The sequence below is a fragment of the Macaca thibetana genome, chromosome 17 (assembly GCF_024542745.1).
Source record: "Macaca thibetana thibetana isolate TM-01 chromosome 17, ASM2454274v1, whole genome shotgun sequence".
Taxonomy (NCBI): domain Eukaryota; kingdom Metazoa; phylum Chordata; class Mammalia; order Primates; family Cercopithecidae; genus Macaca; species Macaca thibetana.
The window spans coordinates 85251081-85323169 of NC_065594.1; the positions used below are offsets into that span (position 1 = coordinate 85251081).

General features: G+C 36.8%; 1 long non-coding RNA gene across 3 annotated transcripts; it reads right to left on the reverse strand.

The window, feature by feature from the left end:
• Window positions 1-1951: 1951 nt before the first annotated feature.
• Window positions 1952-58452, reverse strand: LOC126940167 (uncharacterized). Of its 3 annotated transcripts, XR_007720641.1 has the most exons (5): window positions 58349-58452; window positions 13396-13644; window positions 11941-11999; window positions 3583-3644; window positions 1952-3110 (listed from the first exon to the last, which is right to left on the reverse strand). It is a non-coding gene; the product is annotated as an uncharacterized LOC126940167 (long non-coding RNA). The 3 variants fall into 3 exon arrangements; XR_007720639.1 differs by having other exon boundaries at window positions 1952-3644; XR_007720640.1 differs by lacking the exon at window positions 58349-58452 and adding an exon at window positions 26725-27244 and having other exon boundaries at window positions 1952-3644.
• Window positions 58453-72089: the final 13637 nt, after the last annotated feature.

Below are 72089 nucleotides of genomic sequence, written 5' to 3' on the forward strand. Positions count from 1 at the left end.
GGTTTGGGTTGCTAAAATTATGTTTTTATTTTTTCTTCCATGAAAGTTTATCTTTACCAAGAAGTGTAAAAGTTTCTTTCTTTTGGAAAATCAATACATTTCATATATTCACATTACTTGTTGATAAAATTTACTACATGTTCACCACAACCTCTACTGGCTGATCATTTTGACACCGTGCAGTCTAGGACAGTGTGCATTTTCTGAAATGTTTAATGATAACATCTTACTCTTCAGTTTTTACTTAGAGAATTCACATTGAAGATAAAAGAAAAATTTTATACAATAAAATGCATCATTAAATCTGTGACAAGTTTAATATCCCAAATATCCTTGCATAAAGATTATTAAATGTTTATCACACGTGTTTTGTAAAAGATTTCAAAAAACTAAATTAACTGATTATTTTTTGTTTGAGGCGTAGTATTTTCTTGGTGTGTTAATTTTAATTTAAACAAAATCCTTAAACTCTTTTTGTGACATCCATAGAAAGTTCACGGGCTCCAAGGAAAGAACGGCTACATATGAATGGCAAACATCCAAGTGGAGCCTAATTATTAATAAAGTAATGCTCACCAGTAGCGTATTCTACTTTTTGTAGTACTCAAGGCCTCAAGTTCAGTAAACACAAATTAATACCAAACAGATGGAGCTGGTGTTAGTTAGGGTTAAGGGGTCTCCATACTGATGTTCTTACTACCCAACATAGTTATGGTAGGTATGAGAAGAAAGAATTATAAATAGTGCACCAAAGCCAGGACAAAAAAGGCGATGGATGTGGTGAGAAAGAGGACAGTGGGTGTCTGGGAGAGGGACAGAGGAGGGGCTGAAATTGAAGACAAGATGCTTCCCATAACTCCATGGCTAAACTGTGAACTATCTTTTCAAGGTAAGGTTTGTATATCTTTTTTGCATCAGCATCTCCAGAAGTCATCAGAGTATTTGACAGATTACATGCAGTCAGAGTGTGAGGCAAAAATGGGCAGCCTGTTGACTTTACAAATAGCATTACTAAATCTGTTGGAATATCGACCAAATATTGAATTCACGCTTGGGTCATTTATAAGAATTCCTTTTTTTTTTGGCTTGAATTTCCCTATATCCCTGTTTTGAATCCTTCATATAAGCTGGCTTCTTCATGCTCCCTCCTTATTTTACTTTCCTTTTGCACTTTTTGTGACAAGTTCTTTGATATATTTAACTGCATAAGCTTGCTTGTTCAATCAAATGGGTTTTTGCTTGTAGAGATTTTCTACATCCAACGAAATTCTAACTGATTCACGATGGGCTTCTTCTCTTCCTTAACTTCTATTTCTTGCCTCTGCAAAACTATGAGGTAGATACAAGATAACTTTACATTGGCCTTAAAGTGATATACTCGGACTAACCTAGTTAGATTACTCAGCCAGGTAGGTCATGCATTTGGGACTCAACATTCAGGCTACAGATTGTGCAACAGAAAAATCGAGGGTAGGTTAATAGAAAGGGTTCAACAATACACTAGCAGAACGAATGAGGGGTAGAGTCTAGACATCTAAGCAGAAAGTCAAATTAGGCAGATCACCACAATGTGGAAAGAGAAAGGTAACATGGACATTTTTGGTTCTGCCACAGACCATCTTTGAGGCATTTGTTCAGTCATTATCGTGAACTTCAGTTTCTTCAATGACACACAAGGCAATGGATTAGGAGTATATAAAATACATTTTTTCAAATACAGGGTTTTATAAATATTGACATCTTGCAGTATACCCAGTATTTTAATTACAAAAGTTAAAATTATATAAACAACATATATGTGGTTGTATTTTCTCTGACCTTTATTATAAATTGATCAATATAAAAATAATAGCTAAATAGATTATAGCCTCAAAGGCAGTAAATAATAATTTCCTTTCCCTAGAAATTGAAATACTCCAGTATATAGTTTACTTTTGTTAAAAGATTAAAATTTAGGAATATAAAATATATTTACTGTCAGGTGGAGGATGTAAGAGCATCCTGATTCATTACTTGAACTTTGTTCAAAGATTTTTATGTCTTCAAATATACTCTGTGATATTTTACTTTCTCTGGTTATGTATAAAGCTAATCAAGAAGAGAATATAATAGCTGCTACTTTAGGATAAGCTAAAGATAGGAAAGTAATTATATTTTATATAGAACTTATCAGCTATCCTCTAAATGCCTATAGTGGTATCAAAGCTAACATATGCTAATTTAGCTAGGTATCAGCAATAGGCTGGCAATTAGTAAGGGTGCTTCAAGCAATCACTAAAGCTACAACACAAATCCATGGCAGACAGCACAAACTACATTCTTATCTTGTTAATCACTCTTCGTAATTTCCAGTGCCAGAAAGAATAGTCCTTTTCAGGCTTGCATGACTGATCACCCTGAAAACTCGGTGGTTTAAAAATAATAATAATTGCATTAACTTTCAGGGTTTATAGGGCACCAGAACTAGGAAAGAGCTTGGCTTGGTGTTTCCAGTTCAGAGTCTTTCCTTGTGATTGCATTTAAGTGGTGACTAAGACTGAGTAGGGAGAGGAGCAGAGGGTGATAGTAGAGCTGGGGAGGGTTAATGAGGCATCTCTATCCTTTAAACTAGTGTCAGGGTCTCTGGACTAGTTTGGGCTTCCTCACAACACAGTGGCCTCAACATAGTCAGATTGCTAATATGATGGCCGGTGGCTCCAACGGCCCATATTCCAGTGATCAAGGTGACCGAGCTGTAGAAAGGGCCAACAGTCCAGTGATAAGATGGTCGAGCTGTAGAATTCACAGTGACCTGCTACTGAAGATCACCAGAACAGAGTCTCCGCTGCTTCTAATTTCTCACACATTTACATTCTCTGACCTCTTTTAAAGCCTTTCTTGCTTAAATAGGACTCACCCAGGAAAATCTCCCTTTTGTTCAACTTAAAGTCAGCTGATTAGGAAGAATAATCACTCCTGTAAATATGGTTAACTTTTGCCACAAAACATAAAAGATCCCATCACCTTTGCCGTGTTCTGGCAGCAAGGGGCAATTTTCGGGTCTCACACACACTCGAGAGGATGTTTTTGACAAGGCCTGGGACATTGGTGGCATCTTAGAATTCTTTCAACTACAAGAAATTAAATTAAAGTTGAATTCTTAAAAAATAAAGTTTAAAATGTCCCCTGAACTGCAAAATAATTTTAGCATAATGATGGCCGACTGACTCTTTCACATATTAATTCAATCATTACCTCTCTATTTTCACCACATTTTCCCCAAGAGATACCTGTCTAAAATAACTGGTGGTACCTAACTGATATTTTCCTAATATATATTATAAGTGCTCTAATAAATAAAGTTTCATTGTGTTCTGAATATGTTAGCAAACAACATTAAGTATCAAAATAAAATGTATGGAATTATTTTCCTTTTTTTTCAGAATGTGCAGGCAAGCAAGAAAGACACAGAATAACATTTAGAGAAATAGAGATCATTGTGAAAGGAGAAGCCTATGAATAAAAATTAGCTGGAATGTCAGTCATTATGTCAGAACAAATGTCTTCTAAGAAGAAAATTCTGATTGATTTCCACATAATTACTCTGATTGTGGAGTCAGCCTGAGCCACACATGAGCCATCTTTTCCACTGCTGTTGACTGTGCCTGCAAACACCAAGAAAACATAAATCAGGGAAAGGAAATGACTGAAGTATGGATTTAAATGTTTCTATTTTTACAAGGCTGTAGGCTCCACATTTTTGTTGACTATTTTAATGATACCAGCAACAATTTGGGGCAGCTATCCTGGTAATGTCTCTTAACCTTTTCCGCCATTTATGGGAAGCAGTTTGCAGGTACTTCACGATCGGAGAAAGAACCTGACCAATTTATTCTTTAGTATTTATTTCAAAAGAGAGCTATAAAAACTGTTTTGTTCTAGATTAAAGGGATGCTGTTTTGAGAAAAAAAAATATTCTCAATAAAATTTGCTATAAATGTAGACAAAATATATACAAAATTTAAACACATATAGTAATATATACCAAAGTTATGCAGCTCAGTTAAACAATCTCAATATGGAGAAAGGCAAAAGATGCTTCTCAAAGATAAGCAACCATAAACTCACTGAGCAGCTAAGTTGGTCCATGACTTATCCGTTCATTTATTTGCCTAACATTGACATTTACTGAGCACCTGTATGTGCTTAATATAGTAGTACATGGAACATTTGAAGATGAGGAACCTTTTGGGAACTGGAGCAAAGGTGACTCTTGCTATGCTTTAGCAAGGAGACTGGCAGTTTTTGCCCTTGCCCTAGAGATATGTGGAACTTTGAACCTGAGAGAGATGATTTAGGGTATTTGGCAGAATAAATTTCTAAGCAACAAGGCATTCAAGAGTAACCAGAGCATAAAAGTTTAAAAAATTGCAGCCTGAAGATGCAATAAAAAAGAAAAACCCATTTTCTGGTAAGAAATTCAAGCACACTGCAGAAATTTGCATAAGTAACAAGAAGCCAAATGTGAATCACCAAAAAAATGGGGAAAATGTCTCCAGGACATGTCAGAGACCTTCATGGCAGCCCCTCCCATCACAAGCCTGAAGAACTAAAAGGAAAAAATGCTTTATTGGACCAGAACCAGTGTCCCCATGCTCTGTGCAGCCTCAAGACATGGTGCCCTGAGTCCCAACTGGCTCAATGTCAGCTGTCACTAAAAGGAGCCAAGGTACAGCTTGGGCCATTGCTTCAGACAGTGCAAGCCCCAAGGCTTGGCAGCTTCCACGTGGTGTTGGGCCAGTGGATGCACAGAAGACCAGATTGGAGGTTTGGGAACCTCTGCATAGATTTCAGAGGATGTATGGAAATGTTGGGATGTCCAGGGAAAAGTTTGCTGCAGGGGTGGAGCCCTCATGAAGAACTCTGCTAGGGCAGTGTGGAAAGGAAATGTGGGGTCAGAGCCCCCACACAGAGTCCCTACTGGGGCACTGCCTAGTGGAGCTTTGAGAAGAGGGCCACCCTCCTTCAGACCCCAGAATGGTAGATCCACCAAACAGCTTGCACCGTGCACCTGGAAAGGCTGCAGGAACTCAATGCCAGCCTATGAAGGCAGCTAGGAGGGGAACTGTACCTGCAAAGCCACAGGGGTGGAGCTGCCAAAGGCTGTGGGAGCCCACGTCTTGTGTCAGTATGCCCTGGATGTGAAACATGGAGTCGAAGATCATTTTGGAACTTTAAGGTTTAATAACTGCCCTACTGGATTTTGGACTTCCATGGGGCCTGTGGCCTCTTTGTTTTTGCCAATTTCTCCCAATTGATATGGCTGTATTTAACCATTGCCTGTACCCTCATTGTATCTAGTAACTAACTAACTTGCTTTTGATTTTACAGGCTCATAGTGAAAGGGTATTGCGTTGTCTCAGATGAGACTCTGGACTTGGACTTTGTAGTTAATGCTGGAATTAGTTAAGACTTTAGGGGACTAATGGAAGGGCATGATTGTGTTTTGAAATGTGAGGACATGAGACTTAAAGAGGGCAGGGATAAAATGATATAGTTTGACTGTGTCCACACCCACATCTCATCTTGAGTGTAATTCCCATTATCCCCATGTGTTGTGGAAGGGACCCCGTGGGAAGTAATTGAATCATGGGGGTGGTTACCCTCATGCTGCTATTTTCATGATAACAAATGAGCTCTCAGAAGATCTGATGGTTTTATAAGGTGCTTTCCCCTCTTTGCTCAGCACTTCTCCTTCCTGCTGCCTTGTGAAGAAAGACGTGTTTGTTTCCCCTTCCACCATGAGGTAAGTTTCCTGAGGCCTCCCCAGCCATGTTGAACTGTGAGCCAATTAAACCTCTTTCCTTTATAAATTACCCAGTCTCAGGTAAGCCTTTATTGGCAGAGTGAGAATGGACTAATACACCTGGTAAAGGCTGATTTTAAAAAACTCAATCTAATATAAAAGAACTGTATATATGTAATACATTTCACTAACTTCTTTGTTAACAATAAGGCAAATATCTAAAAGGTTTCACATATTTGCTCAGAATGCTAAAAATCATAGTGTATTATATAAAAATATAAGTGTTTTGACCATTGTGCATAAGTATTCAATAAACATTTTGAAATATACATACTTTCATAATTTGAAAATAACCTTTGTCTAAGTTAGTTCAATTTTCATTTTATCGTGTAAAATTTTTAAAGATATAAGAAAAATATATATTATGGATGAAATAATAACTTTAAAAAATCAGGTACTAAAAGCAATTATTTCTGCACTATGGCAATTATTCAAATCTGCTCTCACATACTTTACACAATGGCCATTTCTGAATCCAAACCTAAAATAATCCTTTTTAGGTCTCCTTTCTCTGTGCAGGAAAATAAAGTCATTGGTCTTTAGATGTTGTATATCTCAAAACAGATGAGTTTTTAGGATATCCAAAAGACAGTTTTATGGTAGGTAATTCTTTAATTCCAACCTGAAGTCAACTCATTATTTTTGAAAACCCTTCTCCATCACTGTCAAAACAAGAACAAAAGTTTTATTCCTCTCAGTTGTTCATTTCCTTTTAAAACTAACTGGGACTTTCATATTAAAAAAAATTGTTGTTTTGAACTTACACACATTTATTGTGTGTGTAAGCATAATGACTTTTTGTTTGCCATTTGTAACAGTAAACAGACATTTTAAAAATTCTCTAACTTCATTGTAGGACCATGTCTTAAGACTCTTCTGGCTGCTGTAATCAAATATCATAAATTGCACAGCTTTGTAAACAACAGAAATGTATGTCTCGTAGTTCTGGAGGCTAAGAGGTTTGAGATCAAGGCACAAGGAAATTTGGAGTCTGGTGTGGATCCTCTCCTAGGTTCACAGAAGACACATGTCATATTTCACCTGTGTCTTCCCATGTTGGAAGGAGAAAGAGGTTTCCCTTGGGCTTCTTTTGTAAGTGCACTAATCCCATTCATGAGGGCTCCACCATAATCACCTTCTAAAAGCCCCACCACTTAATGCTGTCACGTTGGAAAATCAAATTTTTTTACATATTTTGAGGGGACACAAACATTCAGACTGTAGCATTCTGCCCCAGCCCTCAAAATTCATGTTCTTCTCATAAGCAAGGACATTCATTCCATCCCAGTAGCCCCAAACATCTTAACTTGGTCAAACATCAACTCAACAGTTCAAAGTCCAAAATCTCATCTAAATATCATCTAAGTTAGGTATGAATGAGACTCAAAGTATGATTCATTTTGAGGAAAATTTTTCCCTAGCTGTGAGCCTATGAAATCAAACAAGTTATGTGCTTCCAAAATACAACGATGGGACAGGCACAGAACATGCATCCCCATTCCAAAACATAGAAACAGGAAGAGGAAAGAGGCAAGAGGCTCTAAGTCCACAACCCAACAGAGAAAACATTATATCTTAAGTCTCAGTAACAATCTTCTTTGGTTTGATGTTCTGCCCTTCCAATCCACTTTGGGGAGAAGTCCCTTCTGAGCACCCTGGGTGGTACTCCCTTAGCTTTGGCCCCCAGAGTTTGGACCCCCAAAGCTCTGGGAACCCCTGGCTACATGGCTTTGCCAGATACAACTTACACTGCAGCTCTCATGGATTGGAGATGTGCGCCTGTGGATCTCCCAACCAAGAATTTTATGCCAGTGGCTCTCCCAGTCTGAGGTCTCAGGGCAGCCCTACTCTTGTGACTCTGCTGGGCATTGGTCTAATAGAAGTTCACTGTGGTGGCTTTGCCCCTCTAGCAATTCTCTGCCAGAGTTCATTAGAACTGAATTTGGGGCTACCAAGGTGCATGGTAACAGAGTAAGGGAGATAGACCCACAATGTGAAGCAGCACGGGGTAGTGGTGGTCTCTCCTTTAAATTGGAAACCACCCTGCTCCCCAGGTTTTTGCATTTTGATAGGAGTGGCAGCCCTGATAATTCTTGAATTGCTTTTAGGATGATTCTTCCACGGTCTGGGACAACAGGTTCTAGATTCTGTTAAATGACTGAGTAATTATATCAGATTGTCATTTGGTCACACACTTGGACATCTCTTACAAAGATACTTCTTCATTCTTTACAATATGGATAGACTAAGAATTTTCCAAATATTTAAGTTTTGGTTTCCTTTTGATTAACAATTCCATCTTCAAATAATTTTTCTCTTCTCACAGTTTACTAGGAGCAGCAAAGAGGAATGAAGCTACTCTTTCAAAATGTTGTTTAGAAAGTGCTTCAGCCAAATATACAATTTCATCACTCACAAGTTCTACCTTTCCCAAAACATCAGGACAGGAACACAATTCAGCCAAGTTATAAGACACTGCATGACAAAGATAGACTTTTCTCCATTTTCCAATCCCATTCTCCCCAATAGGATCTGGGAATACATCAGAAAGGTCTTCACCACCCATATTTCTACCAATAGCTATTAATGACGACTTAGGTGGTATCTAAACTTGAGGCTTTCCTTACTCTCCTTTTTTATTTCCTGAGTCCTCTCCAAAATTGCCAGTCAAGACCCACAATTAAATGAACTAGAACGAAACATTTATTATTTTAAAATATCAACTCTGAACTCATTCAAATATTTGTGTTATTCACACATAAAATAAAATATATATTTTTATTGTTAAATATATTCTATTAAGTTCCAAAAATTTTTGTTAATATTGCAAAATATTTAAAATTGACTTCCTTGTGTCATATTATTAAAATCTCTGCTTTCTACTCACATTCTCACTCTAAGAACTTTAATATTATTTTCCAATTGCAAAACTATATATTTTACCTCCTCTGCCAGACCACCTTGGGGCCCCTCTGAGTTTGCTTGCCTTCTGTCAGAGTGAGAAAGCCTTGCAGGCAAGAAGCAATGAAACTGATGCAGGAGTGGGGCATGAATGAAAGCCAGCCCTCTACTTCCTTGTGAAACCCAAAAACTGTGGCTTCCCCCTTTTTTTGTACTTATACAGCATTGCCCTTTGTGAACAATATTTCTCCTGATTTTCCTTTGCTTAACCATTGCTTATTTCCCATCAACACCAACTTACAAAAATTTGGAAGTGGTGTTCCACCCCTGGGAAATATTTACTAAACTCATGGCCAATGTTGATCTCTTATTTTTCTTTTTAATCTTATAGCACCCATTGAAACAACTCTCTATAAAGATACTTTCAGCTAATTCTTAGAGATGAAGAATCTGAGTATCAGAAAATTTAAGTGACTTGTCCAATGTCATACAAAATATTTAAATATGTGCATTCGATCTATAACCCACTTAAAACATTATGAGCTACATAAAAGTATGCCGTAAATGATAAATTCTCATGCAGTTGTGTAACCAAAGTATCAACTGGAGCTTCACTCCTTCCCTGGAAACTCAAATGTGCTTGGTTCACACACTCAATTTTAAAGTCTTTGAAGTCCAGAGCTTCCTGTAATTTCTGCTAATTACCAGCACTTTCCCTCTAATGACGTATTCTGCATCAGGCTCCTGCTTCAACATGTGCTGTTCTGAAACAGCCAGTGTTGACTCAAATTCAGAATCACATTAGATTATCCCCAAAAATGTCACTTACCCAAAAGCAATAGGGGACTTTGCAAATTTTACTGAAAAGCTTACAAAAGCAGAGTGTTTTTAACCCTAAAGTTCACAATGTAGAATTGCTATGAGAAGTACAGTTCTCCAAAAAGTAGTTTCTAAGTTGCCCCATTACCAATTGGTAACTATTCAGCAACTGCGTCTCCTGGGGAGAAAAACACCCTTATTTGTAGTGTCTGCTAATTAATGTGGTGTAAATATTCCACTGTAGTCATATCCAAACTATCAATGACATCACTGAACTCAGAGCTAGAACTGAGTAAACAAGTGAGTAACTGGCTCTTGCAAACCATTGTGGACTAACTCCAGCACATCGCAGCCCATTACCAGAGAACTTTCTCACTGAGCTTCTTCAATGCATGTCCCAGCCTCTCTTATTTCACTGGTCTTGCTCCAAATCATCACTAACCCTCATCCCTGGAGAACTTTAAAGTATTTCTTCCCTTGAATACGAAGCCTCTTAGCTTTTCTACACTCTATGACAGGTCTAAAATCTGATCACAAGTTCTTTGATTCACCTCCCTCACATGGATAGAGACTCAATCAATCTTAGTAACTCTCTTGTGATCAGTAAACTGGAGCAGAAATGTCTCATTGTAACTTCCAAAACTAGTTATAAATAAGCCACACATTTCTGCCTTGGACTCTCTTGGGACATTCTTTCAAGTATATACCAGCCACTGGAAGAAATTCTAAAAGCCTGAGACTGCCATGCTATAAAGACACATGGAGGTGATCCACTTGTCATCCCCTGCTGAGTTCCCAGCCAACAGCCAACATTCACCACCAGCCACATGAAGAAGCCATAGGAAGTCCAGTTTAAATAGACTCCACATAACTGCAACACTAGCCAACATCTGCCAGACACAAAGGAAAACTTCCGATTCTGCCCTGCCAAGCCCTTTCCAATTTCCTTTCTCAGCAATTATAAGCAAAATAAAATGTGGTTTTTCTTTAAGTTACTAAGTTTGACCTTCTTTTTAGCTTACCCAAACTCATAAGAAAATGAGGTTGGGGTTATTGAAAGCAAGTATTTCTCGTCACGTAAAACAGCAAATAATTAATTAATGATAATTTCAACTAATATAGAACTTGCTAATATCATATCTCTTCTTGAGAAAATGTAGAATAAAGAAAAAGTTTAAAATGTGGTGAAGAAAACTCAGCTGTAAAAAATATCAAGTTTCTAATTTTGAAACTGGTATGATCTCACAGGGCAGCCTTAAATACCTTCTTTGACAAACCTAGATATGCTCCCTATTTCTCACCCCACGTTTCTGCTCAATCAAATCCTTTACCCTATCTAAATGTTTCCCAGGAATAAGGGAGAGAATGCAAATGATAGGATGAACTCCGCTGCAGTTGCTGAGGCAGAGATATGGCAGGGAATGAATGGGGAGGATAATACACAATTAAATTTTTTTTTTTTGGTGACTGGAAAATCCTAGACCAGATAATGCAAGAAGGCTCTTCTAGTTTGAGAAATCACTGCCTTACTTTCTTCTTCATAGATTTTCTGGTACTCGGTTTCTCGACCTTTGCTTTCCTGAATTCTATCTGAAGTTTTTATAAAGGTTTGAATTGACATTGCTTTCCATCTTCATTCACAAAGATATTTCCTTTTGTTCTAACCATAGAACTAATCCCACTCTGTAAAACACCCAGACCAATGGAGATGAAAATTCTCTTGTGTTGCTTAAGGAGAACTGAGTTGCACACAGAATGCCTTCCACAAGGGGCAAGAATATCGGCTTGACTACCCACAGTCTTTCACCGAATATGGCATATATTTAAACTGGAATCAGGCCAGGTCCTACTGTTATCACTTTAACCAGGGACCATAAACCAGTGTGTGAAGTGTGAGGAGTCACATATTTGTCTGCTAACACTGTGCCTGCAGGATGCTTGTGATAAGTGGCAGAAGCTTCATTACCATAAAATGACAATGAGAAATTAATTCTAATTATCCTGATCATTGAACATTTAAACGAAAATGAAGACATTAAAGGTAACTAATTACTAGGAAGGCCATTGCTGTGGATGAATTATGAAAGATTTTAAACAAAGACGTTGTAAAACAATGGGTTCCAACTGCCCAAATCTTGTCAGTTTGTTTATTTGTGCTGATCACATTGAATTTACACACCAGAAAATTGGGAATGATTTGGTTGTTAAAAGAATGTGAAAAAGGTTCTGTGGAGAAGTGCACCCTCATTTATGTTTCTGAAAATAAAAAGTCACAGTTAATTATTTCTAAACTAGTAACTTTATCAATTTTCAGACTCAAATATAAATTAGAAACAAAGAATATGAAGAATGGGAGAGTTACAGAGGAAACTTACTTCTGAATAATTGTCAGCTTCGTGAATGTAATGTCACTGAACAGTTAAATACGGCAGTTCTGGAAATATCATCATTTAAAAAGATGGCAAGGGAAAAAGAAGAAATGATAATCTAATTAAATGACTCTAATTAGTAAACAAGTTAGGAAAATATAATTTTACTGACCAGAAAACCTAAATTTGGTAATCTTTTTGTACTCTAGAAGAGTAATGTTCTTATTTGCATTTCCCCAACTTGTTCTTCAGAAGTAACTCAAGAATTATATTTTCATCTTTAAGAAAATGAAAGAAGGCTTGACTAAGCAAAAGTTGTGTTATTCAACAGCTAAGCAGTAAGATAAAAAGGTGAACTTTTGGAAACTTGGTATGTATCAGTTCAAACGTATTTCCTACCTGAATCCAAACAGCTTTCACATTATAAAGATTCAGGCTCATGCAGAAACTCGAGTGTGGAATAAATTAAAACAAAATAACACAAAACTAAAGCAACTGTTCTTTATTGTGATATATCTCAGCGCATCACATTGCTAAATTTAGGTTGAGCAAAAAGTCAAATATTGGAACTGTTAATAAGCATTATGTTTATTTTAAATTACCTGTGAGCTAAGTTGATTAGGGATCCCTTGCTTTCAATTTAACAAATTATTTATTTATTTTTAAACTGACAAGAAATAACTGCATTTTCAGTTAAGGTCTATGTCAAATTCATGAGTTCAAAGGCTTTTTATACATAAACTTTATATTTTTGATACCACCCCCTGCTAAGATTTTTGCATTACTTCCTGGTTACTTGTAAAACCAAGACCCATCTAGTTATATTATTTGAAGTTAATAAACCACTGAAGGACCTTCAAATATTGTTTATGATTCACTAAGGGTGATTCCCTCTTTCCAAGTCACTGCATTTTGCACTGGCCAATTCAAATATCCACATTCCTTACCGTTAGTTGAAACAAATGAAAACAACACATGTAAAAAAGCTATGGAGCATCAGCAACACAATATATTTCAACCACAAGTATGAAAGAAGGGACCATTTCTATCTTGTCTATTATTGCATTTTGAGTATATTAGTTATAGTTTAAGATCGTATACAAAATTATCAATAATTACTTCCTAATAAATGAAGTCTCAGTTCATTGCTCCAGTGTTGTCTATTTCTTAGGTTACTCTTTCATTTATTCATTTAATTCTTTACTTAGACACTCAATCAGGCAACAAACATATATCTCTTGAGTGGGCATGGCCAGTCAATTACAAAAGAAATCTATTACATTTGACGAGCTGCATTATCAAGGATCATTAATACAATGCTCAATCAAGTACAAATAGAATATCTTAGCCCACAAAAGTGAAGTGAACCAAGATTCCAGTTAGAACCTGATCTGCTGAAGCAGAATATCCAACTGAGTCAAATGTGGGGCATTTTCACCACTTTAACAATATCATACCTACCTGCAAATGGGCTAAATAGTGATATGAGACAGATCTACACAACATTTAGTTAACTCCACCTTCAGGCAGGGTCAGCAAAGAAGTTCAACAGAAGTTGGTGCCTGGGACAAAGGCATAAACATGAGCCTGTGCATCCTGATTTAGTGTGTAAGTTCTTCAGTCGAATTCAGCCATTGTAGGCAACATTTATTCATGTGATTGCATTTTTATGTGGTTTCTCCTCTTCTACATCTTCACCACCTGGAAAAACTAAGAAAAGGCAGAGTCTTGCTCATGATGCCTTAAAAGGCTGGGTACAGAGAAAACAGATTTTCTGGGATCTCCTTGACTCTACTACTAAAGCTGGAGGAGTTGGGCCTGCCCCAGGGATAAGTGGAGGAGTTAGCACACACTTCTATTGCATGCCGGGCTCTGTGGAAGGCACTGAAGATGCAACATTAAAGACACCCCTGCTTTGGCCGGACGTGGTGGCTCACGCCTGTAACCTCAGCACTTTAGGAGGCTGACGCGGGCAAATCACCTGAAGTCAGGAGGTCAAGAGGCCAGCCTGTCCAGCATGGTGAAAGACTATCTCTACTAAAAATACAAAAGTTAGCCATGCATGGTGGTGGGCACCTGTAATCCCAGCTACTTGGGAGGCTGAAGTGGGAGAATCACTTGAACCTGGGAGGTGGAGGTTGCAGTGAGCTGAGATCACACCACTGCACTCCAGCCTGGGCAACAGAGCAAGACTCTCAAAAAAATAAAATAAAACGAACAAACAAATAAATAAATAAAGATACCCCTGCTTAGAAGACTGCATAGACTCTGAGCTCAGCTGCATGAAAGGAAAAGGGAAAAGATTCCAGGGAAGAAGTTTTGAAGTGAAGGTTGATTAACTTAAGTAAACTCTAGAGTAACTGACATAGAAAAAGAGGCTAATAGAAATTGCAGGACTAAGGAAGAAGTTTGATCGCAACTTCTGACAGGCTCTGAAGGTGCCTGTCCTTAAAGGAACAATACTTTTAAGTGTTTAGGCATTAGCTATAGAAGAAAATATCCCAAATCTAGGTAGAGAATTCAAAGAATTATAGCTACTAAGTGGTGAAACGTACATTTGAACCTATGTTTTCAAATAGCATTCTCTATTCTGTCTTTATAAGCAAAGGTGCAGGCTCTGGAGTCAGACAAGCTTGTTTCTAAGCTCCTGTTTCTCCTCTCACTAGCTATGTGGGCTTGTCAATATTACTTAAATTTTTTTGGTATATGTTTCCTCAGCTCTAAGAAGACACAATTATAATTATTCACACAACTGCCATGATAAATATCTGCCTAGTCTAAATAATTTAACATAAGATCTAGTCTATATTAAGTGCTCCAAAAAATATGCTCCTGTCTTAATTTTCATGAAGTGGCATTGACAATTGGCTGGAAGCTAACAAAACTAGAAGTATCCATAGATTTAATGAAATATTATCTATAATAGACTTTGATGTTTTGTTAGCCCCAGCATCAACCTTCTTATGGCAACAGGAAATTCACATACAGCTTGAGAGAACACACCATCTCCTCTGCTTAGGTCAAGCTGACTACATCCCCAGGCCCAGGAGATGGAGACAGGTGTGAACAGAAGGACTCTAAGAGGACATCATTTTCATAGACTTGGAGACATGTAGCTGAGTTCAAAGCTTGTACTGCTTGCCACGCAACAGCAAATAAGTCAAGAGACAAGTGTTGCAGCAAGGAAGCTGACTTTATTTTGGAGAACAAGCAAACTGAGAAGATGGCAGATTAGCGTCCTAAAGAACCATCCTAATAGAATTTTAAGCTCCCTTTAAGTTAGGAGAAGGGGAAAGAGGGAAGGAGTTGAAATCACGAGGCAACCAATGACCACATATATCTGGAGAGCAATGAGAGTTCAGCGGAGTGGATTATGAAATTCTTCGTCCTTGGTCACGTCACAATGCTCTTATAATCTTTAACATAACGTTCTTACTTATGTGTACACCCTTTTTGTTTCCTCCGTGGTTTTGGGGAGGGATTATTACAAACTTTTCTTTAAAGTGAAACTATAAACTAATTTCCTCCCATAATCAGCTTGGCCAACATGCAGAGATAAGCAAAAGCAGTTCACCTAAAGGCTGGCTTAGGAGCAAAATGGGGCCAGTCATGCCAGGCCTCCTTTTCACTGCTTCAGTGATGGAGTTTCAAAATCAGCACTTCCCACGTCTTTGAGCATCACAATTGGTTGTGAGGTGGGCTCTTTCACACATTAGGCTAACTCAGGGCTTCCATGACCCTATTCTGGGGTTTCAGTTATGTCCACCAGGAAGTGTCACCCTCTTTCTGAGTAGGAACTGGAGCTGAAGTATAGAGCTTACATAGATGAAGATTAATCAATACATATAAGATGAAATAAATTAGACTCTGGTTATGACCTCTGAGGCCTTAAATAAGCCACTCTTGAGGATCTACTCCTGAACTGTTACTCATACATGCCAATAAGGTATCTTTTTATGCTTAAGGAAGATTGAGTTGGGCTTTCTCTCACATGTAACAGAAAACATCCTAACTCACTCATGGACTGCACACTCCGTAATTACTATTGATCTTAAGAAATCCAGTTTCATCAGGATTGGAAACCATCATTCTCAGCAAACTAACACAGGAACAGAAAACCTAACACCGCATGTTCTCACTCACAGGTGGGAGCTGAACAATGAAAACACATGGACACAGGGAGGGAGCATCACACACCAGGGCCTGTCGGAGGCTGGGGGGCTAGGGGAGGGACAGCATTAGGAGGAATACCTAATGGAGATGACGGGTTGATGGGCACAGCAAACCACCCCAGCACATGTATACCCATGTAACAAACCTACACATTCTGCACACGTATCCCAGAAATTAAAGTATAACAATAATAATGATAATAAAGGAAATCACATTCTCTTGCCCTCATCTTATTCTTCATTGAATATGGTCCCAAAGTGGGTTGTGTACCCTAATCCACATTTGTTATTGCCCCCTTGCTGATTTCTCTGATACATTTTTCTTTTAAGTGGAATAACGATATATTAAAATAGCACAGTAATAAATGAAATAGATTTATAGTGAGATTTTAAACGGAGCTACCATTGTAATTGTCTTTAAGGAAAAGAATTCTAGGGCCGGGCATGGTAGCTCACACCTGTAATCCCAACACTTTGGGAGGCCAAGACAGTGGATCACCTGAGGTCAGGAGTTCAAGACCAACTTGGTCAACAGGGTGAAACCCCATCCCTACTAAAAATACAAAAACTAGCCAGGCGTGGTGACTGGTGCCTGTAACCCCAGGTTCCCTGGAGGCTGAGGCAGGAGAATAACTTGAATCGGGCAGGCCGAGTTTGCAGTGAGCCTAGGTTGCACCATTGCACTCTAGTCTGGGCCACAAAGCAAGACTCTGTTTCCAAACAAAACAAAACAAACAACAACAAAAAACCAACAAATAATTCTAGGCTTTGGGTTATAGCCCCTTGCTATTTTAGGAACACAAATGGCCATTTATACACATGTATTATTTTCCTTGTTGCCCAAAAACTGTGTCCAAAGGCTAGAAAGCACTGGGGAGATACATTAACTGTAGTGAGTAAATATCTGCTTCTCATTGGCAAAGGACCTTGGGGTTTCAGTGACAGGGAGTGTGTAAATGTAAAATTGGCCTGGAATGAAAATAGCTTAGAGCGCTCTCAAAGAGCAAAGCTATTAACCCGAGGGTTCTCATCAAATTCTAGCTCAGGCAGGTTTGCCATGCAGATTTAAACCAGTGCCTTCTCTTCTGAAAGCAGCACAACTCAGGTGAGCAGATCGCATGTAGTGTTCCTGTGCCGTACTGCTAGTTGACACTTAATGTGCTCCGACATAACTAAGGCAGAAGCAATGCATTCGTCAACATGTCGTATAGAACAGAGATTCAGACTCTACCCATGGGGCTATTGGTGCCTTTGAACTGGAGCTCTAGAGACAAGTAAACTGATACCTAAAGCCCACAGGCAATCTCTCTGTGGGAGTAAGGGATTCTGGTTCTGTGGTTGTAGACTGACTCCATTGCTCTTCTGTCCTTAATAGTGTGTAGGGCAAATAAAAGGCATAGAAAATGAGTTAGATTTAATAATAAGCATATTAGATGGTGTTAGGAAATTACATAGCTGGCTAATACTTAAACATTTACAAGCACACTCTATTTTTTCTGCATATAAAAAAAAAGAGATACTGATCAATTAATGCAAAAAGAGACACTGATAAAAGATGTAGTAGGAACCAGAATAAATAAGGAATGAGTGCTCATGTAGATTGATTGAGAACCAGAAAAACCTAAGATACGTTTCAAAAAAAAAAAGAAAGTTAGAATCATTCAGCCAGGGCATGAATTATAATATAAGAAAAAGTCATTGAATTGTAACAACTTTTTTTATGATCTTAAGTTGTGTCAGAAGGGTACAGTAATCTCTTGATCAAAAGTGGTTAAAGATTGAGTGACTAGTCCTGAGATATAAAAAAATGAGAATAAACTTGAATGATTTCAGAAAGTCTTCCAGAAAGTTTGGAAATACAGGGAAAAAGAGAGGTGGTCTCGTAAACTTAAAATTAGCTACAATCAGTCTAAAATGGCAATAAAGCATGTTCAGACATACAGAATACATTCCCAAAATGTGGATCCTAGGTGGTCTGAAAGACAACGGAATCCCGGGGGTCACCCCAGAGTCTTCTGTTTTTCAGCAGCCCTAAACCTTTTGAATAGTTTCCAGGGTAACAGCAAACAGTTCCCTCATCACATTCAACTTGGTGGAAATATTACTAATGTCAATGATAGGTCACTTTCTTGTCTACATAATAGCAAAATCATTGATTTGGTGTTAAACTACTGCTCAGCAGGGCACAATTGTCCATTTTTGAGTGAACAGCTTTAATAAAACTTTTTATTAGGTTTTCAAATATGCAGAAATTTATTGCTTAAATAAACATTTTGCGGGAGATAATTACTTAATTATAATGACAGTTAAGTCACACTGGAAAAAATTACCAACACTTTTCTGCCAGTAATTCAAAACACACATTTGGAATTTTATGGTATATTTAATAAAAATAAAATTTATATAATAATACCAAGAATATCCCTATAAGTGATGAAAAGCAGAGGAATATTTCTCTCATTTTCTAAGCCAAAGGGCTTAGAGTTATACAATATAAGAAAATGTTACTTTGCACCAGCTTTTTAAACGTTATAATTATTTATTATGGATCTAAAATAATGCAATTTTTCTTCCAAAAATATTTCAAAGTATTTCCCCTTTGGAGAAGGTATACTTTGAACTATTTTTAATAGCTAGGAAATGCAAATATATATATGTATATATAGGGTGGAGTTTGTGCATTTCATGAAGGAATTTAGAGTAAGAATATGAAAAGAGTGTAATGCAAGATATGGAAACAGATTTCTTAATTTTGAAACTGGTCATTCGGCTCTACTATATTCTGTTACTACAATCGATAGCTCTCATTCCTGCCCCTCATCCTACAAATGCATCGCTCATGCTAAGCAAGAGCCAGTGGGAGAACACAGATCACATAGCTGGCCAGTGATGCACCATCAGCACTAACGGAGAAGCCCGTCAATATTCATGCACCATGTAACAGTTGATCAGCCAAAGCATCAACCCAACCATAAAACATAACATTTAAAAGCCAGATAAAAATATTGTCACCATTTTATTTTTCACTGTACTACAAATATTGGCAGGAAAACAATCCATTAACTCACTGCTGTTCTAAAAGAACCGACTTAATAGACCATAACATTGTCCCAGGTAAATAATGCAGGTTTTGTGTATTGTGTTTGTATGTAGCCTGAGGGCCCTCATAGATGACAGGGGATCCATTTTTTTTTCACTTTTATTTTAAATTCTTTTGTTCATTTTATCAACAGTCAAAGGTTTGGGATGTAAAATTAATGAGCAGGTCTGTAATCTTTCAGAGAAATCTTAAAGGTCCACTTTTCCACAATCACAAAGAGACGGAAAGGAGGCCAGGCTACATTTTTCTTCCTGAAGCATGGTTGATGATTTAAACTCACTAAAAATATCTCCTTTTTCTCTTAAAGAACAAATAAAAGCCTTGTGCTCACTCTTGCTTCACATTTGAATATGACTCTCATACTGTTGCTTTAAATGAAATTTGTCATGCATCCTTAAACAGATGGATTCTGAGTTTCTGTTGTGGAAATGCATTCATCCACTGTTAGTATGAGCCAGTGTGGTATTTAGAAGGAGTCAAAGGTTTTGACTCTTGGGAGACATAAGACATGGCTTGCCCTAGCTCCCCAGCACAGGGAAAGAGGAAGAACAACCTTTAACTCACAGAACTGTGCATATCTCCCACTAGAAATGTCAGGCTCCTCCTCTGTCCTCAAGCACACGCATTCATTAAAAACTCACTTGCGGGGCCAGGAGCGGTGGCTCACGCCTGTAATCCCAGCACTTTGGGAGGCCAAGGTGGGCAGATCACAAAGTCAGGAGTTCAAGACCAGTCTAACCAACATGGTGAAACCCCGTCCCTACTAAAAATACAAAAATTAGCAGTGTGCGGTGACGTGCACCTATAATCCCAGCTACTCAGGAAGCTGAAACAGGAGAATCACTTGAACCCAGAGGTGGAGTTTGTAGTGAGCCAAGATCACACCACTGTACTCCAGCCTTGGTGACAGACCAAGACTCTGTCTCAAAACAAAACACCTCACTTGCCTTTGATTGCAGTCCATACACACCTTGTGTCTCACATAGGAAATGCCTAGAGATCCCTGATAGAGCAACTTAGGGTCACGTGTCTAAACTTGGACCTGGCGATATAAAAGTGGAGTCCTAGTCCACTTTAAAAATGAGGAAGCTAAGGCAGAGAAAGTTCAGTGACTGGCAAGTGACAACATGCATTACTTAGAGTTCAGCATAAACCTTGCCATCCCTAAGTGACTACTTCTGATTTTTCCCAAAGAAGCAGAAGAAAATTATATTTTAAAAAACCCAGCAAATTATGTTTCTCTAGGTGAAGTAGCTTTTAGTATAATCCATTTTTTGCTAAGTTCTTTAACAAAAAAGCAATTTAAAAAAAAACCCTTGATAACAACCACAAACCATAAAAAAAAGGAAACCCCAGCCAAAAGCATGGAATTAGTCATCAAAATATGCAGCTATTAAATATTACCATTTTAATTTGGGAAAAAATAATGAGAGTTTTGCAATAGTTTCAATGCCTTAACTTCAAGATCAGATAAGAAATAGCAATGAAGAAAGAAAGTGAATTGAGATGGCATTTTCCCGGTCAGTGACCCACATATGCCAGGAGTTAGCACTCTAAAAGTGCAACGAAAACCAGTGCCACTCATTAGAGAAAAATGCACATAGATTTAAAATGTTGGTAATCATTCGTCACACATTTATTATAGTAATTAACATTGATGAAAGTACGTAGTCCATGATTGTAATTTTTTTTATTTCTTGACCTTACACTTTCTTCTCAAGAGTGGTAAGTTTTATTTTGACCTTTTACTGTATTATTCTTAAAATTAGCTCATCAGCTTTCTATTAAATAATTCTTTTATTAAGGGAGGGTATAATTATTGATGCAAATTGTGAGCTTGAAACTTGAGATATGTGCAGCCTTTTTCAAGAGTTTATCCTTTGAAATGTTCAAAATAACATATTGACAGAGGTGTGTGCTTTAAAGAGACTTTAACAAAACATCTGTGATATGATTGTTGCTATAGAAACTGCTTTATTAAACATTAAAGTTAATAAATTCAGAAACCACTTAGGATGGCATGAAAGTAGTTTATAAATGTAATTGAGGTACAATAGGAAAACAGCCATCTCACAGCAGAGGGATCTCCTTCATGTCACCTTCTGAGATCTGAAAGATCTGCAGAAAAATGCCATGGTTGATATTTGGGGTATGGAAAAGACATAGAGAAAGTGAGATGTTAGACACCTGGGATATTTTCAAACACTTGTGTAGGTATTTATTTTCCTCAAATATTTTAAAGGTTGCTATCTCCAAACTAGGTCAAATCAGGGTCTCATTAAAACTTTTGTGGGAACTGAGTATTTTTGTTTTCATTGGACTCTGACATCATATTGACATCAACACTGAACATTTTTAAATGGTTAAATATTTTATTTTTTCTGTTTCAGAAAAAACTATAGATTTTTATTGTCTATATTAGAGTTCTCTAGAAGGACAGAACTAATATGATATATATATATATATATATATATACACACACACACACACACACATATATGGGAGTTTATTAGGTATTTAAGTATGAACTCACATGATCCCAAGGTCCCACAATAGGCCATCTGCAAGTTGAGGAGCAAGGAGAGACAGTCCAAGTCACAACGATGAAGAACTTGGAGTCCGATGTTTGAGGGCAGGAAGTTTTCAGCATGGGAGAAAGATGTAGGCTGGGAGACTAGGCTAGTCTAGCCTTTTCATGTTTTTCTGCCTGCTTACTATCCTGGCCATGCTGGCAGCTGATTAGATGGTGCCCACCCAGACTAAGGGTGGGTCTGCCTTTCCCAGTCCATTAACTCAAATGTTAATCTCCTTTGGCAACACCCTCACAGACACAGTCAGGATCAATACTTTGCATCCTTCAATCCAATCAAGTTGACACTCAGTATTAACTATCACGTGGTTCCTGAAAATTCTATTTTATTTTGATTTGAGAATAAAAAATCTTTCTCTTTGACCCTGAAAGTTTTTCTTTTACTTTTTGTTAAAATATATTAAAATATTTATATGGATTTCTAAAATATTGTGAGCCCCAGGAACTGTGGTTAATGTGCCCAATGGGTAAGTCGTCGACTTCTTTCCTCACAAGAGTATGCTCTACTTAGCAATTTCATCCATGGCTTCAGAACCACCTGTATGCAGACAATTCACAAATGTCTGTATGTAGGTCAGGCTTCCCTTGTGGGATTTTGATCTGCCTATCCAAAAGTTCAATACCTTCTGAACATCTTTTAAATGTCTCAATGGTCTATCAAACTCTACATCCATAAAAACTGAAAGCATGGCTGACCCAACAGCAGATATTCTTCCTAGAATACTCACCTCAGCTCATCAACCATAATCCTTCCAATTTGCTGAAACAGAAACAATTGCAATAACCCTAAATTATCCCTGATGCTGAAAGCAGGGCACATTTTTATTCTTATGTGTGTTTATGTGCATCCATGTTCTCCAAATTGTCTAAATTGATTATTAGATAACAACAAAAATAGTTTATTAAAACTAATATATCTGAGAAAGTAAAAATAAAAATATTTGTCAATTTCTAGAAAAGTTATTAAGAAATATCGAATTCTTGTCTTCTGCTCACACATTAATATAAGAGGGAATGTTGAAAAAGCCATATTGGTCACCCCTTATCCCAATATAAATCTGGTTTCAATTAAAATGAAGAAATGATCTATCTTTTAATATGATGTGATATCCATGTTAAAGTTAAGAAAAAACTGTGGTATTTGCTTTATGTTGTAGTGTTTAAAATGTCACTGTTATTGAGTTAATTGTGTCCCTCTAAGATTCATATGTTGATTTCTTAACCCCAAAGGCAATTGGAGATGGGCCTTTAAGGTGATAATTAAGGCTAAATGAAGTCGTAAGAGAGGGACTCTAATCTGATAGTGCTGGTGTCCTTGTAAGAGGAAAGGAGACCAGAGATCTTGGAAGAGCCATTTTGGGACACAGTGATAAAGTAGCCTTCTACAAGCCAGGAAGTACCCTAATCAGAAACCAACCCTGATGGCAACATAGATCATCAGGCACATTAACCACAGTTCTTGGGGCTCACAATATTTTAGAAATCCATATAAATATTTTAACAAAAAGAAAAAGAAAAACTTTCAGGGTCAAAGAGAAAGATTTTTTATTCTCAAGTCAAAATAAAATAGAATTTTCAGGAACCATGTGATAGTTAATACTGAGTGTCAACTTGATTGGATTGAAGGATGCAAAGTATTGATCCTGACTGTGTCTGTGAGGGTGGTAGATACTATCATTATCCCAATTTTACGGATGAGAACCCTGAAGTATGCAAAAGTTACTAACCTGCATGAAATTGTCAGGGCACTAAAAATTAGAAGAACTAACTTCAGAGACTCTCAAGAAATTCAATGTTGGCAGGATCCTTCCAGTACTTCTGAACAGTGCTCATTTTGCTCCCGGAAAATAGGCTCCTGGAGATGTGGAAAGACAGTCCCAGAAACACTCATTTGCAAGCAGGCCTGAGTTCTGGACACCATGGGCTCTCTCTTCAAACTTCCTTCTGAATTCATCCCTGAGCCCTCTGAGGAGGAAGATGAGTTCCAATTACGCGGAAAGAGGAATGGTAGCTTTTTGAGAGCTTGGTAAACCCCCTGCTCTTAGGCTGAAGAGATGGTGATGCATGACTGGCATAGTCATCAGTTTCTCCTCACACTGTGGTTGGGATCCTGCCTCAATGGCTTTATGGATGTCCTCTCTGTTCTTTGTGTCTACACAAGAGCTACCCAAGTCTTCTTACATCAAATCCTGGTAAGATCAAATACGAAACTCTTGAAAAATGAATACTGCCACTGAAAAGCATGCACACACCTAAGATTACTTATTATAGAACACTGTGCACTCCTCAGTATCAGATTTCTTTATGTTCGGGAAGTCTGGTAAGATTGTTCACTAAATCTCATTACTGCTCAGTGATTTTTGATAAAAAGAGCATCTCCTCTGAGTGTCAAAACAAAACAGCATCTTCCATATGTGTCAAAATAAAAGAAATCGGATGGGTTGGGGGGGAGCGATAAATTCGTATTATCACAGTGAATATTTTCAAACATAAACTCATTCATTAAATAATTATTGCAAATCACTGAAGCTATGATAACAGGCCTCAGTTTCCATAACAATATTTTTACTCACGGCTCTGAAGTTCTCCTGCACATTTTAATGAAGTATGTGAAAGCATTGTGGGCATCTAAGCAGAAATCCCACATTCTGCTACCCGCCACGCACTGTTTATTTTTAATAAAACTCTCCGTATGACAACAGGCAAGGTTAACTGGGTAGTTTCCTATTTATAGGGCAATCAACACCACGGTGAATACGAAGACTGTTTCCTTTCATCTTTAGCACTGATGCAACCAGTCAGCAAAAAGCTTCTGCCCCAGTCCTGTCAGGTGTTCTGAGATCAAAAGCACTAAGAAAACAAATATCAGATATTCACATAAAGCACACTATTCGCCACTTCACTGGGCCTTGCCATCACTCGCATTTCACGCTTCTGCCTTAAAATTCTGTTGCTCATTTTTCCAAAAAAAAAAAAAAAAATTCTGAAATTCTATAGTTCCTTGTCCTACATGTGGCTGACATGTCTAATAGCTATGTGGAGAAATGTTCAAAGCCCTCACCATAATGAAGAACATGTGCCTAATTATCATTACTTTTAATTTATGGCTAAGGCTCTCTGTCTACAAAATAACCAAAAACTAATTTGAAAATGAAAAAGGTGAATTATCGATGTGGTTCTTATAAAAGATGTCTAACCACTAACATGTCTTGATTAAATGAACTGGTTCTTTTTTCTTTTTATTTTTTAATGTGGCTTATTCTGTATACAAATAGAAGAATCAAATCCATACTAAGGTGGTAAAACTGCTCAGACAAATGTTTCCTTATCCAAATCCCAAGAAGTGCCCGTTCCACTCTTGGCTGGAGCAGACGGACAGCTCTGCCTGGCACGCAGCCTGCTCAGCCCAACTGTGGTCACTGCAGAGTTGAACCCTGCTGAACTAATCTGAAGGGTGTTGCTTTCTGAAGAACCATCATTAGCCAAATATGAGATTGCCCACAGCATTCAACAGCCTATTGACATCACAGCAGACATGGGCAACGAACCACTGAATCAACCATTCTGAAGGGTATGGCTGAGATAATGTCCCAAACTAAGCATTTAACCACTAGAGTAGGATCAGTGATGGCTAATAAGATGAGAAATCTAAATGAGAGAGAAAGGGAGGAAACATCTTGATTGCAATCTGCAGTTCAGTTATATTCATAAGAAAAACCTATGTTTATGTTTGAAATATGTACCATTCAATGAAATTTAATTTTACAAGCAGTCATGGGTTACCAATTGGCCTAAACAGAATAATTGTTTAGCAGTTGAATTAGTTTTTTGTGTTTGACCTTGGTCCCTTAATTCTTTTGCAGTCACTTATTTGATTTGCTTATGGAACCTCTACTCTGTTCCAGGCTCTCCTCTATACACTAGGGTGAAGGAAAACATTCTTTTTTTTTTTTTTTTTCCTTGAGTGATCTCAGCTCACTGCAACCTCCACCTCGAGGGTTCAAGCGATTCTCCTGCCTCAGCCTCCAAGTAGCTGGGATTACAGAAGCCAAGCTAATTTTTTTATTTTTAGTAGAGACAGGGTTTCACCACGTTGATCAGGCTGGTCTCGAGCTCCTGACCTCGTGATCCACCCGCCTCAGCCTCCCACAGTGCTGGCATTCCAGGCATCAGCCACCGCACCCAGTCATGGAACACATTCTTGTCATCAAGTTTCCGTTCACTTGGAGAAGACATGCAATGAACAAACACATTCACATTATGCCTGGTGATGGTAAGTGTCTGAAGAAAAGTCTACAGCAGGATTCAAGGAAAAAGAGTAACTCAATGCAGCATGGGACCAATGTTATTTAGCATAGGGTGATGAAGAAAGATCTTTCTGGTAAGATGATTGTTTAGCAGAGTTCTGAATGGAAGAGAGAGAGAGAGAGGAAAATTCTGATATCTGAAGGAAGAGCATTTCATCTAGGAAAAATAGGAAGTCCAAAGGCCTTCAACTACCCACTATGTAACAGAAAGGACATGTTTTTCAGAGGGACTGGAGAGACAAGTCAAATTTGTGGATAAAAATAATTAGAATGATGGGAAACTTCCACCCAGGGGACAGTATAGACAATGCTAGGGTGAAGACAAGATTAAAAGGATTTTATTAACTTTGAGGTATAATACAAGAATTCATCAAGAGTCAAGCATTGAAAACTTGAGGATGGGATCCAAATTCAGAACAATGAATAATTTAAAATGAGACCAGACATAACATTAATTTCAACAGGAACAAATTAATAAGAAATGAAAATAATAATTAAGTCATTTGATTAAGTTTCTTCATTCCTCATAACTCTGTGAGATTGGTATTTACTATTATATTCTCAATTAAGAAATCATGAAAATGAGATTATGGAAAAAGATCATACCAGTCCAAAACTTACCCACGTGTGTGCGATGAGAGATGCTGAAGATTTTTTGCTAGTCCTGCCAAGGATAAACGACTCTGTCCAGCCTTGGTGACTCCCTTCTCCACTGGAATGTACCTGAAGAAACTTTCTGGGACTTCAGGATACCCTTAAGCAGTGCTGCATCTGCTGTCTTGCAACACCTGCACTGGAGTCCTCAGCTGAGACCTAAGAAGTGCCAGTAACCTGAGACTGCCACGCTGGAGAGGTCATGTGTAGCTGTTGCCATATCCACTCCGAGACTGCCATGCTGGAGAGGTCATGTGTAGCTGTTGCCATATCCACTCCGAGACTGCCATGCTGGAGAGGTCATGTGTAGCTGTTGCCATATCCACTCCGAGACTGCCATGCTGGAGAGGTCATGTGTAGCTGTTGCCATATCCACTCCGAGACTGCCATGCTGGAGAGGTCATGTGTAGCTGTTGCCATATCCACTCCGAGACTGCCATGCTGGAGAGGTCATGTGTAGCTGTTGCCATATCCACTCTGAGACTACCATGCTGGAGAGGTCATGTGTAGCTGCTGCCATATCCACTCTGAGACTGCCATGCTGGAGAGGTCATGTGTAGCTGTTGCCATATCCACTCTGAGACTGCCATGCTGGGGAGGTCATGTGTAGTTGTTGCCATATCCACTCTGCGACTGCCGTGCTGGAGAGGTCATATGTAGGTGTTGCCATCTCCACTCCCAGGTGAGCCCAGACTTCCAGCATCCCTGTCAAGGGCCAGACACATAAGTGACGCCATCCTTGGTCCTTGGCACTGGACTACCCACCAGCTATCTGTCTCTGAGTGAACGCCGTGAATTACCATAAAACAGAAGAGTCACTCAGCTGAGTGCTGCCAGTTTCTGACCCACAAAATTGAGAAATGTGCAAATAATTGTTCTTTAAATCTACTATGTGCTGTGGTCATTTGTAAGATAGCAGTAAATGACTGATTCACCAGGTAATAAGTGCATTCAAACACTGCTTTTCAAATTCTAAACGTTGGCCCTTTTCCTGCTTCTAATATAGAAACAACAAATTTAAGGAAAAGGGGAATCATGTAACAATAGTTAAAAAGTTTATTCAGAGAAGCTAATCACAAGTCAAGCAAATAATTCCAGAAGAAAGAAATCATGAAATTGTGTGTCTAAATAACCTTACACTGTAGCATAGCCATGTGGACTTGGAAACTGAAGCACAAGACCAAGAATGAAGAACCGGAGAGAAAGAAAATTGTCAGTGTTTATAGGGCACTAACCAACAGAGAGGGAGAGAGAGAGATTCCAACCTTACAGAGTGACCCTAAAAAACAGTTTCTCTAAACCAGGGTGAGTCAGAAACTGAACTTTCTGTAACCCTCTGTAAAACCTGTAAGAAAGATTCATTTCACTAGCAGCTCTGAAATACTTAGGTTGGCTCTCAAAGCCAATTAATGCCAGGAAGGTAGTGGAGGGCTTAAGATCCTCCTAAAGGCTCACTGGAATTCTTTGAATATGACTCTGTGGATCAGCCTCAAGTAAACTGGAAGATCTTTAAAAAATTAAATTAAATCAGCATTTTAGAATTCATAAAATCAAAGGACAGAATTGCAGAGCAACACAGGGTTAGCCACACAGAATTATAACTACACTGGGATTACAGAGTCAAATTATTTGGCAAATAATGTATTTAACAGCAAATCAATGACTCTTACTTTAAAAAACTCACTTTCATGATAGGGTCAAAGAGGAGATTTGATGTTTAGAGTCTGGAAAGTCTGGTGTAGCTGTTTGTTTTTGCTTGTGTTTTGTAATTGGGTTGGCATCATAGACACAGCATCTCTAGAGGACCAGCTCCACAACTTCAGAGGCATGGGGAGAACTTGGGAAGAATTCAAAGGAGAACCACAAATAGGTTTAACACGTTTTAAGAACTGTGAAGTAAGACCTAGCCTAGTAGGAAATGTAGTTCTCACTCTTAATAAACACGAAAATCAGAAATATGGCTAGGCATCAAAAAGAAGTTATCTGTGATGCTAGATGCTATCTTTCTCACTCAGGCCAGGACCCACAACGAAGCTCCCTGAGGCCCCAGGAGAGGGTTAGCCCCTACCTCCAGCTCTAATTTACCTGGATGAACGGTTCCTTCGCATTCCCATGGTCCAAATACCAAAGGAGATTTTTAGGAGGCAAACTATGTAGGGAATTGAAAGCACCACCCAATTCATATCAGCCCACTCAGTTTTGGATCACACCCTTGGCAAGGCAAGACAAGGCAAGGCAGACTTACAGGCAACGTGAATGCACTGATGCAGTATCTTGCTGTAGGATAATTAGGTGGAGTATATTTCACAGGAAGACACCAGCTCCCACATACCAGCAGGGTTGTTTTTATGATAGCAGCCATTGAGTTGTAGTAATTCCTTCCTGACTTTCCTCACGGGCTTCTGTGATCTCTCTTTGGACTGTCTTTGTGGCCCAGTTATCTTGCCAACATTTCTCTCCTGCTACTCAAGTGACCTCCTTCACAACTGTCGCTTTGAAAGACTCACCCTCTTGGCTCTGTACATCTAGGACAGCCTGGAAACAACCTTAGCGGCACTTCCATCATTGTGCCCCCTGATTTCGGACAGTGCTCTGCCCACTCAGTGGTTTCTATGTCTGGACATTCCTTTTCCCTGATTTTTATCTCTGTCCAACCCTTTACTGTGTGGTCCAAAAATTAATAAATGACTGAAAATTTATGGACCACAATAGGAATATCTGCTGGAGAAATCATTTAAATTAAGCCAAATACCCTGTCAACTTGTTTCAAAAATATAGTGCTTTTTTTTTCTCTTGCTTAAAACACTTTTAGGGAAGACTAAAGTTATAATGACTTTCAGCTTTTATCTTTGGCATTTAAAAATCTTAGTTTCCTTTAAAGCAAAATTATTTAATTGAATTCTCATAACTGAGAATTTCACTTTATTTGGATTTTGTTTGATCCATTCTATCAAAATGAGCTTCCCAAATCTCTACTGACATCACTGCCCAGATTGTTCCTCTCTGCCTTTTCTTTGTACATCATCCCTGATGTCAAGTTGACCACAAAAGCCTGGCCATGCTCTCTGACCTCTTTCTCCAAGTTCCATGAACTCAAGTCCTCTTTCACAATGGCCACTGAAATTGGTGTCTTCTTGACTCTCTCTATGGTGATCTAGTCTTTTAATAACAGAATTATCCTTCTCAACCAAAATGCAATCTATCACTTTTCCAATTAGTTTTGGCTGTGCCTGTTCTTCCTCTAGCTCAAAAGTAAAGTCTAGATGTTTTGGCATACATTTGGGAAACATTCAAAGTCTGTTACCAACCACCCCATTTGGACACATCCTTGACCATCTCTTCCATAAAACTTACACTTCAACCACATCAAATGTTTTAGTCCATTTATGTTTCAATAAAGAAATACATGAGTCTGGGTAATTTACAAAGAAAGGAGGTTTATTTGGCTCTCGGTTCTGCAGGCTGTACAAGAAGCATACCAACATCTGCTTCTGGTGAGGATCTCAGGAAACCTACAATGATGGTGGAAGGTGAAGGGAAGCTAATGTGTATAGAGAGAACACAAGAGAGAGGGGTGAGGTTCCAGGCTCCTTTTAACAACCATCTCTCCCAAGAACTGACACTGTGAGAATTCACTCATTAAGGCCAGAGTGGGACCAAGTCATGCATGAGGGATCCACCCTCATGACCCAAATACCTCCCATTAAGCCCCACCTCCAACACCAGGGATCAAATTTTAGCATGAGGTTTGGAGGGGTCAAATGTGCAAACCATTGCACTAATCTTCTTCCTTTACCCAAATATCAAAATATGTCAAATTCAAGACTACGCATGTGGCTTACACCTATAATCCCAGCACTTTGGGAGGTCAAGATAGTCCGATTGCTCAAACTCAGGAGTTCCAGACTAACCTGAGCAATGTGGAGAAACCCTATCTCTATCAAGCAAACAAACAAATACGTCAAATTCAAATAAATTTCCATGTCTTTGGTCAAACTATTCCTTTTTTAGAATGTTAAGACCCAAATTCAAAAGTTCTATCTCCTCTGAATCTTTTTCCAGCTACCTTTCATAGGTATCTCTCATGTTTCTAAAGCATTTTATCCACACAGTCCAGAGCACTCACGACACAGTGCTGGAATCATTGCATTATAGATGTTTTGTCATCCCACGCCCTTAAGAAACTTCATAATGGCTAGCGATCTTCACAGTGTAGCATAAAATGCATTATATTGCAGGGGCTAGATAAACACATGGTGGTGGTTGTCTTTTTCCTAAGTTTGATGTATTCAATTATATACGGGCCTCATTTCTTCCAAGCAATATAACAAGTTTTATGGAACAGCCTATCAGTGCTGTTTGTCTTAAACAAGTCTGAACCATGTCATCCTACATTTTATTAAACCCCTATGCATATTGCAGGACTTGACGTATACTTGTGGTTACGTATCATTTTCCCAAAAAAGCGAATGAATGAGTTTTTGTCATAATTTTCCAAATTAAAAATTACGTTTAAAAATGACACTATAAAAATGAATTTCTCCATTAAATATGTGCTTCTAAAACAATGTTGAGAATATATTTCTACTTCCAAGAAATTGTAGATAAATTCATTAATTTTTTTTCAGGGTAAGTGTTAAAGCAAATAGTTACTTTTTCAATGTTTTACTTTTCTCTACCCAGAGTGTAAGTTAATAAAAATTATTTCCAAGTGAATTTTTCTGAAATTTGTATTATTTTTTGAAACATAATCAATTACGTTAAAGCCTGGCCAACATGGTGAAACCTTGTCTCTATTAAAAATACACAAGCTAGCCAGGTATGGTTGTGGGTGCCTGTAATCCTAACTACTCTGGAGGCTGAGGCAGGAGAATCAAGGAGAATCGCTTGAACCAGGGAGGCGGTGAGCCGAGATCACACCACTGCACTCCAGTCTGGGCGACAGCGTGAGAATTTGTCTATATATAGATATAATTTTAGTTATCTACTGTTAAACCATAACAGTAGAAAATATTGTATGATTGTTGTGTCTAAAATACATTTTTAAATAGTACCCAGACATAAAAGAGTCCTAAAGGTTAACATGTTTATAGCCTGCAAAATAATCAGGAAAAAACTTAAGGGTACAAAAATGCTAAGGGTATATAATAGTTGAACTTTACTAGGAAATTTTAATTCTGGAAACAGCACAAATTGCTAAGTTTGTAATCTCAATGTATATCTAGGAGTGGATGATGGATTATTGAAATATGAACTTCAGTAAATTCCATCAAATATTTATTAAAAATATACTTGATGATAGCATCATCTGTTTACCAATTTGAAGCCTGGGTACACAGTTCCTTATTTACATTTCATTTGAGACAATATTCATTTAAAATTACTGCAATTCTACTGGTCTTTACCGTAGCCCACCTACAAACGTTGCAACAAAGCCAGCTTGGCAAGCAAACTCCATTAGGAAGAAAAACATTCTTCTTGACATTTATGGGTTTATTTTTTAAGGAGAAATTAGAAAAGTTTCCAAATATGTAGAAATCCATTAAAAGAAATGGAGTGCCAGTGGCAGGACTCGCTTTTATAGTATTGCCCTGTCGTTGCTTCACTGCTCTCACCACGTAAACCTTATTTCCAATTAGACAGAGCACCACAAGAATCAGAGAACACATAAACATCCTAAACACATACTGAATATGCCACTTCATATTTGCCACCAGCCTGTTACAATATATCTATCAACTACCCCAAGGAAGTAAGCCATGCTGCACTGCAGAGACGTTGAATAATGTCTCACTCAAACATCAAGTGCTTTAAAAACATCGCACATCCCTAATGCGGTAGATAAACATTTTATCTTTCTGCTTTTGATGGCATGTAATTTTCAGCCTTTGATCTAATATAATTTAAGGTGTGTCAAGATGGATTTTGGCAGAGCAGGCTAGTAAAAAGAAAGGTTTAGCACTTTGGTTCCTGGAGATGCACATCCCAGACAAGGGCTTTGGCAAGAGTGAGGATTGTACAGCCAGTTTGACTACAGGAAATAAAAGAGGTGCTATTTAAGGGAAAGAACTTGGGTTAGAATGGAATTGCTGCTGTAAAAGATGTTCAACTCACATTGCCATATGGGTTTTTTTGGAACGATGCCCATGTATATTAGCTATTTTCTTGGCACTGGGAACTGCATTTGGATCTGTGACATGCTTTTGCTGCTTTGAAGCTTTCTGAAGGTAATGTCATGTGGCTACACCTCCAGAGTAAAAATCATTGATGATTTTAATAATAGGATCTGGCTTAAAATTATCAAACATTTAATATTTTACCATGGAGTCTGCATCTATATATACAATTTAATACAGTTAAATATTGTAATTTGAGATCAATGTCTTCCACTAATTTACATGGACAGTGAGAGAAGAAACATGTCTTTTTAGTTTGTTTAAATAACAAACTAAATATAATATAATATTGATCATATTTCTGTAAATTTGAGAAACATTTCCATATTATAAATTGCTTCTATACAATTATATAAAAATAAATCTTAAGTGAATTCAATATCATACTGCAATCGGTATTAAAGGTTTACATTCAAAGGGAATACACAGTCACATTACCTTTATTCATTTACTCATTCAAAAAAATATTACTGAGCATATAGGCATGTAAAAGGCACTTGATTTGCTTTGGGGGATTTTCTTACTCGTTTTAGGCTATTCTAATGAAAAAGCATAAATTAGGTGGCTGACAAACAACAGAAATTGATTGCTCACAGCTCTAGAGGCTGGGAAGTCCAAGATTCAAGGTGCTGGTAGATTTGTTATCTGTTAGCGGCCCATTTGTAAGCTCACACAGTGGAAAGGGAAAACTCTGGTCTCTGCCATTTAGGCCATAGCAAAGATCAAATTTTAATAAAACAATTAGATCCAACTCTTCTCTGTTGGATTTTGTTAGTGCCACAGCTTTGGTATGTATGGGCTGCTGTAATGGAATACCAGAGACTGGCTGGCTTATAAACAGAAATACATTCAGGATTCTGGAAGTTAGGAGGCCCAAGATCAACATGCAGAGTCACTTGGTGTCTAGAGAGGAGAGGGATCACTTCCTGGTTCACAGATGGCCTTCTCCTTGCTGGGCCTTCACATGGTGGAAGGAAGTGGCAAGAGAGTGTTCTGGAGTCTCCTCTATGAGAGCACTCACTTCATTCATGAGGACTCTGCCCTCATGACCTAATCATCTACCCAGGACCCCATAGGTTGGACAACACATATGAATGCTGGAGTGAACATGAATATTCATTTGATGGCAATACAACTTATATAGTGCCAAATGTATAGAACTTTTAAAAAAATATGTGGAGGTATTAAACAGTAAAAATAAGAGGATGGATTTTGAAGAGGGATTTGGATTTAAATTCTCAAGTCAGTATTTGGATGGTATGAAAAAGGTCATTTAAGTCCCCAGAACTTTAACACAATCACCCCTAAAATGAAGATACTTCACAACACTATTCCTTAATCTGTGCTGTTTATAACTGTGGAGATATCTGTATTTTAGCTATGTTTTTAATTAAAAAATAAAACCAAACCAACCTTTAAAAATATATGTAATTTATGAATAATAGTACATGTGAAACAAGATTGAAAAGGTACAAGGGGTAGAAAGAGTATGAATCCCCTCAACCTTGGCTGCTTTTCTTCAGCACCTCATTTCTCTCCACAAGGACAATTATTTTCTTGAGTATCTCTCCAGAGATTACCACAAAATCTACACGTGTCTGCATATACACATATATTTTCTCTATGCAAATGGCAATGCACTTGCAAAAATTACATCTGGACTACAACTCCACATGGATATTTAAGAACTGCCTTTTCCTTTCTAATGGATGCCCAACATTTCAATGAACTGCTAGCTCATAATTATTATCAAAATGCCTCCTTATTGACCTGGATGCTATTTCTATGCTTTTGGCAATACAAATAAGGCTGCAGTAAGTATTCTTGCTCCTATTTAATTTCTAATGTGACTGTTGGATTACTAGACAATATAATTGTGAAAGAAATTCAAGCATTAGATTCAGAGTTATCATGTTTCAGCTTGTGAAGTTACTTCATTCTCTTTCGTCTTATATTGCTGTTGATGAGAAATCAATTACTGATTTAAATATTTCTCCTATCATGCTAATTTCTTACATTCTCTTTCTTTTCAAGGTTACATTAAAAATGTTCAGTTGATTTTGGTATTTTGCAGCTATACCATCAGCAAAATTTCTTTGTATTTATACTACTGAAAAATTGTTCCAGTCATTGAATCTGAGTACTGGTGTCTTTCCTCAGCTCTGGAATATTCGCAGGCAGTATTTCTTCAAACATTATTTCAACCCATCCTTTTTTCTTTTCTTTCAAGGACTCTGATTCAATATAAAGCCTAACCATTCATTCAGTCCTCTATGTCTCTTAATTCCTCTGTTTTATTCCGTATAATTTCTTTGAGTTTCTTCTAACTCACTCATTCTATCTTCATCTCTTTCTAACGTACTGTTAATTTCACCCATAGACTTTGTGGTTTCAGGTTTTTAGATTTTATTTATAGAAGTTTCCTTTGATCTGTTTTAAATATTTTAGATAACTTAATACACAGTCCCTTGTTTGAGTGCATATACTTACCATTTTCCCTAAAAACATAGTATTTTTGTAGACCATGTCTACAAATTTCAATATCTGGAAACTTAATGGGTTATTTCTGTTTATTCCCATTCATAGATAAATCACTGCCTATGCTTGTTGAACCTGCAGTATATGCTGCCTATCATGTTTGAAAACTGATTTGAATAAGCTGAAGCCTATGATGAGATTGCCTTATTCCAGAGATTAATGGACTTGTCTCTGTCACACTGAGGTTAGGGATATTACCAACCTGAGGCCCTTAAGCAAAAGTCATGGTGTGAGGGCAGCTGAACGTCCCGAGGTGATGTGCACCTGTGTTGCCAATCCCTGGTTTACTTTTGATTCAAATATACCTGAAAGAAGATCCTGAATTTCTGCTTAATTTGCGTATAATGTTCTATTAAATTCTCCAATTTCTGAGGGCTTCTAGCTTTAATTTCTATCCTGATCTGACAAGTCACTCAATATAAAAATTCATTTTTTCTCAGCCCAAAATCTCCTTAACCTGATAAGCAACTTCAGCACAGTCTCAGGATACAAAATTAATGTGCAAAAATCACAAGCATTCTTATACACCAGTAACAGACAAACAGAGAGCCAAATCAGGAATGAACTTCCATTCACAATTGCTTCAAAGAGAATAAAATACCTAGGAATCCAACTTACAAGGGATGTAAAGGACCTCTTCAAGAAGAACTACAAACCACTGCTCAGTGAAATAAAAGAGGACACAAACAAATGGAAGAACATACCATGCTCATGGATAGGAAGAATCAATATCGTGAAAATGGCCATACTGCCCAAGGTTATTTATAGATTCAATGCCATCCCCATCAAACTACCAATGAGTTTCTTCACAGAATTGGAAAAAACTGCTTTAAAGTTCATATGGAACCAAAAAAGAGCCCGCATCTCCAAGACAATCCTAAGTCAAAAGAACAAAGCTGGAGGCATCACGCTACCTGACTTCAAACTATACTACAAGGCTACAGTAACCAAAACAGCATGGTACTGGTACCAAAACAGAGATATAGACCAATGGAACAGAACAGAGTCCTCAGAAATAATACCACACATCTACAGCCATCTGATCTTTGACAAACCTGAGAGAAACAAGAAATGGGGAAAGGCTTCCCTATTTAATAAATGGTGCTGGGAAAATTGGCTAGCCATAAGTAGAAAGCTGAAACTGGATCCTTTCCTTACTACTTATACGAAAATTAATTCAAGATGGATTAGAGACTTAAATGTTAGACCTAATACCATAAAAACTCTAGAAGAAAACCTAGGTAGTACCATTCACGATATAGGCATGGGCAAAGACTTCATGTCTAAAACACCAAAAGCAACGGCAGCAAAAGCCAAAATTGACAAATGGGATCTCATTAAACTAAAGAGCTTCTGCACAGCAAAAGAAACTACCATCAGAGTGAACAGGCAACCTACAGAATGGGAGAACATTTTTGCAATCTACTCATCTGACAAAGGGCTAATATCCAGAACCTATAAAGAACTCAAACAAATTTACAAGAAAAAAACAGCCCCATCAAAAAGTGGGCAAAGGAGATGAACAGACATTTCTCAAAAGAAGACATTCATACAGCCAACAGACACATGAAAAAATGCTCATCATCACTGGCCATCAGAGAAATGCAAATCAAAACCACAATGAGATACCATCTCACACCAGTTAGAATGGCGATCATTAAAAAGTCAGGAAACAACAGGTGCTGGAGAGGATGTGGAGAAATAGGAACACTTTTACACTGTTGGTGGGACTGTAAACTAGTTCAACCATTATGGAAAACAGTATGGCGATTCCTCAAGGATCTAGAACTAGATGTACCATATGACCCAGCCATCCCATTACTGGGTATATACCCAAAGGATTATTTTAAATCATGCTGCTCTAAAGACACATGCACACGTATGTTTATTGCAGCACTATTCACAATAGCAAAGACTTGGAATCAACCCAAATGTCCATCAGTGACAGACTGGATTAAGAAAATGTGGCACATATACACCATGGAATACTATGCAGCCATAAAAAAGGATGAGTTTGTGTCCTTTGTAGGGACATGGATGCAGCTGGAAACCATCATTCTTAGCAAACTATCACAAGAACACAAAACCAAACACCGCATGTTCTCACTCATAGGTGGAAACTGAACAATGAGATCACTTGGACTCGGGAAGGGGAACATCACACACCGGGGCCTATCATGGGGAGGGGGGAGGGGGGAGGGGGGAGGGACTGCATTGGGAGTTATACCTGATGTAAATGACCAGTTGATGGGTGCTGACGAGTTGATGGGTGCAGCACAGCAACATGGCACAAGTATACATATGTAACAAACCTGCACGTTATGCACATGTACTCTAGAACTTAAAGTATAATAATAATAAAAAAAAAATTCATTTTTTGCTGAGTTGGAGACTAACCCCATGGTGAGACCAGTTTCTTTGTTCAATTCTCATCCAGTTTTGGCTCAGCAGTTCCTTCCTATCTTTCTACCTAAATTCGTCTACTTCTCCTCTGTCATAACTCCAAAAGTTGAAAACATACAAATAAGTAAGTACTGATTTACAAGCGGTGTGTAGGGGGAAGAGGAACAGAAGTTGTCTGTATTACTAATGTCTGCACTCCTAGGAAGCCAGCTCAGAATGCCCAGTTACATATGTTAAAAACAGAAAGAAAATATAGAGCACTAAAAGGGTGGATTTGATGGGGCAACGAAAGTATACCAAATTCTACGTGAAAATTTTCTTGGTCTGTGTTATAAAATTGTATAGTTTTACTTTGGACTTGGATATCTTTCTTTTTTTTATTATTAATTTTCCATTTTCTGTTTGACCATTCCCATACCTCTGAACACTTACAGTAATTAGGAGAGAAAGTAAGACTATGTTTTTATAATGAACACATTCCCTTTACCATCCCTTACATAGCTGAACCAAATAAATGCACAAGCCAAGAATGTCCTCCATCATAGGATAAACTCCACAGAAATGGGAGCGTGTTTATTTTCTCTGCTACCCTGTCCTTCACGGGTGTCTGGCACCACGTAGATAATCCCAGTAGATTTTTTTTTTTAAGTAAACTTGAGAGAGAAATTAGGGAATGTGGACAATTAATATCTGTTCAAGAACAGAAAAACTGAATACCAGCAGCAGGATATAAAAGTTTTGTGTTGACTTTATTTCCAGATCCTGTTACAAAATCTTGAATGCCTAGTTTATCTATATGTATGTTCTTAAATAGAATTCTCAGAGAATGATAGTTTTTAAAATCCCTGGCAATTTATTGGCTATAATAAAATGATGATAATCACCATGTCATTTTGGAATCTGTGTTTTTTATAAGAGGTCTTATGTATGATATGTTATATTTTCCTATTTCTTTTTCACTCGAACATTCTGCTGTGGGATTTATCATTTCTATATCGTAGATGAGGAGTCAGGAACACAGCACATGCTCTATGGTATCCAGCTATGAGCCAGGATCTGACCTCAGGATTTGTGTCTAAATTGTGACTCAGATTCAAACGAGAGAAACAGTGAGGCATTACAATAAAAAATCTTTGTTTAAGAAAATATCACCAAATACATAGGTTTTTTTTTTTTTGCTTTTTGTAGGCCTTGCTGGTATGGTTGGAGCAGGCTACCACAAGGAAAAACATGGGTGGACAGTTTGGTTTGGTTTGCTCAGTAATTTATCAATTTATTTATATGTTAAAGGTTTTTGTTATTAATTTACACATTCCTTTAGAAAGAAAGAAAGAAAGAAAGAAAGAAAGAAAGAAAGAAAGAAAGAAAGAGAAAGAAAGAAAGAAAGAAAGAAAGAAAGAAAGAAAGAAAGAAAGAAAGAAAGAAAGAAAGGAAGGAAGGAAGGAAGGAAGGAAGGAAGGAAGGAAGGAAGGAAGGAAGGAAGGAAGGAAGGAAGGAAGGAAGGAAGGAAAAGAAAAGAAAAGAAAAGAAAAGAAAAGAAGGAAGGAAGGGAGAAAAAGGAAAGAAAGAAAGAAAGAAAGAAAGAAAGAAAGAAAGAAAGAGAGAGAGAGAGAGAAAGAAAGAAAGAAAGAAAGAAAGAAAGAAAGAAAGAAAGAAAGAAAGAAAGAAAGAAAGAAAGAAGAAAAAGAAAGAAAGAGAGAAAGAGAGAAAGAGAAAGAAAGAAAGAAAGAGGCAAGAAAGAACTCCTCTAACCCTGGACATGGCTATCACCAAATGTCCATCATGAATTTGCAAGCCCTAAGAAATGCCTTAATGTAGTATCATTAACTACTTATCCTAGATTATTATGCTGAAGACATTTATATTTTTTTTTCATTTTGGAAAAAAATCTTTTGAGTACAGACAGTCAATAATTTATCTCAAATTTATATTATTTCCCCCAAAAAGGAAATTTCCATTATGTTTCAAAATCAACTCTTAGAACTCCTCAGTGACTGTGAAAATGGGCATGTGTCTATGTACTGAGTGGCACTGGCCATGTGTGCTAGTTAAAATAGCTGTCAGAACTTTAACTCCTGGGCTGTTTTGCTTCCCTATGTTTAAATTGGCAACTTTAATGTTGCTTTACTACACTTTTGCATCTAATTGCCTAAAATTTTATATTAAGCAAAAGGTAATTTCTTTGGAAATACATGCATTCAAAAATATAGAGAGAATGATATAATGAAGAAAGAATTTGCAAAGGGCAAAAAGCAACTTCAGCAGTTAATGTTTAGCTTTTTTGAATTTTATTTTCCACTAAAATGACTTTCCCCTTATGACTAATTATAATTCCAGTTTAAAAATGTATTACTGAAGGGAATTTTGCATATTTTAGCCTAATCTTTTAAAATAATCTAATGACTGTTCTTGTTCAAAAACGGTTTGAAAAAAATCTTTAAATTTAAATGTAATAAAATTAGAAAAAAATGTAGGCTTTTAGAAGAGTTTAGACTAGAATTCTCTGCTGATTCATTCAAAACAATAATTATGTTTTAAGTGGTTTCTCAGAACTCCCAATGACGTATTCGTCTCAAGGGAAGCCGCGTGAGTTCTTTTTGTTTACTAGTGTACCACTTAGTTTGTTAAGAAGTTTTCAGGTGGCCTGAAAGAGCTAATACAGCTACCAAAGTAATTTCCCCAAAACTGGAGAGTAATCAAGAGAGAAGGTATATAGACCTCATTAATCAAAATAGATATGCTCTTACTTAAACATACTTAAGTCAGTAAGAAATATCGAGCCCCTCTAATACAATCAATATTATGCTAATATACTGAACATGAACTACATTGGAAAGTTTATAAAGTTAAATTAGTGCTGATATCGAGATTTTTTTCCAAACCGTTTTTTTTTTTTTCTTAAGTATTTTAAAATAACATTTTGGCTTTTTTGTTTGCTTGTTTTTATTCTGTGTGTGTATAACAAAACATATACATCACCATGAGGAATACTGAAAATTATTTCAATTTTATATGAAATCATCAAGGCTTGACACTGCTTTTTTACAGCTGCTTAATACAGATGACAGTTCTAAAGTGCTTATTTCATAATATTTCATAATACAGGCTTGAATTTAATTTGCTGACTGCAGTAGAATCAGGGTTAATCAATTAAATTTACAACAAAACACTCTACTAAGATTTCAAAACTTTGGCTGCAAGTAAAGAAAGTTAGTATCCACTGCCCTGGATCTTTTTGATAGGCAATCCAGCTGTATTTCTTTTACATGACCATAAATTTAGCAGAGACTTCGGAGGTTATTTTGTCTGCATTCCCACTCAATACAGGAATCTTTACAATGATATCAGTGATCCATGGCCACTGGCTCATTCCTTATTTCCAGTGATGAGAAAGTTAACTTTTCTTTTTTTAATCACATGGTTCATTATTAGACAGCTCTATTTTTATGATTCCTTTTGTATTATTTCACCAAAATAATAGTCATATCACTCTTCTAATGATATATTGTACCTATACATTGTCAACAAGCAAACTCCAGCTCAGTTATTTCTACTGATATAAGAGAACTTTTAAATGGCCGTTAATACATACAGAGTAAGAAAATAGGATAAAATACATTATTCCCTATGGATATACAAAGTCGGTCTTAAGAACCTCAAATACCACATTCTCACTTCCACCAACCTTATAAGGCAAAAGTCAACAATTTTGAGAGACAGCTCATCAGTTTTGTTGTGAGGAATTTGATTATCCGTGAAGTGCAGGAAACTAACAGAAGTTGTAAGGAATCTAGATTTGATCATTGACACTTTTTTTTTTTTCCTGCAATGAGAGAAAAAGCAATTTTCCTTCCCAACACAGAGACTGTGCTGGGAATATGACCACAGAACTCTATCAAGCTCAGTTCAGTTTAGAATTTTACTTTAGCCAGCTTGCCTCCAAGCACGTGGCTGGTAACCTATGGAAAAACTACAGAGACCCTCTAAAGACCTGAAGGAACTGATTTCAAGACCATCGTCCAGGACTTTTGTCAGGTAATAGGGGTGATAGCATTGGGAAAATTGTTTTTTCTCTCTGTTTCGTTTTATGATTTATCCATCTAGTTGTTTCTGGTGCAAGAGTTTTGAGTCTGAGTTCCTGGAGGATAGCACAAGGGTCTATGGCATCTCAGCATTTGAAAGGAGCTTAATGAAGTAGAACCTGGCACCCGACACCCTCTTCTCACACTCTAAATAGAAAAGCTCCCTCTTCATATTTTTATTTATCTGTTAGGTTTCCAAGTGAAAATGTGTTTCAGAAGAAGGATGCTGCTCCATTACACATTTGGAACAGCTTCTGCGTTTTCCTAGGAAGAGTTTCTCTTTTCCAGATAGGGGAATCTTCTGCTACCATTTAAATTCAGGGAACCCGAGTCAGAAACTCCATATAATTTCTTTTTTTATATTGGTTTAATTGTCCAAATATATTCAAAGGAACAAACGGCATGGCTCACTTTCCATTAGGTCTACTTTTATTAGGCTGTTGTTGCCTTGCTACCAAACAATACCTGAGACTGAATAGTTTATAAAGAAAAGAGGTTTAATTGGCTCACAGTTCTGCAAGCTGTATAAGCCTGGTCCCGGCATCTGCTCAGCTTCTGGGGGGGCTTCAGGGAGCTTTTGCTCATGGCAGAAGGTGAAGGGGGAGCAGGTATGTCATACGGCCAGAGCAGGAGCAAGAGGGAGTCGAGGAGGACAGCACCAAGTCATGGGGGATATGCCTCCATGACCCAAACACCTCTCAGCAGACCCCACCTCCAACACTGGGGATCATCTCAGCATGACATTTGGAGGGAACAGCCAAAACCTATCAATACTAATAATTAATTTTCATTTTCTTACAGTTTTGATAGAATGCTATACAGAGATTTTCCTTTCATGTAAACAAACTTTATAGATTCTCCTTTCCTCTTAGCAAAACTGCAAATGGTTAAGAAACCATATTTTAAAAGTATAAAATCCGGAATCGTTTTTATAAACAAGGCACCTGGAGGCTTAGAATTTAAAATTAAGAAAACAGTAAAAGCCAACAAACAAAAAAAAAAAACAAAGAAGTACCAAGTACAAAAACTTCCCTACTGGGAGACTAGGACAAAGACAATAAAAACACATTTATGTTAAAATATTTGGCTTCATATTAAATATGGAGTGAATATTCGGGGTGGTAGAAAATTCTGTTTTATCTGAACCCATTCTTTTATCCTTAGCCATTGCTTTCTATTGTTCAAAGACGATGTTATGTAGGCTAGACTCACTGTGGAGACAGAGCAGACCCGGCATGAGAATTTCTTCCATGCAAGCCTGCATTCTTGTCATGTTTCTGTGGGTGCCTTTCAGAATACAGTGGAAACAAAAACAGCAAAGTGACTCACTCCATGATAAATGAATGTACCCAAAAACACGAACCTGTAATACTAGCCAGAATTACCGACTCAGGCTTATCAAGAAAAACAAGAAAGAAAATAGGAAACAGTTTCTTACGATGCCAACTTAATCAAAAGCTTCAAATATGATAATAAAAGCATTCGATGAAAAAAAACAAACCCAAAAAAAGACGATAGCTGTTTTCCTGGCTAGAATGAGATAAAGTTTGGAGGAAATCTGGATTCTGCAATTAGAGGGTGTAGCTATTTAGTTATGTTTGTACATCAAAATCAGGTCTTTGTAGTGAATTACAATGCTGGTACTTACCTCTCTGTTTGCATAGCACTTGTAAAATAAATAGAATTACTATTTTTAAGAGTATATCAATTGAACTCATCTAGAATTGGCTCCAGGGAATATGGAACCATTCATCTCTAAAGTTGCTTAGCTGCATGCACTCCTGGCTTTAAAGGAAATATTCCTCTGCACATTGATCTTCTGTGGGGAGAGGAGAGGATCAGTTGAAGACAAAGGAGTTCAGTGCACCTCGAGAGAGACGACTGTAATGAAGGTAACTAATGAAGCATTCCTTGCTTCTTAATTTGAGGGATTGGTTTGAGAATGAATTGGGAGAAAAGCTAAATTAGAAGTTGAAGTCACTGTTTTCGTGGTAGATTTTTGTGAGTCTGCTAGATAACCAGTGCTACCTTAAGCCACAGGTATGGAAGAGAGGGATTTTCCCTCTTCTATATGGGATCAGGTATTACTTGCCATATCTACTCACTGGCTTTGGGATCCTGGGAGCCAGCGACACTTTCAGCTAAAATGGGACTGTTCCTATGAAATCTCAAAGAAACAATGAAAAGATAGAAAGTGAGAGCAGCCAATAGGAGACACTATCCAAGAAACTGTCAGTAAAGATGGAAACTCTGCAGGGCCACTGGAGCCCTCTAGACACACTCTGGTTGGTCATGTAAATAGAATTCTATGATTTTAACAAATGTCAGTACCTTTCTGTGTAGAGGTTCTGTGATAGCTAATTTGATGTGTAGCACCCAGAAATATGGTTAAACCTCAGACTAAGTGTTTCTGCGAAGGTATTTTTCAGATGAGATCCACACTGAAATCAGTAGACTCATTAAAGCAGGTTGTCCTTTATAATGTGTGTGACTTATCTAATCAGTTGAAAGCTTTAAGAGAAAAAGACTGAGGTCCCCTGAGGAAGAAGGAATTCTGACTCCAGACTGCCTTCGGACTGGAGGTGCAGTGTTAAATCTTCCCTTGTCTTCAGACCTGCCTGCCTGTCCTTAATATTTCAGATTTGCCATGATCACATGACCCCATTCCTTAAATTAAATGTCCCTCATTCGTGTGTGTGTGTGTGTGTGTGTGTACATATGTATACATACACATCCTATTGGTTTTTTCCTCTGAAAAACCTTGCCTAATAGAAGTACTAGGCATCAGACTCCCAACACACATCATCTGTAGCTTTTAACAACCTGTCAAAATATCTATTATGTACCACCACTCTCTCTTTACAGACAAGTAAATTGATGTTCAGAGAAATTAAGCAACTTGACCAAGTCACAGGTCTAATAAATGATGGAGTGGAATTCAAGCTGTAGGTTTTTCACTCCAGGATCTGTGCTTTCCACATCTGCTACATTTGACAAATATTTTACAGAACAAGTATTTATGTCTGCAAAAGTTCCTAAAATGCGTATCTTTATTTTCACATAGGCTATAAATACCCTTTATTAGAGTAGTCTGTGTAAATTATTGTTATTCATTTCAGAAATTTACCAAAAGATGCCAAAACATTAGGCAAAAGCAAGTTAACAAGATAATCCAATAAGAAGATGATATTTTTCTTCTATATTAGCAACTGTATATGGGAAAATTCTGCTATGAGAATCTGATCAAAAGCTGCTAACAGACTGCAGAATGGGTATAATTACCTACATAGTTTGTTAGTTAAAATTATATTTTGAACCTTTATAGAATGAAACGTCTATGGAAACAAGCAACACTCACAGAAAAAAATAAGCTTTTTAAAAATATTATGTACTATCTCAAATTATCTGAATCTCTGTGAAAGTCTCTGGTGTTAAAACTTCATTTAAATTCCATGAATTAAAATATATTATAATAAATGCAAGTGACATGGTCACCTACAGCCAGGAGAAATGTATGTATATTGACCTACAGCCCAAATTAGAAAATTGTATGTTATACATACACATAATTCTATTTACATAACATATATTATATACATATATTCTATTTCATGACTGGAGGTAAAAACACAAATGTACGTGTGTGTGTGTATTTCCTATTTCATGAGTGGAGTTATAAACAAGAATGAATATGTGTGTGCATGTATGTGTGCATATTTCCTATACCATGAGTGGAGGTATAAACATGAATGTGTGTGTGTGTGTGTGTGTGTGTGTGTACTTCCTAATTCATGAGTGGAGGTATAAACAGGAATGCATATGTGTGTGTGTGTGTTTGTGTGTATTTCCTATTTCATCGGTGGAGGTATAGACACAAATGCATATGTGTGTGTGTATAGTTCATATTTCCTGAGTGGAGGTATAAACATAAATGCGTCTGTGTGTGTGTGTGTGTGTGTGTATTTCCTATTTCATGAGTGGAGGTATAAACACGAATGCATATGTGTGTGTGTGTGTGTGTCTATATTTCCTATTTCATGAGTGGAGGTGGAAACACGAATGCATATGTGTGTGTGTGTGTATATTTCGTATTTCATGAGGGAAGGTATAAACACGAATGCACATGTGTGTATGTGTGTGTGTGTACTTCCTATTTCATGAGTGGAGGTATAAACACAAATGCATATGTGTGTATGTGTGTGTGTGTGTGTATTTCCTATTTCATGAGTGGAGGTATAAACACAAATGCATATGTGTGTATGTGTGTGTGTGTATTTCCTATTTCATGAGTGGAGGTATAAACACAAGTTTAGTCAGCACTTTACAGCTAACGAAGTCCCTTGATGGAGGCAGGTTCTCAAGAAAGTTTGAGTGGATGAATGATACATTTCTGTGGACATGCACTTTTTAGTTGGAATAGAAAATGAAAACCCAAGGCACAGTGGGTTTTACTCCTTCCTACTTTTAACAAAAATTGCTTTGAAAGGAAACAGATAAGTGTATATATTTAAAAGACTTTAATGAGTTTATGTAATATACTTTTTATTTTTATCAAAATGTGGTGTTTATATAAGAAATCATAGTAATTACAAAACGTACTACTTTAAATTTTTTAAGATGCTTAAATATTTAAAATATCTTAAATACATAATTTAGAAAGATGAAAATATATATATTAAAAGTAATTTTCAAAGAATGCCAGTTAATAAGAAGAATATGACAAAATTAGAAATATCATCGTTTTTTAATATATAATAATAACTGATTTTACCAAGGACCAATTATTAGATGATAAAAAACACTGGATGAAAATTTTTAGGAAGAAGGATGCTCATATTGCCACAAGATGACAATTCTTCACTTATCATTTATCATATACATATATATATTTACCATATAAATATAATATGTATGTGTCTGGGTGTGTGTGTGTATCATATATATACACACATATATGCATACACACACATATACATACATACACACACACATATATATATATACACACACTGGCACATCATATATATACACACCCACCCACCTTTATAATGGAGTCACCTGGCAGTCACCACCATAACCAAGTCATTAAACCAGCATCACCAATAATGAAACAACATAAAATTATGTGCATCCTGTTCTAATGCCTTAAGTACACAATATCACCTGCATAGTATTCTTACTATGTTTTACTTGCTGCTTAACAGAAGAAACGTTTCACTTGCTGCTTAATAGAAGGAAACAATGAGACAAATTCAGAATGCAGGACATTCTAATGATAACTCCTCTGGATTCTTCAAAAACTCAGTTATGGAAACCAAAATAAACCAAGTCACCACACAGACAAATAAAATGACATTTTCCATGAAAGAGAATATAGAGATCAGAAACAAAACAAAGCAAACCAAACTATGGTGAAACCACAAATTACAGTATAAGTAAATCTATATACTGGATAATATTAAATTATTACTGATTTTCTTATACATGATCTATATTATCATGATTTCTAAAGTAAACATAGAAAAGGATGGAAAAGGTAACACATTTGTGTGTGTATGTGTAATATACAGACAGAAAGATAGATATAGTGAAGTAGCTAGGTAGATGGATGGATAGATATAATGAGGGAGAAAAAAACAAATGTGGTAAAATTTGTAACTGGTGAATTTAATTGAAAGGTATTCACTAGTATTTATTATACTTTTGTTTCTATAAATTTGAAGCTTCTCTGTAGATTCGAAATTTTTCAAAATTGAAATCTTCGGTGTGGTATATAGCTCGTCCCCTTTCCCTTCTATAAATAAAGAATCTGAAAGCAATGAAAACAAAGACGCGAGGTATCCAAACTGAAAGACAGAAGGAAGAAAATCTACTGAGAACCATCGATGTGTTTGGTGACTTCACAAACATTTTAGGAAAGAACTGGTTGAGGACTGTGCAAAGTATTCCCCCAAAAGTTCTCTGCATTTGTGGGTGGTAAAGTGAGCACATGCTGTTTGTGAAGTCTGGTCAGGAGTTAGAGCAGAACAGCAGAAAGCAGTGCCTTGTGGTGACCCATTCCCCCACAATCTGACCACTGGACCAAGCAGGGAAGGGGTGGGAGTTATTAGGTGCACGGAAGTCGGCAGCTCTCAGAGAGCACGAAGCTAAGTCATTGAGTCAGTTGGTATCACAGCAGCATATTCTGTCCCTGCTGTCCTCAGTGAGGTATGAATGCCTGTGTCTGAATGGTCATAAAGGGCATCATAGAGAACTGAGAGGGCAGAATATTAATAATCATTCCTGTATCTGGAAAAAGATGACTCGATTGAATTGCACATCTACTGAGAAAGTTCCTCATTTTAGACAAGCAAAACCTACTGAAGAGAAAAAGGATTGTAACCATGACAAGTAGCAAAGAATCCCTTTAGATTTTGGTAGCCCTCCAATTCAGAGTCATCTATCAACACAGCCTTCAAAATAAAGAATATACTCATGCTCATAAAAGCTAGAATAAAAATCTCAGAGATCACATGGAAGGGATGTTATTACTCAGAAGTACATTGGCATTTCAATTGATGTAGAGGATGGCTTATATTGTTACCAATTTAATGAGAAAATTTACAACTTTAATGGTCACTTTGGGTCACATCCAAACACTCGGACTTCTTTGTAGTTTAGTTTAGTGTTTTTTGTTGTTTTGTTTTGTTTTTACTATTTGTGTTGTGATTTATACAAGTTGATTCACAAAGGTTATTTAATACTAGTGGAAGTTGTCTACTATTACTGAAAATTCATTAAGTATTTATCAGCTTAGGGCTGATAAAACTTAGAGAAAAATCAAAGAAAAACTTAAAAGTTTCTCAAGAAAATGCTACACATACCCACCTTTATAATGGAGTCACCTCTCTGAAATGACTGACTCTTTTTCTATTTATTTCTCAGATCTTATATCAGAATGCCATATGAATATTGTGATCAGCAATGCCATAGCACTGAAAGCAGAAGGCTTTTTGCACTGCCATCTCAAACATCAAGCCAAGAGACTTGATTTAATGTTTCCTGATTTAATGTAATACTCAAATGAAAAAGCATTGAAAATACCACATATTTCAGACTTACAGAATTGAAAGAGATTAGATTACACCATATGGTAACCGACCCAGTTTCTTCAGTGGCCTCAGACACCCACCTGAATTTCCTAGAAGTACCAATTAAATGGGGTCATTTTTTATTTTATTTTATTTAGTTGTGTTATATCACTGGAAGTCATTAATAACTGACAATATTGACAGCTTTTCTACTTTGTGTTTTAGAACTCTTGTCCAACTCTGAGATTATGGTCCACGGAAGTGCTTCTTTAAAATAATTCATTCTAAAAAGGTAGCAATAGATATTATGATAATTTTTTAAATCAGATACCACAGTCAGGTAACAATGAGCTCATAAATGACAACATTCCACTTTTAGGCTAGAGATAATATATATTTTTTGTACTGGCCAGATTTAGCTACCAAAATCTTTAATGTCATTCTAAACATCTATAAATACATAGGGATGCACAAAGTAAGACTGATTGTAGATGAATTTAACTATTAAACAAACCTGATCTACAAAGGCCTAAGTAGATCTAAAAACTCACATAAAATAATGAAACATAGATGAGAAAACAGGACAAAAATGTAAAAGTAGTCAGCATAACGCTCTGCATGACCGTACCTCTTTTATTACCTTTTAATGAACTTTGTGTGTGTGTGTGTGTGTGTGTGTGTGTGTGTGTGTGTGTGAAAATGGAGTTTCACTCTTGTTGCTCAGGCTGGAGTGCAATGGTGTGGCCTTGGCTTACTGCAACCTCTGCCTCCCAGGTTCAAGCAATTCTCTTGCCTCAGCCTCCTGAGCAGCTGGGATTACAGGTGCCTACCACCACGCTCGGCTAGTTTTTTGTATTTTTAGTAGAGATGGGGTTTTACTACGTTGGCCAGGCTGGTCTTGAACTCCTGACCTCAGGTGATCCACCTGCCTCGGCCTCCCAAAGTGCTGGGATTACAGGTGTGAGCCACCATGCCCGGCCCCTTTTAAGAAGTTTTAATCAATTTACTCTTCCCATCTGTTATTATTACCATTTCCCCTCACTTCCCTCAATCAACTAACCAACCAAACAAAAGCAAACAAAAACCACAATGTCCATGAATTCCAGGGTAAATTCAGTGTCTGGGAATTAGTCATCCTTAAGGTAGAAAGAGTGGAGAAGGTGGAAAGTGTGGTTTTCACCAACTGGGGCAGTGGCTTCTGATGCTGCCATACAACGTTGTGGAACATGGAGTCCACGCATCCTGAAGGACACTTGGTCTTTCCACTTCAGTCTCCAGAGAAGAGCGAAGTCACTCAATACTTGGGCTCAACAATTAAAATTCTTTGAATTAATATTCAATCATTTACGCATGTTTTCCCAAAGAAAGATTTCATGCCAGAATGGCCAGTGCTTAGGGATTTCCAGAGTAAGCAACACTTTTGGCCAGAAAAAGCCTTTTCTTAGGACTGCCAGAGCTTGTATTGAAAACTAGTATCAACCTACCCTTGTCATTAATGTTACTCTCCTTGTGAATTCTCCAGAGGTTCCTGGAGTGGTACTCTCAGGATAGTTTGTCAAGTGCCACTCTAGTCCATTCCATCACTTTTCCAAGCTTTGCATTGGGATCACAATCACTTTCCTCCCTGACGATCCCTGTGTCAATAATTTATCTACTAACCCGGATACTCAATGAAAAACACCAAAGATCATGTGATCTTCTTGATGTAGGATAGACATATTGCTACCTAGTTTGCTCATGTGATTCTACCCCCCACTCCACTAATTATAAAAATTTATTCGAAGATGTCTCTCTATGTAAACTTTTTAAGAGGTTGGCATATATATAAATATGGAATATATATTTATATACAGAATATGGAGATTGGCATGAAACTATATATATATACACTTGAATATATATACACACACACATATCTTTAATATATATCTTATTTCCATTTCCTCAGATGTCCAATTATTTTAAGGTAGAAAAGTAATAAATCATGGTAAGGTTAACACCCAATATTATTATCAATGATATTATGCAGCTGCCAAAGGTTGGCTTAAAAAAGGAAGCCTTCATTTCCTAAAAGACATAGGCAGGATGCAAACGCAGTAACTCGCAACTTTTGTGATGTCCATAAAGAAATGAAACTGTTGTTCAGGTAAAAATCAGCTTTCCTTTAAAATGAAAATATGCTTATATAAAGAGGAAAAAATAAGTGATATAGTGGATGACATCCTTAGGAATAATCTTTCAATGGGTGCACAAAGAAATTTCATGTGATATAATCTATAAGGATATACTAAAATGCTATATGTGGAAGTTAGCATTTTGGGGCATAAATAGCATGTAATTTGTCATTCATGTCAAAGGATAGGTTTTCAAGGTCAGTAGTTTGAGACAACCCTGTCCAACATGGTGAAACCCCATCTCTACTAAAAATACAAAAATTAGCCAGGTGTGGTGGTGCACGCCTGTAATCCCAGCTACTTGGGAGGCTGAGGCAGGAGAATGGCTTGAACCCAGGAGGCAGAACTTGCAGTGAGCTGAGATTGCACTCCAGCCTGAGTGACAGACTGGAGAGGCCACATTAAAAAAAAAAAAAAAAAAAAAAAAAGTAATGAGATGGACTGGGGATTTTGCGTTTCTGGCAAAACAAAAAAAATGTATCCTAATATGGATATATGAATTCAAGTAGGAGGCAATGAGAAGACTCCTGGGACAGAGATCAAGAAAAGTTTATTAACAGCAGTATCCAGAGTATCAACATTTTGTTCCCACAGGGCAACACAAAGAGGATCATGTGAAACCATAATTTAGAAGGGGCAAGGGAATTTACAGGGTAAGAGGAACCTGAACTTAGGAAACCTGAATGTTTTATAATGGGGAGTAAGTATGTTTGCACACTGTTCCACAGGGAGAAATGATTCTTCATTTCCAAGGATGTTTGCTATATAAATATCCTCAAAAGAGAATCCAGAACAAAAAGGTGGTCAGTGCCTGACTTGCCAGATGTGCAAAAATCTGAGAGACCAATTTTCTCCCAGTAAAGATATGCTGGGAGGATGCAAAATAAGCTAAAGAAAATTTTTACTGTAGATAAGAGGAGTCAATAGAAGATCAGAAGGGATGCCTGGAATGTGTCAGTTTTAGTGTACTGCATATATAGAAGTATCTTAGATAGCTATGTCATGTACCAGTATATCCACTACTATACTATCATTAAAAGATTAATGCCTCTGCTAATTCATGCTAAATCTTTATAATTGTCCAACGTAATATTGAGAAATGGCACAGTTAAATTAATATAGACCATTGATTCTCACCTGAGTATGATTTGGCAATTTCTAAAGATATCTGGGGTTGTCCCAACCCGGAATAATTTTAGCATCTGGTAAGTAGAGGACAGGATGCCCCAAATCCTACAATGCACAGGACAGCTTCCTAAAACAAGTAATTATACCACCTAAAAGCCAATGATGCCAAGATTAAGAAACTCTAATGTATACCTGCCTAAATTCAGTAATTGTATCTAAGTTCAAATAATCTTGGAAAATATTGTTTGAACTACATAATCATTGAGAAAATTTTAAACTCAGAGTGTTTGCATTTAAGTGAACAAAAAATATATTTTACTCTTCATTTTGCTCATCAATCACTTAAAAATCATTTCTAGAAATATTCTGGATATAGTCTGATTGCACTAATTTAAATAAATGTTATTCTTCAATTCATAATTAGATACGCAGTTAGTAAATACACATTTCAATGGAATAGAGGAAAAAAAACAGATTTCACACTCAATCTGTTGGAGATAGACTCCTAGAAACATCACTTATCAGCTGCAAGACTTTGGGAAATAATACAAGTTATTTAACCCTCCTGTCCTCAACTTTCAAATGAAATAATTATAATACAAATGTTAAGACTGGATGCACAATGACATTATGAGAGTTAATTGAAATAATGGAACAGTGAAGTGCTTTGTAAATTCTAAAGCTACTAATATCAGCTGCTATGTTACAAGCATATGTTTTTCTGTTTCTTTTTTCTTTTTTTTCTTTGACATCAAAAAGGCTCTAATGATAAATGGCCTCTTCTCCTTCTGTAGGATCATCGATTTTTGAAAGCCTCAAGAATTGTAAGAGTAACCTTTTTATTCTTCTTCAGTGAGTTTTAGTTTACCCTATTTTGAAGGCCAGGTATGTGTCATTGTATAGAAGAATCTGTCAAAAATCAGGATTACGTTTGATGTCACTTCTGAGCAACACGCTTCATGAAATGTCTGAGAACTAACTTGGCAAGCCTTTCAAAATGGGAAAATTCAGGATTAAACCTGTATTGGAGCCTACCCAGGGAAGTAGAGTTACATATGTAGTTTTCGTCTGCTTGTGAAATAACTCTTTTCCTTTTTCATTCCAAAAGAAGTAATGTATTGACTGCCTTATGGATTTGATTAATAAAATGCATCTTGCTCAAATCCAGTTTTTACAAGAGGTGATGGTAAATCTGTTTAAAGGAGGGTTTTAAGGCTATGACTGAAATGACTTAAGGGGACTAAGACACTGAAATATAAAACCTTACCTGAGATTTTTCCTAGGCTAGATACCAATTTTTTAGATACAATTTTGTTGGTGTAGGTATAAGAATAGCATACATTACTTGAAAAAGATTATACTAGCTGACTACAGAATTTCTGAGTTACTTATACTGGATAACCATAAATATTTAAGAAGTGCCTAAGAAGAACCTAGAGTTCCAGTTTCAGAATTATATTCAAAAGAATCCAATCATCTAATCTGTTTCAAGGATGGTTCTAGCTTCGGTTGTTGATTACACTGAGTACCAGCATAAATTTACATAACAATGAAACAGACGTGACTGTTTTTTTCCAGCTGTGCAGACCTGTAAAAGTATCATGCTGATGAATTTGATTGACATTTAGTGAGGAAAGTTTCTTCCCGTCATTCCACCATCAACTATGGATGCCACCTGAATTTATAATGACCCAATATTTCCCTTCAAATATTTACACTTGGGGAGCCATTTATGCTCATTAATAGGATTGGACAAGATAACAAATAAAAAGATGAGGATGAAAATTACCTGATATACTTAGACAAATTGATCTAAATAGAAGATAAAAGCTTATTTAAAGTTCTTAATTTGTGAAACTGTTTTCAAAGAGTACACCCATTGCTTCTGTTTGCACATAATAAAATTGAAATACAAGCAAAACGACAATATAGATAATAGAATTCACTTAAACCATTTATTCTCAAAGACAAGAACTTCCTATATATTCATAGATTACAGAACTCACAGGGACAATTATACTCATGAACTTACCAGTTTCTTTTGAATACTTCCATAGTTCAAAGGAAATAGAATCTTATTTTAGTCTTTTCCAAATTGCCTACTCATGAACTCATAAGAATTGAACTGATTAAATGGAAACTAATTAATTCTGAATTATTCAATATACTTCACATTTATGAGATCAAAATCTGATCCAAATAATGATTCATATGAATCAAAAATATTGATTAATAAAAATATCTCAGATAAAATTCTGTACTATTCCTTATAGAAGTGTATTACATTAAGGAATACCCTCTAAATATTTTGGAATAAGTCTTAAATCTCATATTTCTGCAATGTAATAATTTATCTTTCTCATTGAGATTTAGTTAATAGATAAGGACAATGATTATGGCATTTTGAGGTATGAAAAACATTCTACTTATCCATACAAAGAAAAATGAATTTTGCTTCCACACGTCTTATTTCAAACCACTTTTTAACATGCATTTCTTCATAGATGCATACATGTTTAACCTTTATGTCCTAAATAGGTTAAAAAGAGGTTGTAATTCGATTGCATTTTATTTTTGTTTATGGAAGCCTACAATGTCTTCCTAGAGCACAAAAGGAAACAGAAGTCAGAGCCCCTCCTTTGCAGTCTGAAACAGACCTGTGGCTGGCTCCATGACGTCTGTGCCATGGAGGTGGGGCAGCTGGCGCCTGTGCTTTTGAACTCGCCTGTCCTGATGTTAACAATGTCAGCCTTGAGACTTAAGCTCAGACCTGGCTCCTAACTTTATGCAAAGCATTGGAAACGGTATTTATAAAATCTGGATGCTGCCAGGATGTTGAAATTGAAACAATCAAAGCCCAGTCTGTGGCACAGAGGGAAGTAATATTTACATGTATCTATACTGTACTTCCCGGGTACTTCCCAAACTACTAATTTGGTAAGTACACTATTAAGTGCAGCTTTTAGAGTGAAGACAGTGATGGATACTGATAGAACAGATAAACATTGGAAAATCTTAAAAGGCTATGGCGAAGAATTTAGGTACATTTAATGACAGATTAGCTCTGTGGAAATACAAGATGATAGCGATTATATCTTAAAATTCAAACTTCTGCATATTACAATAGGAAAATCAGCAATAAATAGTCAATCATCAGGATGTTTAGATAAATTCTAGACACCTAACATTTATTTAGTTTTGTTGATTCTTAGACAAAATTATTTATGTAATTGTGCACATATGCACTCCGGAATTAGAGATGCTTACATTTGAATTCAGTTTGTCGTAAAGGAGGCTCAACTTCCTTAACAGAAAAAAAGATAATAAATATTCCTGCCTTGAAATGTAATTAGGTTTAAATGTGATAGTGTATGAAAGCAGCCAGTGTCACTTTCTTTCCTTTCAAATATTAAGAGTCATTCACTAATACGAATAGAGCTGGTTAACATCTTACCATTTTCCTAAAATATTTAAGCATGTTATTCATTGGTAGTGAAAATTTTAAGTCTTGACTCCATTTAGGAAATAGAATAAACATGTCTATTAGAAAAAAATTTAGAAAAGAGCTGTATGCCAGTGCCATTGTATGTGCTATTAATATATTTTATGTTTGCAGTAAAGCCTTGCTAGATAGTACCTACTACTCATAGTACAGGAATCACACAATGAAATATCAAATTGGTTCCTCTGCTTTAGGAGGAGCAGCAACAGTAATCAAAACAACCTTTTGAGCTTGTGTATCAAATAGTTTCCAGCCTGTTGGGGTGAATGGTGTACTTAGATTAGGGGCCCTTCAGGATCTGCAGGTACTGGGCCAGCTCCTACCCTCTGAGCCTTGTGATTACCTGCACAGTTACAGGGAGCTTCTCACGAAGGTGAGCAATGGAGAAAAGCTGAGAAACCCACAAAGAGGAAGGAGTGCATGGATGACGTGGACCTTACTCTGTGTGTTGCATCCCCTGGCAGAGCAATTAAAGGTAAGGTGAAGACCAGACTGGAGCGCCACCCAGGTCAAAATCCCCCCACTGCAGCAACCAGCATGTTCGACTGGCAAATCTTCCCTTTATCAAATATTTATAAATATTTATATATATAAATATATTTATAAATATTTATATATAAATATTATATTTATATATTATATTTATAAATATTTATATATAAATATTATATTTATAAATATATATAAAGGGAAGGCTTACCTTCAAGTAAATTGCTGTATTTAGTTAAAACCTAGCAAAAATCAGTAACACCCAGAAATTGGGAATTCCTTGACTGGAAGGTGAAGCTGAAGGACAACAGAACCATTCCAGCCATTGGTGGGAAGTTTTGAACATTTGAGAGCAACCTTTGAGCTCTGTTCTTCAGGAGCATAAAGGAGGAGCCAGAATGGGAGAGAAGAGAGATTTGAATGTTTTTACAGACAATTCCCCTCAAAACACACACACTTTGTAACAGAGGCAACTGGTTCAGGATTATATGTGTTGCAAATTTTAAAACCTTAGTACAGATTTGTTTCAGATTTCACATACTGCATATTTATGTTCTCAATTTTGGTCATTAGACTTGAGTTTGATAGTCGTTACTAAGTCCTAATAGTCAAACAAAAGAAAAGGAATGGATATATTCTTTAATTATAAGATCATTTTCCTGAATAGAAAATGAAAATCCCCTGAAGTTTCTGGACTGTCTTTTAAAAATAATTTATTACGGCAATGAACTAGACTCTCTCATTGCTTGCAAAGAGCCTAGCGATGTTTGTGTACCTTTGTACGTTCTTTTTTTTTTTTTTTTTTTTTTTTCCAACCTTTTCTGGGCCTCTAGGGCCCTCTTTAGGGTCTGAATACACAAACATATTTTGCACATGTGGGTGTTAGAAAAATGCTATTTGATGATAATGATGATGATTTCCTGAAAGTAAGGGTTGCTCATCAGAGGAATGTGTGACTGTTGGAGGCTTTTGATTACTTTCTCTTGATCTCTTTTAAAAATAGGATGGTTTTGCTCATCTGTATGGAATGGTAAGAGGGAAGGGTAGTCTTGTCTAAAGGCAGAAAAAGGATGGTCTGACTTCAAAACCCCTTCTAATTTTATGATTCTAAGAAGTAGGATCATTTATTCTGAAGAAAAGGCTCAAAGGTTTAGTGTGTAGAAGATGGTGACCAGCTGCTCTTTCCTCACTGATTACAGAAAAGGAAATGTGTTTAAATATGAGCGTTAGCGATTGAGGCATTGAGGGAAGAATTTCCCGACACCAAGGCTATGCCAAAATCAAGGACAAAAGGAGTCAGAAAATGAATCAGTACATGTCCCCAAGTAGCAGTCTCCTCAAGGTCGAAGAGAACCCTATAATGAGCATAGGACAGTGCACCTTTATTTTGTTTCTCTTGCTGTCTCTCTCAACATTAGTCTAATCTTAACTTAGGAAAAATTATAGTGCTATGAATTGTTCATACGAATTCCTGAAGAGCATGGTGATTTATCTGGGCCTTCGAATGTCTGGGTTAATGCTCACTAATTTGCATTTGCTAAGAGCTACTCAAGAGTTTATGGGGTGCCCCTCGGAGCCACTAGAAGAGGATTTTAATGTGCTGTTACATTTCTATGACTCTGTCGCTTAAGAATGACCATGTGTTATGAGTTGTACTGATTTTATTAATTACAGATGTATACACGTAGACATTAAAATATTATATTAAAGTCACTGCTCTCCCAATGTTCCACATTAGGTAAAATTATATGAATTCAGATTTTTTAAAGTGGTTTTGCTTGAGGTTTTTAGAAATGTTGTTTTAGAAATGCTTAAAAGAAGTCAAGGACCTTATCCAGAAATGGTCCTGATATATTGGTAGAAAGTGCTTTACAAGCATTCTCTGTATTCTTTATCTGCTTAAACCTCTGGAATAAAGAGAGTGATTGGTTAAAACCTATTTATAATCAGCTATTATGAGGCATGAAACAACATGACAATACCAAATAATAAAAATATCTATAAACTCTATTTAAAACTGATTACTTACTGTTTGGGTGAGGGAGAAAGGACACGACGGAAGAAGGTAAAGAAGGTAAACAAGATGGCGCAGTTCCGGGTTCTTCATCAGCGACTTTCCCGCGCCGGGGAAAAACACCGACTGTCTGCGCCTGCGCAGTATGACGTCAAAACGAAGAAATCGAAGCTTACCTGGCCACGCCTATGAAGACGCCTCTACCCCCGCCCCTATCCTGCCCACCTCAAGCCCTGTCCATAAAAGACCGTTCCAGGAAGCTATCGGCGCGAACTTCCTCGGCCCCTCGTCATATGCGGACCTAGGAACCTCGCCTGAGAACGCCGGAGCGACTTCCTCTGCCTCCACCGCCGGAGACCGGTGAACTTCGCCGTTTCCTCCTTCACATTGGCTAGCTAATAAAGTTTTTTTACCTTGCCTACTTGCCTCATCTCTGGCGCCTGCTCCGGTGGTCGCATAAAACAAATCACTTACACCATTATTTTCCTTCATTCTTAACAACTTAAAAATATCTATTACAAAATATCATTATCAACAGAACTATATAATTTAACACTTTTACATTATGGACAAACTAATGAGTTTCTATAATTAAAAAATCTCTCCATATAAATTTATTGTGACAATTATTAAATCCTAAAAAAAGTCAAATACTCAGCATATAAGATCACTGCTAGGATCTACATCAAAATTCTTCCAGTTATTATGTAATAATATCACACACATACACACACACACAATATTGCTTGAGATACTCTATTTTTGATCACTGGAAAATAAAAACCTAAATTTAATTTGAATTGACATAGATTTCAGGATATTTACATATGGCTAATTATATTGGTTTGGAGCCACCCAGCTACAAATATAAAAAAGAGTTTAACAGTGAGAAAAATGTATTCTGTCGTATCACCAGGAGTACCTAGGTAAGGTGGTTCAAGGGTTGCCTGTTCTCACCGGGTCACGCTAGACAGGACTCTCCCCACGCTCAGTGGGCATGAGCACTTCCAGTTCTTACGTACACACATGACCTTGTCCAGCAGAAGAAAAAGAACTATTCCTCCCTCTCTTTCTTTTGCCACAAGAAACCCTTTCTGAGAAGCCTCCCAGCACAGCTCTCTTCACTTTTCACTTGACAGAACTAGGTTGTGTTCCCTTGCTAGTCTGCTGGGATTATCAAGACTGGCTTCGGATGACTGAGACTTACCCCAAGGCTGCTGGTTACGTCATCTTCTATAAATGCATGGTTATACCAAGGAGGCTGCCAAGAAGCAAAAAGAACACTGTTGAGTAGGCAACAAATACTGTCTCCAAAATACACATACATCCAAAGTAAACATATTTTCTGTTTTATTTGTTAAGCCATAATGTGATAGAAATGTCATCCTGTATGCATATCCACACAGATATACCAAGAAAAGAAGTGAAAACAGTAATAAAAGCAAACCAAAGACATCAGACTAATCACAATCATTCACATCAAGAAACAGAAACCAACTCTTCTAATTCCACTTGCTCACTGTACCAGCCAGATGGAAAGTTGCTTTTAAATTATGCCGGATTTTTCAAACCATCAAACCAAAACGTAGTTACTATTTTTGCATGCTTTTCATACTGAAGTAATAGAAACAACTTGCAGTTTATTCCTAATATAACCAAATTCTTAATATTTGCATTTATTCAGTGAACTGGAAAGTAACTCTTTAATAATGAAAACATTGATGTCTTTGGATATTTTGTCTAAAGAATATGCTCATAAACTTTAATATTGCATGTATATAATTATGTGTTATTGCTATAAGATGGTAATTTGATCCTGATTAAAGAACATTTCATTCTTAATGCAATATGCTATTTGGTAATTTTTCTACAAGCCAAAGAAAACAGATTATTTAAAATCCATATAAATTTGAAATGTGCTTATATTTTAGATGTGATGTAGTTAGCATTGGTATTAGATGTGATGTGATTAGCATTGGTATTTGCTCTAAGTTCCATGGATGTCAACAATACTTCCACTCTTGAATCAAAATTCAAGGTACAGTGGTTCAAGAAAGAAACACTGATAATTTTACAACAACCTGTTACTTCTATTTGTGATTGGGAAATATACTCTCCTTGTCCTTGCCTAAATTAATGACAATATTACAACAAAAATGATACAAGATTTATGAGACTAGAATAGTCAATATTACTGTCAAATGTAGATGAGTTTACTCTAGATATTAAACTGCTATTTATCATTTTTAAAGGCAACGTATATATTTTGAATTGAATTACCATTATAACTATTGAATATCAAATAATTTTTCAAATAAAGTTCCAGAATCAAGTAATATGTTTCAAAGGAACACTTAGGCAGAGTGATAACAAGTGATTTTTGTCTACCCAATATCAATCCCCCCATTCCCAAGAGATGAAATACAATTGGTCTGACAACTCCATGTTCCCACCTTCCATCCCTCTCTCACACCTAGGCATGGACAACATGACCCAGTTTCTGCCAAAAAGGTGTTAAGTATATGACTGCTAAGAGGTTTCTAGGAAGGCTTTTTGCTTTACTGATGATGCAGAATGAATGACGCTTTATCCTACCCTCTTCTTGTTTTGAACATAGGTGCAAAGTCTAAAGCAAAAGCAATCATTGGCTTTCAGTCCTTGACACCATTGTTGCTAATCCAATGTCAACAGGATTCCAGGAAATTTAAGGAAAAAAGCAAAGACTCATCATTTGTTTAAAACTCTATGAGTTAGATTTTCTTTTACATGTAGCTGAAGGCTTTCCTATCTCATAGAGAGCTTTAACGACATGATTATACAAATATAAAAAGTATTATCCATTCTTCTCGTTATTTGAAAGAATACTGACAGTTGTATCATCTAACCATCATAGACCAATTGATATTGTTTTTCATATAGTTACATGCACACGGCCTCATGAAACAGAAAAATTAATTATGTAGAACTTAGATTTAATTGCATCACCAAATTATTTGGTAAAATAACAATTTGATTTAGGATATCTACTGATAGCATGCTTTCTTTGGGTCTTTCCTTGTTCCTCATTCATGTGTTTGCCTGAAGTCTCTATGAAATATCTACATTAACAAATAATTATCCTGCTAGACTAGAGCACACAGGATTTGAAAATCAATCTTAATATAAATTCCTTGAAAACCAGATAGTTTGATCCACAAATGTTTTAAAACCAGATAGCTTGATCTACAAACGTTTTAAAACACTTTCTTAAATCCATGGTGTGGGTGGGGAGGTGTGGACGAAATAAGACATAAAGATTCCCAGTTGGGTCTTACACTGGTATTCGTACATGTCTTAGGATACCTGATAAACTTCTTCCAGCAGTTTATTTTTATTTTTTATTCATTTTCATTTTTGAGATAGAGTTTTGCTCTGTTGCCCAGCTGAATGAAGTGCAGTAGAGCAACCTTGGCTGACCACAACCTCCACCTCCCAGGTTCAAGTGATTCTCGAGCCTCAGCTTTCTGAGTAGCTGGGACTACAGGCATGCACCACCACACCTGGCTCATTTGTATATTTTTAGTAGAGACGAGTTTTACCGTGTTGGTCAGGCTGGTCTCGAAGTCTTGACCTCAAGTGATCCGCCTGCTTCACCTCCCAAAATGCTGGGATTACAGGTGTGAGCCACCGCGCCTGGCCTTCCAGTAGTTTACTTATATGAATGATACCCCTGGAAGGCAAAACACTAGTGTGATGAGAAGGTACTACGCACAATAAGATTAAAACTACACAGCCTCAGTGGCAAAGGCAAAGTAAGGCTTAAGACAACATAACATCTTCCATTATAATTTTTTTCTGGCCCTTTCCACACTCGATTCACACACCACCCCTATAAACTGCAAATGGACCATGTTATAAACAATAGCTAGCAGTTTCCACCTCTGGTTCGGAATTAGAAAGCCGTAAGAGAACTACAAATGAGAACAAGATGGATAACTTGAAAACAACAATAACAAAACAGTTTGTAAGAGTGAAGAGCTGGAGATGCAAACAAGCCTAACTGAACGAAAATATAGAACGTCATGATCTCTTCCTATAAGAGAGGAATGAAGTGCTTCCCTGATGCTGGCTGGAGTGATGGAAGAGGAGGAAGGATTTGCCAGCAAAGGGATGTGAGAAACAAGTCCAATTTTGAACACATTTTTAAAAGCCTATGAAGTATGATGATTCAGGTCCCTGAGGAAGCTGCGTCAGAGGCAGCTGTGTACCCACTCACCTCTCTGTCCCAGGGGGCCTTTACTTTAGCACACGGACATAATGTACCCAAGTTTGGGGGCACGGTAGGGGACCTGAAAAATATCTCCATGGAGGCTTATGGAGCTGACTTGAGACTGGGAGCAGCTCAGGAGAGCCATGAGAAAACTGTCTAAGCCAAAAAGCTGTTGCCGAAAGCTGGGTAGAGCAGGACAGCAGTGAGAAACATCTCCAAGACTCTTGGGGGCTTCACTGAGTCCACTCAACTCCCGAAGGCTCAGAGCTGAGCAACAAAGCATAGAAATCTGAGTTGTGAAAAAGCTGGGTGAGCAACCAGAGGGCAAAGATAATTCACTGGAAGCCCGGACTCAGAGAGTCAGCAGCTGGATTATAAAGCCCAAAGAGAAATCCGCAGCTCTCCCTTGCTCAGATCTCATGCCCTGTTAAATGGAAGGGATCATAAAAAATTACAAGACATGAAGAAGCTATATATATATATACGTATAATATATATATATAAAAAAAATAAGATATATATATAAATATATAAATATATATATAAATTATAAATTATAATTATAAATTAATAAGATATATATATATATATATAAAAAAAATATGGGCAAGAGAAGAAAGAGAAAGGTAGTTCCAAATATGGATATTGAGATTATCCGAGAGGAGTTTTATGTTAAATATAATAGATATGTCACATAATCTAATATGATTTTTAGACAATTTTTCTGAAAAAATGAAGAACTTTAGCAGAGAGATAAACATAACTAAAAAGCCAAATGTCAAGAATAGAAAAAAAATAAAAAATTGAGATGGAGTATTAATCGGACAGGTCTATCAGTAAATTGGCATACCAAAGGAAAGCATCAGTAAACAAGTAGATCAATAGAAATCACCCACATTGAAATATAAGAAAAAAAAAAGGAGAAAGGGAGAGAGAGAGGAAAAGAAAGAAGGAGAAAAATAAGGAAGAGAAGAAGGAAAGGAGAGCCATGCCTGTAATCCCAGCACTCTGGGAGGTCAAGGCAGGTGTATCATCTGAGGTCAGGAGTTTGAGACTAGCCTGACCAACGTGGTGAAACCCTGTCTCTATTAAAATACAAAATCAGCTGGGCGTGGTGGCAGGCACCTGTAATCCCAGCTACTTGGGGGGCTCAGGCAGGAGATCACTTGAGGCAGAGGTTTCAGTGAGCCGAGATCGCGCCACTGCATTCCAGCCTGGGTGACAGAGCGAGACTCCTCTCAAAAATAAAACAAAATAAAAAAGAAAAGGAGAGCCATCTGAGATGTGTGGAAAATATTATTCCATCAAACATATTTACGTTAAGGGTCTTGTAAAAAGAGGACAGATAACAAGGTAGAAGACATTTTTGAAGAAAGCATGGGTGACAATTTTCTAAAATAGATGAAATATATCAACTCACATAAATAAGAAACAGTAAATAAATTCAAATATAACAAGAACCAGGCAAATGATCACCAAATTGATGATGAAAACCAAACATGATTGGAAAATCTTGAAAGAGGCTGGAGGAGATAAAAAACATGCATGCGCTCATAAGAGGAATGAAACTAGAAGACTATGAAATGTCTTTAAATTGTTGAAAGATGGCCGGGCACGGTGACTCAAGCCTGTAATCCCAGCATTTTGGGAGGCCAAGGCAGGCAGATCACGAGATCAGGAGATCGAGACCATCCTGGCTAACACTGACCATCCTGGCTAACACTGTGAAACCCTGGCTCTACTAAACATACAAAAAAAAAAAAAAAAAATTAGCCAGTCGTGGTGGTGGGCACCTGTACTCCCAGCTACTCGGGAGCCTGAGGCAGGAGAATGGTGTGAACCCGGGAGGCAGAGTTTGCAGTGAGCCGAGATCATGCCACTGTACTCCAGGCTGGGTGACAGAGCGAGACTCTGTCTCAAAAAAAAAAAAAAAAAAAAAAAAAAAGTTGAAAGATAGTAAAAGATAACATGATAGTAAATATCCTGAGACAATACCTTAAAAGCATTTCTGTATATTTTTATATGTTCACCAGGAAAGTCTGAGAGAATCGTCTAGAGCAGATCTGTTCTATAAAAATGCTAAAGTAAATTCTTCAGGCTTAAGAGGAAAAATAGCAGTTTGGAAGAAAGAAAAAGCCCCAGAAAGGGTAAATATTTTTAAAACTACAAAAACGTCTAATTAAATATGTGGATAAATACAATTACAAAGCTTCAAATTACATAAATTTAACAATTTAAAGAACTGAAGGAGAATTACAGAAAAGACTCCAATCACAGTCAGACATTAAACATGCTTTTTCAGCAATTAATATAACTAATAGATAAAAATTAATAAGGATCTGGAAGACTTGAACACCATCAATATTAGTCTAATTGACACATATAGAACATTATATTGAACAATTGTAGAATACACTTTATCTGTTCTATGCATATAAAACATTCACTCAGGTAGATCACCATCTCAACCATAAAATAAGTTGTGACAAATTTAAAAGGATTGAAATATAACATGATATTTTTCTCTGAATATAATGGTATTCTATTAGAAATCACAAACAATAGTATAATATGCCTGTAAAAATTCCCAAATATTTGGGAAGCAGCATAATTTTAAATAATCTGTATGTAAAAGTGGAACTGACAAGGGAAATTAGAAAAAATTTCAAATTGAACAATAATAAAAATAAACCGTATAAACTTTTGAAAGGTAAAATTTGAAGAAAGCAGCTACATCACTTGTAAGAGGAAACTTTTATCTTTAAATGCATGTATTAGAAAATAAGCAAAGTCTAAAATCAGTTATCATCTATGCTTTCATCTTAAAGACAGAAAAAAGCACAAATTAAACCCAAAATAAGTGAAGGAAAGAAAATATTCATGGGAACTTATAAACTCAAAAGAGACCAATAAAAAGACAATGTTTTAAACCAATTTAATACATGGAGAGACAGTAATGGGCATCTATTGCAACGTGTTATTTTCTGGGAGTGCTGCTTGTTCAACACTTGTCATTTTTCCTTGGAGCAGGCACAACTCCCACCTCCTAGGCACATGCAGCTTCTTGTACTCCACTCACAACTTCCTGTGATAAGAGTGATCTTCCTCTGCTTAAAGAAAAATAATGCTTAACTCAGTTTCATTTGGTTTTCTCTCTTTTTTGGAGCCATCCCCACCGTTGGACATTCATGTTATTTGCTGCTGGATGCTGAAAACGTCTAAAGACTAGCACTTCACAGTTGTTAGGAAAAAAGCCTGCCAATTTAGTCATATGTTTAATTCAGGAGAAAAACTTGGGAAGCCCAAATGTATGATCACAGTAGTGAGCTGCGTTCTTCAACATCTGTAATAAAACCGGCATGTATTGATCTGCATCACTGTGTTTTCTCCATAGTTCCCAAATTCTAAAGGAAGGTTCTGGCTGCAACCCCGACAATAGCCAGTCCAAGCAGTGCCCTGCCCTTTGTGTCCGGAACCCTTCTGCCCTTCTTTCATGTTGCCCCTGCATTTTGACATCAGTGATGTTCTCTTGCATGAAGCATTTTACTTCTCTACATTCTCTATTTGAACCAGATAGAAAGGTCACTCATTACATAAAGTGCAGAGGATGATCAAAGGAATCCAAGAGAAATAGAAATTTACCCTCAGGTGATGCTAAGCACTTTACTAAAACTCTCACCAGCTCCAATTGATGACAAATAGCAAAACATGAGCAGCAAGAAGAGTTAAATATAATTCATTATGTCATTGTTGGAACAATTCACTAATGTGAGAGTTTGGGACTAAGATGATGCAGACTCTGTGCCTGTGTCCATATCTTCAGCATATTTTACTGTTTCTGAGGCTGACATTACTTCTAAAGTCATCTGCAGTTTACCTACAAGTGGTGGAATTGAGACTGACCTGGGCTTAAAACCCAGGGAAGGTATGTGATGACTCAGAGTGCAAAATGCTCTTTGCCAAGAAAATCATCCCTACATGACTGAAATTTACCCTCTCAAGGCTACAGAATACTCTGGTGACTTCTGAAGTGCCAGTCAATGTTCTGGAATTCCAAACAGTTAATGCAGATCAAACAGGGCAGCATTCGAATCCCATTATCGAGAGAAAAATCTCAATAACCGCAATTTCAGATTATATATTAGTGATTCCAGTACAAATTGAGGGGCGTCAAGAAACAACACATCTTAAAGTATGATAAAAACACGTGCTTACTGAACCCAAATGCGGCTGCTATCACATAAATTAAAAAACTCAAAATATTTTTGTATAAGAGGATACACTAAGGAAGTGAGGTTTTATTCATATTCAATTTTGGTTAATTTTCTATGAATTTGCTCTTTAATGGAACTGAAAAGGTGAAAATAAGATGCTCTGGACAACTACATACATAATATTTAGGCATTACCAAAGTATTACATGAAATGCTAAGATCAAATTGTAGAGTTACATGTATGTATTAACCACCTGTTTCTTGTTGAAAAGTTGAAAGCATGGCAGTGTTCAGAACTGCATAGCAAAAATCTGGGTTAAACGGATGAAAACAAGGAAATTCAGAGTTAACATTGTCACATCGTATTTAGAATGCCTCTGATATAAAAATGAAATAAAACCACTAATGTTTGATGTCATATTTGTAAATAATACTGAAATGTGAAATCACCCTATAATGTGTATGCCACTATTCTTGCCCAAAATTTGTGTTTTGCACTTCTTAGGTACAATATAGAATATTCTGAACAACAACAACAAAAAGCAATTTTTACAAGGCCTAGTCAGCCAGCCAATTGTAGAGTTCAAATGTTTGAAGTCACTGTATTGTCTAAGGGAGAATGGAGTTGAATCATAAAACACATGGAAATCATTTCCATCAAATGACAGGACAAGAAAGGTGTCCTTGGATAGCTCAGCATGATGAATACAAACTGAGCATCAGGAAATTGATCTCTAATGCAGGTGTCTTTGATTTAATTTTTTCCCAAGGTAAGGTCATTGAGGAACTATTGTATAATTCTGTTGGGGAATTAGGATATTATCAAGTGTTTCTTCTTCACAAATTTCCTGTTAGGATATACTCCTTGTATATATAAATAGAACAAAGGTCATGTTATAAATATAGTACAAGTATGATATAATGAAAGGAACCTAATTATTTCCTTAAACACTTGTGAATATTGTTAACACTTGAGGGCACAATTGTCAACAGTAAAAATCTTTCTATTCCACTCTTATTTGCAAGAAAAAACTGAAATATATGATATTACCAGCTGATTAAAAAACTATCCCCTATGAGTTAGAGAGAAAACTGTAATAAATGTGCCCTGACATAGCAATTACCTACTAGTGCCAGATGCAGTGTATATATTATATATTATTTGTATTATATATAAATATCTATATATACATACAAACATTTGTTTGTATGTGTGTTTGTATATGTACACATGTAATATAATACATCTTTTCCTGTTCTCCAATATGGACTCTAAGTGTTGAATGAAAGAATATGTTTTCTACTAGTGTTAGTTTTAGAAGAGATGAAAGATTTCTGCTACTTAGAATTTTACCTCCAGGGTTGTTATGGGCTAAATATTTGTGTGCCCCAAAATTTATATTTTGAAATTCTAATCCTCAATGTGTTGGTATTAGGAGGTAGAGACTTTGGGTGATTAGCTCTTCCGGGCAGAGCTCTCTCGAACGGGATTGGAGCCCTTGTCACTCCAGGAAGTCTCTGTTGTCCGCCACTTAAGCATACAAGGAGAAGTCGGCAGTGTGCAGCCAGAAGGATGGTCCTCATCAGAAGCTGTCACCCTGATCTCAGACTTCCAGCCATCACAACTGGCTGAGAAATAAATGTCCGTTGTTAAAACCACCCAGTCTATGGTATTCTGTTAGAGTAGACAGAACTGACTAAGACAAAGTTTGTTTTTGCTCTTAGTAAAAACCCTTGTGTCTTAAATATGTTTTATCATGGTAAATACCTCTTTGTGTCCTAAGTATTAATATTTATTCCACATTTTTTCAGCTTCATGGACATTATCAGTGTTCACCAATATTTCTGGATCTCCTGTGTTTGCTGGACAAATGGGTAAATTATACTTCCTTGTCTTCCTGAGGATAGGCTCAGGCATGATTCTGTGATGTGCTTTGGCCAATAAAATGTCAGTAGAAGTGATGTGCACCATTTCCAAGAGGAAGCATTTCAGAGGTAATGGATAAGTCTTAGAAATGTATGATTGGCATACATTTGGAAAGGAAATGGCAATAATAAAATTACAAACATCCACATTTTAGTATCAAAACACTTCCATCTACATAGAAGCCTGAATAAATTTATCTTCTTTCTTAGAGAGTAGTTATTGATGTATGAATGCAGGATGAAATAATGAATGTGTGAATGGATGGCTACATAGATGTTTGGATGGATGAATGGATGGACAGGTAGATAAATGAATACATTGGTGGATAGATGGATGGTTGGAGTGCTGACTATTTCATTATATAAAATAAATAAAATTGAATATCTAAAATGCCCCAGCTTACAAAGGATATTTTCCTTCCCTGTGAACTCTAAAACGATACTTATTTTCATTACCACATATTTAATATTTACCATATATTAAATCAAAGACATTGTTTTTAAACGGTATTGGTCATTGAGTATGTATTTTTCTTCATCTATACTAAAAATTTGGAAAGCAAAAACTGCCTGCCTTATTTCCATGCTATACTCCCCTACAAGAAGCTGCATTGCATCACAGAAAATGATTTTGAAGCCATCAGTAGATTCAGACTGTATCAGCACACTTCATTTTTGTGACTATAAGTAAATCATTTAAGACTCAATTTCTTTATCTGAAAAAAGAGATAGTATCTGACTTAAATATTTGTTAAAATGTCATACATATAAAGCACCTAGCACATATTAGGAGATCATCAAATGTTAGGATTTTTTATATATATCTCACTCATAAGCTTCATGCAAATTGATGGCTTTAAAAAGAGTTGGGTTAATAAATTAATAAATATGAAATGAAGTTACCTAATCCATCATCATTTGTGAGTTATTATGTTATTTGAGACAAAATGTTTTAAGTTGAACAGATGGTTGTCTGTTCAATAGAGTCTGTGAGCTATAAATTTTATTTTTCTCACTAGAGATTTCCCTGAACATTTTGTGATTCTAAGTTATTTTCAAGATTTAGACAAAAAATAATTTTATAGAAGAATTGCAAATTTTGGCATAGACTCTAATGTCTTTTTTATAGCAAAAACAAAAATCTACATTTTAGGCAAAGGATTCAGAGTGATTAAACCTAAGAGCATTATAACACAATCCAATCATAATTTGGTAATATGGTGGAAATAGTATAATCTTTCATATTGAACCAATGAAAACACGTGCAGAAGATACTCAATATTGCATTTAGAATTTCAAATGACTTAAAATACCCTCCTGAGAAGTATACTTTGAGATAATGTTAGTTAGGGGGATAATGTCAAATTGGTGGCCAACTTTTTATTCATCTGGTCAACAATTCTCCACTCTGTTTATTTAAAGTGGAATAAAAGCAGATTGCAATATTATAAAAAATAGCTTGCACTAGACCAGTGATTTGAGAGGACAGGCTGGGAAAAATTCAAGAGGACTTCTGGAGTTAGAATTCGTGAAGCAGTGTGATGAATGACATATGAGGGAGCAGGAATGGTTGGCGATTGCTGAAATTTCTAGCTAGAGTTATTGGGTAAAATAGTTTCTGCCTTCTCATGTTGCTATTGGATTCCTATTGGATTACTTGGCCTCAGAAGTTTTCCCTTGAACTTTCCCTATCTTTATTGCCTAATCTTACATATAGTGTAAAAGGCCAGCAGGAGTTGAAGTATAGAAAGTGGATCAACTGATAGTCAATCTAAGAAAGCATTCTTTATACAGTGCATTTTTTTCTAAAATATTTTTAAAGTGATAATTACTGGGTAGGAAAGGGGAATACTTAAGTCTAGATTTATCTTGATTTGAAACTTAGGGATGGAAAGTAACTGGGAACCATCTTCTGTCAAAAAGAAAACCCCATAAATATAAAGATTATTAAATCACTCTCCAGCTCCCTCCTCTCCAGGATAAAACACAGCAATTTATTCAACCACTCTTCAGAGTCTCAATTATTCGAACCATGAACCATTTCCATTCTTTTAAACTCGTTCTTATAAATACTAACTAAACTGGCTCAAACTCTTCTCACACCTGAACTTTCCTTCCCTATAGGTGAACAAAAGGCAACTGCTTTAAACACTGAGTTTCAGCACTAAGCCACCAGACTCTTGAGGTTCTGGAGCTGACTCACACCAGCTGGCAACAGACAGCTGTGGTCAGAATTCAGTTCCATCTTATGAGTAAATCAGCCATGGCTGGAATATTTGTATCAGGGAGATTGGCAAATGCTACAAATAAGGCCTTCCCTGACCACTCATGAAAACCTATTGTAAAACATTTCTCAGCAAACACCTGCACAAGCCACAAACCTACAAGACCTCTGTGGCCATTCCTTCTGTTTCAGTTACCTAATGACAGATATCTACAATTAATTGATCTGACACTTTATTAGACTCTGTCTTGGGATTGTATATGATATAGTTTGGATACGTGTCCTCTTTGAATCTCACATTGACATGTAATCCCCAATGTTGGAGGTGGGACCTGGTGGGAGGTGATTAGACCATGGGGATGGATTTCTCATGAGTGGTTTAACATTATCCCCTTGGTGCTGTGCTTGCAGTAGTGAGTGAGTTCTTACAGGATCTGATTGTTGAAAAGTGTGGCACTTCTCCCTACTCTTGCTCCAGCTCCTGCCATAAGAGACACCTGCTGACCCTTTGCCTTCTTCTTTCTGAGGACTCCCCAGAAGCAGATGTCGGTGCTATGCTACCTGTACAGCCTGAAGAATATGAGCCAATTAAACCTCTCTTTTTACAAATTACCCAGTCTCAGATATTGCTTTGTAGCAACACAAGAACAACCTAACACACTAAAGAAAATCTTTCCAAACTCAAGGCTCCACATTGCCACTGATGGGTGATTAGAATTGGCTCCTGATTGAAAACCTATTTCAAATTTTAGCACATCTATGATATTTATGAGAAACAATAACTTGAGATCATGATCATGTAGATAGTGAGTAGAACATATTCCTTACTCCTGATTCAAAGGAAACTTCACTGTTGCTCTCTTCCCAATATCCAAAGTGTTTTCGTTTAATAAAGAACCACAGTTTTCAACAGTACTTCCAGCTTATGCAATCAACGTGTTTGCCAATTAATTTTTCAACCATCTGAACCTTCCTTTAACAACAGCTCCATGTTAAAACCCAGTGCAATGTAAGTTACTAAGGCTATGAATTTGGTTATTTAATGCTACACAATTCCTTTAATTTGTGTAAACGTAGTCTCTGTCAAGAGAAATCTTGGGATCACATGTCCTCTTGTCAACTCAAGAGCGCCATGCATGGGAGC